Source organism: Protomyctophum parallelum (genome assembly GCF_964188405.1).
Source record: "Protomyctophum parallelum genome assembly, chromosome: 13".
NCBI classification, from domain to species: domain Eukaryota; kingdom Metazoa; phylum Chordata; class Actinopteri; order Myctophiformes; family Myctophidae; genus Protomyctophum; species Protomyctophum parallelum.
In genome coordinates this window covers 16,768,888-16,834,907 of record NC_139708.1, presented here as the reverse complement: position 1 = coordinate 16,834,907, position 66,020 = coordinate 16,768,888, and the positions used below count along the sequence as shown (strand labels likewise).

General features: G+C 42.3%; 3 protein-coding genes across 4 annotated transcripts in view; all 3 read left to right on the top strand.

Moving 5' to 3' along the window:
- The window catches only part of LOC310869344 (integrin beta-3-like), a 16,870-nt gene extending 13,689 nt beyond the window's left edge, over positions 1 to 3,181 (top strand). Inside the window, exons 12-15 of the mRNA XM_083780034.1 lie at positions 652 to 752; positions 1,391 to 1,510; positions 1,776 to 1,942; positions 2,058 to 3,181. Coding sequence (XP_083636160.1) covers positions 652 to 752; positions 1,391 to 1,510; positions 1,776 to 1,942; positions 2,058 to 2,123 — 454 coding nt within the window. The 3' untranslated portion in view covers positions 2,124 to 3,181. The remainder of the gene's footprint in view (positions 1 to 651; positions 753 to 1,390; positions 1,511 to 1,775; positions 1,943 to 2,057) is intronic.
- Positions 3,182 to 5,454: 2,273 nt separating this feature from the next.
- Positions 5,455 to 26,562, top strand: tlk2 (tousled-like kinase 2). Of its 2 annotated transcripts, XM_083780036.1 has the most exons (28): positions 5,455 to 5,614; positions 5,922 to 6,010; positions 7,538 to 7,791; positions 8,049 to 8,098; positions 8,987 to 9,047; positions 9,132 to 9,271; positions 9,365 to 9,471; positions 9,585 to 9,650; positions 12,687 to 12,769; positions 14,431 to 14,502; positions 14,684 to 14,753; positions 14,836 to 14,879; positions 15,077 to 15,175; positions 15,363 to 15,464; positions 16,852 to 16,944; positions 17,099 to 17,209; positions 17,333 to 17,469; positions 17,658 to 17,810; positions 17,902 to 17,968; positions 18,185 to 18,282; positions 18,378 to 18,459; positions 20,604 to 20,695; positions 20,795 to 20,884; positions 21,497 to 21,666; positions 21,990 to 22,128; positions 22,694 to 22,805; positions 22,921 to 23,028; positions 26,363 to 26,562. In XM_083780036.1, exons 1-28 carry the CDS (start codon positions 5,460 to 5,462, stop codon positions 26,537 to 26,539), a joined length of 3,021 nt encoding a protein of 1,006 aa, XP_083636162.1. In that variant the 5' UTR covers positions 5,455 to 5,459; the 3' UTR covers positions 26,540 to 26,562. The 2 variants fall into 2 exon arrangements, with proteins under 2 accessions (XP_083636162.1, XP_083636161.1); XM_083780035.1 differs by lacking the exons at positions 5,455 to 5,614; positions 5,922 to 6,010; positions 7,538 to 7,791; ... (3 more) ...; positions 9,365 to 9,471; positions 9,585 to 9,650 and adding an exon at positions 10,827 to 11,486.
- A 4,207-nt stretch (positions 26,563 to 30,769) lies between these two features.
- Positions 30,770 to 62,775, top strand: mrc2 (mannose receptor, C-type 2). Its single transcript, XM_083780029.1, has 29 exons — positions 30,770 to 30,976; positions 39,248 to 39,661; positions 42,178 to 42,351; positions 42,883 to 43,047; positions 43,915 to 44,028; positions 44,459 to 44,602; positions 45,343 to 45,534; positions 45,735 to 45,889; positions 46,034 to 46,138; positions 48,116 to 48,231; positions 48,328 to 48,476; positions 49,500 to 49,717; positions 51,493 to 51,629; positions 51,888 to 51,981; positions 52,145 to 52,274; positions 52,465 to 52,497; positions 52,632 to 52,798; positions 53,101 to 53,269; positions 53,388 to 53,530; positions 54,256 to 54,370; positions 54,803 to 54,969; positions 55,942 to 56,050; positions 56,705 to 56,943; positions 58,311 to 58,476; positions 58,658 to 58,807; positions 59,398 to 59,511; positions 59,961 to 60,143; positions 60,376 to 60,399; positions 60,527 to 62,775. Exons 1-29 carry the CDS (start codon positions 30,853 to 30,855, stop codon positions 60,745 to 60,747), a joined length of 4,431 nt encoding a protein of 1,476 aa, XP_083636155.1. The 5' UTR covers positions 30,770 to 30,852; the 3' UTR covers positions 60,748 to 62,775.
- Positions 62,776 to 66,020: the final 3,245 nt, after the last annotated feature.

Genomic DNA, 66,020 nt, shown 5'->3' with positions numbered 1-66,020 from the left:
TTTAATGTTTTATAAGTTATTAAAAGGATTTTAAAATATTTTCTGAACTTAATGGACAGCCAGTGAAGTGCGGCCAACACCAGTGTTGTATGTGCTCTGCGGCTTAGTGCGGTATACAGTACAATACAGTAGTCAAGACTGGAAGAGACAAAACTATGCATGATTCTTTTCCAGGTCTTGAGAAGTAGATTGATACGATTTTTGCAATGTTGCGCAAATGCTAAAAAAACTGGGTAACCTTCTTTACATGAAATTCAAAGTTCATACGGTTGTCAAAAAATACACCCAGATTTTCTGTTGTCTGTTTTACATTGGTTGCCACTTGCCAGTGAACTATAAGGAACAGCCGAAATACATTAGAAATACTCTCAGGGACTATGACTTTAATTTCTACTTTTATATAATTCTCTGAAAAACACACTGAGGGTTGAAAACTTATTTTCCAGTGGTACCGAGATTACAAGTTTGGAGAAAGTCATCGGGATTACGTGGTTACTTTTTATGGTTTTGGGCAAACACTCAACAAAAATAGCCAATCCACAATCTCACAATGCGTCATTGTGTTGTGAGATACATTGGATATATGGGTATATGGGACTATGGCTAATGGTTTATGGATATATGGGTAATGGTTTGGTGTTGTGTTTGCAGGGACTGTGTGGAGTGTAAGCACTTCAAGAGAGGACCGCTCAATGATGCTAACTCTTGCACCAGAATGTGCAGAGATGAAATTAGCCTTGTGAAGGACCTGGGTGAGAAATTATGTTTCTATTATTATAATACTTCTATATACTTCTTCTTATACTATTACATAACATCGTTGTTGTTGAATGAATAATGTTTTGATCATTCTAAAGTGCTGTTTAAACTTTGAATTGTGCTGTAGTATACGTCAGATAACCAAGATAAAATCTGATTGGGTGATTGTATGGTATTTTAACTGCATACACCATGTACCATGGCAATTAAGCCAAATGTGTTTGTACAGTTCTATATCACCGTGGCTGAGGAGAAACACAAACAAGGCTGAAACCAAACAAAATTCAAACATTAAGGGGAACGGCAACTGCTGTGCAATTAAAATATACCAGAGTTTGTCCAAATCAGGTGGAACTAAGGGTATTGTCAGCTGGCATGGTCAGGGCATTGGCAGTAGCACCTTGTATTTTGTATTTTGAAGAAAATACTGAGTATAATTGAAAAAATGCCTGAGTTTTAGTCCAAGTTACAGTAACCTCGGGTTACTATTATCTATATACGTTCATGCGTCTCTCCCGATCACATGTTCAACCGGAAGTTACAGTACCCGGTGTTGGACTTCTGAATCTGTCTTGAGAAATGAGTGTGCCTTACTTTCCTTTCTAATCCATATCCCATTTTTCCCCCTTAGAATTCCGTGATAAGAATGCTGTCAACTGCACATATAAGGATGAAAATGACTGCATAGAGCGTTTTCAGTATTATGAGGATGAAAGCGGAAAAGCATTTCTGTATGTGGTAGAGGAACCAGGTAAGCTGTGTGTGTGTGTGTGTGTGTGTGTGTGGGGGGGGCAATTAGTTAACTTAATGAGAACACTGTAGAATGTGTAGGACAGTTGATTTTCACTTGACTCTCTTCCTTTTATCCTACTGTCTGTCTGTCTGTCTGTCTGTCTGTCTGTCTGTCTGTCTGTCTGACTGTCTGTCTGTCTGTCTGTCTGTCTGTCTGTCTGTCTGTCTGTCTGTCTGTCTGTCTGTCTTGCTCTCTCTCTCCCTCCTTGTCTCTGTTTTGTCAGAGTGTCCTAAGGGTCCTGATATCCTGGTAGTGCTCTTGGCAGTGGCTGGAGCCATTCTGTTTCTGGGCCTGGCTGGCCTGCTCATCTGGAAGCTACTGGTCACCATCCATGACCGCAAAGAATTTGCCAAATTTGAGGAAGAGAGAGCCAATGCCAAGTGGGACACGGTGAGATACAAATATTGACAGCATAACGAAACACAAAAAAAGCTGTTTATTAGTGTGACATTGATTCCAAGACAACATTCACTTTATGTTTTATGTTTCGTCTTCTTGTTTACAGGGAAACAATCCATTGTACAAAGGAGCCACGTCTACTTTTACCAACGTGGCATACAGGGGAAACTGAGGACTGTTCGTCTTCTTGTTTGCAAGGAAACAATCTATTGTACATAGATACAGTGTCTACTTTCACCAACGTGGCACACAGAGGAAACTAAGGACTCATTTTATAAACAATTTCAACAAGAAAAGCTCAGGGGTCTGCGACGGATGCAATGTAGTTAAACAGACAAATGTGGGAAGAAGCCTGTACACTGTCATGTGACCAGCTACTGTAGATGCATTCTGAATATTTTCGTAAACAATATGCTGCAATTGTACATATTGTAAAAATAAAAAGGGCTCATAAAAGGGCTGCTTGGTTATAGCCTGTGGGCCTAATTTGATTTGAAAGTGTAGCATTATATGATTGAACATTATGGCATTCTGGAGTCAAATAACTGTACTCAAATTGTCCAGATGCTATGTGGCTAATAGTTAATAATAATAATAATAATTTAAATAACGTGTTCCTTCCACACGCTATGTCCAACCAGGGAAACGCCCCCCTGTCACGTGTAAAGGAGCGACTTGGACACTCATGCATGAAGGAAGCACGAGTTCAAGTCCGTTGCTCTCCCCAGGTTGGCGGAGGGTGTGTAGAGCCCAGGATCACATTAGATAATTGACACAGGTGAAAAATGGGGTTACAAAATCGTGGGATAAAAATGTAAATAAAATAACAATCATCATCATCATGAACTTCATCATAGTAATGTTAATATTAATGAATGTTTTGAATCTGTTTGTTGAATTGTGTTTGAATTTGTCAGGTACTGTATGTTATCAAACCAAACATTGACTTTGTGATGTTTCCAAAAACATGCTGTGGATTTAGGGAAATTTGTTTCTTCTTGAAAATCGATCATTTGGAGATTTTTTTAGGGATTCTATTCCATCGTTGGCAATGCTCATGGCCAAGTAAGAAACAAATGTGCACTTGTCGTCATGCTTTTATTATTTACTGTTTTCATTCAATCACATTTGTCTGTCTGTTTTCAAACGGAGCACATGTTGAGATATTGTTGTATTTGTGTGAAAATGTTTTGCCAATTCATATTGAAGGTATTAAAGATTATGCCAGGAGTACGGTTCATTGATCATTCTTTATTTACAGCAGCACCTGAGAGAAGTCCTAACTAAAACTGACAATCTAATGCTGACCTAGGAGGAATGGCACCAAACTGACCTCATCCCGGTGAAGGGGTTCCATTGTTACACATTTATCATTTATCACATATTTTTTATTTTTCTCTTTCAAATTTCAAAACCAACTATAGTATCACTAGTATCACCCCCTCCAGGTGGACCTACTGCGGCATGGTCATGGTGGACCTCCAAAAGGATTTTGACACTGTGAACCACTTGGTTTTGATAGCACATCAGTAAGCTGAATGCAATCCTACCTGGAGGGGAGAGAACAGATGGTGGAGGTGAACCTCCCAGTGAGCTGTGGCGTTCCACAAGGAAGCATACTAGGGAATTTACTATTTCTAATTATATGTCAACGACATGACATCAGCTGGTCTCGGACAGGAACAAACTGCAGGTTAAAAAGGCCCTCAGCTCTGAGCTAGGTATAGAATTAGAATCTGCACCTGGCTCGTGGATAACAAACTAGTATCTTTACACCCGGGAAAAACTGAATCCATTCTTTTTGGATCAAGCAGTAATCTTATCTTAGCAAGGCAGATGGCTTCTTGGTTAGAGTGGGTGACAATATTATCACACGAAAAGATGCCATCTGGAGGCAAATCTTTCTGGTGATAAAATGGCCACCAACGTAATAAAAAAAGTCAAACAACGAACAAGTTTCCTATCTTGTTCTTTGGTTGACTTTTTTGAGGAGATCCTGTATAGTATACAGGATCTCCTCACTGGTCAACAAAAACACCTTGAAGACCATAACAGGAGCCCTCGTACAAGGTTTCTTCAACTATGCATGCACCTCCTGGTACCACAGCACCTGGTTCAAAGGCCCTTAAAACAAGGCTCCAGACATCCCAAAACAAACTGGTCAGGCTACTACTTGGGCCTCACTCCCCGAACCCACCGAACCCCTGCCCACTTTGACAGGCTGGAATGGCTTAGGGTTGACAGAGTACAGCATCTTGCAATGGGTCTGGTCCACAAGATTTGATACACCACCAAGATACCCATGTACCTGTCTAAATACTTCATTAATGTCACACAGTCCACACCCACAACACCAGAGGGAGTTCAACAAACCATGTGCAACTCAGATTCGGCACAAACAAGGGACTAAATTAATTTAGCTCCTATACCAACAAAATGTGGAGCGCCCTACCAACAGTCATTAAGACATGTGAATCCCTTAACTCCTTTAAAGCCGCTCTCAAAGGGCACCTACGGACGGCTGCAATTCGAAACTGGCCCCCGTAAAATCTGAATCCCCACTGACCCCTTTCCCCCCCTCACTGTATATGTTTTTCCCCCTTTTTACATCCTTTATGATGATTTCCTGTTTTTGGCTATATAGAAGTGTATATTTGTATGTCTTTAAATGTTATGATGAATTGAAAATGATGGACCGTGGTGTCAGAGGTGACGTCACCTCTGACATCTCAACACTATAAATATAGGTGACTAGCGAGTAAAGACGGATTTAAGCTTAAGAACGGCGATCGTGACCTCGACCTAAGGACTTTATACAAGCTCGCCTCAAGAGACACCATATCCATCCCTTACGACTGAGCTAAGGTTGGTATCTATGGTTGGTACCTCTCGGCACTACCTCCCAGACCAGATCAGCCCTTGATTTAGGGCTCGGTTACACAACAAGTGTAATGCTTAGTTTATGGTGTCCACACTCACAGTTAACAGTTTTTGTATTGAGTTAGTTGTGCCTAAAATGTACTGTAATTCTGAAAACTGTTAATAAATACGTCAATCAATCAATCAATCAATCAATCAATCAATCAATCAATCAATCAATCAATCAATCAATCAATCAATCAATCAATCAATCAAACCTAACTGACCCCCTGGGCCTGGCTCGTTACTACGGTCCAAGTTAATATTGGAGTATGTCGCCATCTGCTGTGAAAATAGCGCACTGATCCTCAAACCTAACACATTATAGAAATACATCATACATAATATTGCGCCTTTGGTTAGGTCATTCTACAGTCAGACAAGTAACTATAAATATGAAAATATCTGGTGTTAACAGTCTAATCAAACATTAGTAAATCCCAAGAAGCACAATTAAATATTCGTTAATTAAGAGCTCATTTGTGAATGAACGCGTTCTGTTTCGTTTAGGTCTATGCTTAGCTCTCTAGCTCTGGTTTCTCTGGTCTTTCGTTCTATGGTCTTCCGCCGCCGCGTCAGTCAATCCAACATGGCAGCGCCCGTTGATGCTGTGAGAGCAGTGGAGAAGGAAAGCATGGAAGCTGGGCAAATTGTACCAGAATCTTCGAGTGTATATGTGAAACGCCCTCAGTTCGGCACGCGTTTCTTGACAGACCCACGTCAAGTCTTCCAACACAACGCATGGTTTGTAAAAGAGCTCCACAGTAAGACAGATGTTGCTGATGATGTGGATATATTTAGGCTATCATGGATCATGCTATTTATGTCTGCTATCAGTGATAGCAGATATACATTTAATTAAGATAAACGTTGACGTTATTTATTATTACATTTTGGAACCAAATAGGCCTACTTGTTTGGCATGGTTTTTCAATAATACATTTATGGCAACATGTTTGAGAGTTCATTGTTGCACAAACAGCTAAGTTGCTGTTTCCCATCCAGTCCCTTTTTACCAGCAGGTAATAACTAACTGCTGAATTCTCTACAGGGACAATGTGGAATGGACAGATGAACAAGAGGCAGCTGCTAAGAAGAAGGTTCTAGAGAACAGTCACCCACTTCCTGCAGAGAAACAAGGTTGTGTTTTGGTAGTTCAGAGCTTAGAATATATACTCTAAGGTTCAGAGATGGCCCACAATGAACATTAAATGATATGGGATATCTGATCTCAGTGAGATTGTTCAGGAGTTTAAGAGTCGAGCACCAAGTTGTACTGTCTGTGATGATCAGTTAGCCCTCCAAGCAGAACCCAATGCTACTGAAGTTTCAGACTTTTTGACGACACAGACCATGGGGTCCTGTTCCAGCAGTACCATGCCACCTGGTACGCAGACATACATAAAACATAAACAACGTGTTTATGGCCTGTCTGCGCTCTTTGACGAATTTTTTTCGTGTGAGGGTTTCTGAATATGTGAAGTATAAGTATCCATACATACCGCTGCGAATATCTCCTGTGGCGCGGAAGCCGTTAAGTATTTTTAATCTTTGTTTGACCGATTTGGTCGCTTTGATTCTTCTCTTCCTTCCTTGTTTATTGACACATCATTGTACCGCCTATCTGGCTACCTAGTGGCGCTATAGCTATGACAGAGCAGATCAGAGGCAGGGACGTAGCCGGCACAAGCCAACCGCACACCGGGAGGCGGTACAATAAACGGTAAACAAACAAGAAGAAATAAAGCGACCAAATCGGTCAAACAAAGATTTAAAATACTTAACGGCTTCCGCGCCACAGGAGATATTCGCAGCGGAATGTATAGGTACTTAAAGTTCACGAATTCAGAAGCCCTCAAAGGAAAACAGGCCGTCAAACGGCGCAGATACGATGTTACGGAGCATATTTATGTCCGCGTTCCAAAATTCCCATACGAAAATATAGTTATGAACAGGGACCCTACATAAAACTCATCCAAATTTCAGAAAAGCTTTATGGAGGGTTCCGAGAGGGATAATGATCAGTATAAATTTGGTAGAACTAGAAGCTCACATCCGATTCCGATCATTTCATTTTGAGTATCTGACGATACCGATCCGATATTTATATATTTTTATAGAACACTTTATAGAATCACAATAGTACAATATCCAAAATCACAGACAATATACAGTCTAATATCATGATGTAGATATAATGTTGATACATGTCCCGATTTTTTACTCCCCATCCGATTCCGATCATTTGAAAATGATATGATACATGATACATATATTTAATATATTCTATATATTCCACAAAACACAGCCATAGATCTGTTCTATCTGTTTACGGTTAGCTGTGTGCCATAAATGTGATCGGTGCTCCGTGTGTACTCCGTGTGTACTATCATTAAATAATTCCTAAGACTTGGAGTCAGATATAGTTGTTTCATATCCATGTCAAATTGACCAGGGAAGCGCAGATGTTTTGGGCACACAATTGGCAGGTGGTGTGATTAATTACCCAGCACCATTTATGACATGCCCAGAGTAGGGATGCTGTTGTGGTCCATGTAGTTAAATAGTATTGGGATACTCATCGCATGTTATTGCTAATGGGGTTGGTTCATATGAGGAAATAGTTTTGTCTCAAATTCAAACTGGCTTACTTATTTACTTTTACAGAAGAATATGACTCCCGGGCAAATGAGTACTGGAATGACTTTTATACACAACATGAAAATCGCTTCTTCAAAGACCGTCATTGGCTCTTCACTGAGTTCCCAGAGCTGGCCCCAAAGTGTTGTCTCAACCATGAAGCCCATCCTGAAGTCTCCATTGACAATCACCAGGACCAAAGAAAAGGCGAGGAGGACACTTCTCTGTCTCCAAATGCTGGTGACTTCCCAGGCTCCTCTGCGACATACCGCATTCTGGAGGTTAGAACATTGTTTATTGCAGATCTCTTAAACAAGGCACAGTGATCATTAGTTAGACAAACATGGTGAACTGTACACATGGTAAAAACTCTTGAATGGCAAGCTGTGCCACAGTGTTGCTCAAGTTAGGATTACCGATCTATTATTGTGAAAATGACAATTTGTAATACGATAATTGGTACATTGTTTGTTATACTGTGCAACAGGTTGTGATGTAATAAGCATTAATACTTCCCAAATTGATGTTCATCGGGCAGGTTGGCTGTGGCGTGGGCAACACAGTTTTTCCTATTTTGAAGACTAACAAGTGAGTATGTCAGTATGAAGAGAATAACAGGACATAATGCGTTCAGCCCTGTCTTTTGTGTTTGTGTATTGACCTGTGCTTTCCTCAAACTGCTTACTCTGCAAACTGTTAATACAATTTTCAATCAATAATACCAACAATGCGAAGGAGGAGGTTCTAAAGAAAGATAATAGCTTGGAGCAGCTGATTTAATAAAAACAAATCAATGTGAACTAGTTTCATCTCTTGTGATTGTGAACTTTCAACACTGTGTGTGTCTGTCTGCAGCTAATCGTGCATACTACTAGGCTGAGTAGTATTTCTTGTGCCCCGCACCACAGATAGTAGGCCAACATTGTATTCAATTATTGAATATTTGTCAAAAAGGTTGACAAATATATAATTTGTCTATTATCGCAATGTCATTTTCTTGTGTACTAGAAATAGCCAATCGCACATAAACTATGCAAGTTTGTGAGTCGACATGAAATGAACACCAAAAACATACATTTGTAAACTTGACAATATACTCTCTCACCCCCAAATTTCAAGAGTTTTATTGAGTCCGTTTTTAACCCCATTTACAGAGTGTAGACTGTAGAGCTCCTCAGCAAAGGTATGCGGCATAACTAATACAGTGCCATATGGCCCATATCTCTTGAAATCACAGTTGCTGCACGAGCATGTGCTGCATTTGTGTGCATGTGCTCATTGTGCTGACACCCTGGGAGAAGAACAGTAAAAATGACAACTGGTAATCACATGCCGTGAAATGCATACATCGCTATTATTAGCGCATAGCACCTGATAGGGCTTTGTGCTCGACTGAGCACACCTTTCTAGTTAAAATTATACTCTCACAGAATTTCAGTGATTGAGTAGCATGTGTCTTATGATTGTCTTTCGCAGTGACCCGGGACTCTTTGTTTACTGCTGTGATTTTTCCAGCACTGCTGTGGAGCTAGTTAAGGTAAGTTTGAAGTATGATGTGGCGATAAATGATCAGAATAATCTTGGGTGAAATGATAAATGAACATAGCCTTTCTGTCACTAGAGTAATACGGAGTATGACCCTGGGCGCTGCCATGCCTTTGTTCATGACATGAGTGATGTGGAAGCTTATTACCCTGTCCCTGACGGAAGCCTGGATGTTGTGGTACTAATCTTTGTGATGTCAGCCTTGCATCCTGACACGTAAGTGCACTCTCTCTCTCTCTCTCTCTCTCTCTCTCTCATTTTTCTGTCAATGAATGTAGTGCTGATATTTTCAAACCTTCTCCATCTCAGAATGCAGGCATCAATTAACAGATTAGCTCGGCTGCTGAAGCCAGGGGGAGTGTTGATGCTCAGGGACTATGGACGCTATGACATGGCACAGCTGCGCTTCAAGAAAGGTTACAGAAATACATATCCAATGCCTCAAATGAAACATTTAAAATATTGTTTTCAATTTTGTTGTATATTAGTCTGATGGTGTTTTTTTGTCTTTTACTTTTCTGTCTTTTAGGGAGATGTTTGTCAGAAAACTTTTATGTCCGTGGTGATGGAACACGAGTCTATTTCTTTACTCAAGGTAAAATATTAAATTAAGTTAGCGACTTAGTGCACATGTCCATATTGCAAGGATGTTTTTATAATAAAGAAATGTTTTATTTCCAGATGAGCTCCATGACATGTTCACTGATGCAGGGCTTGAGAAAGTACAGAATCTTGTAGACAGGAGGCTACAGGTGAACAGAGGCAAACAGATAACCATGTACAGGGTTTGGATCCAATGCAAGTACCGCAAGGCTCACACTGAGCAACCTTAAACACCTGAAGAGGACTTGGGTGCTTTACCACCTCAACTACAATAAAAGCTGGGAGTGGATCTCATGGTGGTGCTGTTCATTATGAAAGTCAAGAGAGTTGCTACAGGGATTGTCACCAAGAATTGAAGAATGGCTTTGGTATGGTACTGGTCTTAAAACTCAGTCGCTCAAATGTTGATGGATGTGGTTTATGGCCAGTGTCCTAGCCCACTCAAAATGGAAAAGGACTACGCTCACAGAAATGTTTATGATCAACCAACTGATATTTCTAATGACCTGTTTTAAACTTTTAATTTAAATGTGTTTTTTAAGATGCCTCCATTATGTTGAAAATGAATAATAAAAAACAGCAATTGCAAGTCTGCTCCATTGTTTGCAACTTTGCATACTTGTAAGTTAGGCCTACAGTCATAATTGTGGCATAGTACACAGATCAGAGGAAAGACATTTTAACCCATTTAGGACTGGCCTATTCTAAAAAACGCTGTCTAATTCCTGATCTAAGTTTTATTTTATATGCCTGAAGCCTGATCAAATGGTCAAAGCACATTCACTCGTCAGTGGAGAGACACCATGCAGGATTGAACACTACTATACTGTGATACTATACACGATATTTGAACAAAACATGTTAACACCCCATAATACACAGCACATATTTTGTTTCATATCTTTTGCTTTAGGCTTTAATATGAGCATCTGTGGGCATGTAATGTCATTCTTCTTTCAGGGTGTTGTCACAATTTGCCACTTGCCAGTATGTAGACTAGATGGTATTACATTGACTGCATTATAATGGACACTTTATAATATGGGGGGGTGGGGGTTGGGGGCGTTGTTGACTTTAATTATATGCTTGAATTGTAATTGGCCCATACAAGATATTTGGGGGCAGGCGTGGACTGAATGAAGGTGAGGAGCCAAATACTTGAACTTGAACAATCTCACGAGAAAATATGAGATTTACTGATTATTGTTTACATTGCAAAAACATGAGAACCGAACCGAATCGATCCGGATTAAACTGAAATGATTATAACAACAGAACTTCCGTAGCAGAATTATTTTTCCTGGGGCGAGGAGGGCGACTGGAACCGAACTTTGTTTTTGATCGAGCACAAAACTGGACCCGAATCCATCATCTCACATACACCACGGGGAGAAAGAAAGATAGCGAGTCGCTTAAAAAATAAAGTCAATCTATGCCAAATTACAACGGCAAACTAGATGGTGGCCATTGTATGGCACAACACAGCCGACATTAGGGACGATATGGTCTTCCATTAAAGGAGTGTGATCATGGGGATACCCGCATGAGGAGTGCAGAAAGGCGGGTTCTATAGGGATACCCCAGGTTCTACTCCGCGGGCCTCGGAAGGGAAATCCTCCATCGTGTGACTGTGCAGCCCTGTGCTCCTCGGATCCGGCTCTGCAGCGGTGACGATCGGCAGGCAAGAGGCGTGGATGTGAACGCGGCCTCGCTGCCTGGGACGGGGAGTGTCTGCTTTAGCGAAGCGGAGACAACGGGGACTGTTATTTTTTTTAGAGGGGCAAATACTACCCCCCGGGAGGACCGTGGAAGAGATTGTATTATTACAGTAAGTAATTGACGGGCTATCAGATAAAATGCCAGCGTTGATAACTTGGCTACAAGCAGCACTTCATCCCAGACGCAGTGTGTTTTGACAACACCGGATCGAAGAGATGCTTTTGATATTATACACCGTTAGCCAGCATGGCTAACTAGCGGTAACGTTAATGATGGCTGGATCTCCTGGCTGTCTAGTGAAATCGTTGCTTTCTGTGAACCGTGTGAAATGTCATACTTTCTATTGACCACCTTTCGTGAACTGACCCTGTATGGTTAACTGACCAGACATGATTAACCTTTAACTGAATGAGTTAACGTAACTTTAGGACGCTAATCAACCTGCTAGCAGTCGTCATTAGCCACAGTACTGAAATGCTAATTGTTGTTGGCTAACATTGACAAGCTGGTTGTTGGCAGATTTCCACTAGCTTAGCTAACCCAGCTCGTCAGTTTGTTTGCAGATAATTGACAGAGGATGTTGTTGGTGGCTAGTTATGCTGGTCAGCATAACGGGCCACCACCATGCCCAATGCTGTTTGAGAAAACGGTGATAACGAAAAATCATCATGAATCTCTAAATGTTCTGTAACTCTATAATGGCACATTTGTGGCTTTAAAATACATGTCTGGCATCAGTCACTAGTCAGGCTTGGGTGTGTGTAAGCTCTGATCAGGCTATAAAGACAGACAGGCACTTTAACACGTGTGTGTGTGTATGTATGTGTATGTATATATATATATATATATATATATATATACACACACACACACACACACACACACACACAATTCCATCATTAGTGAACTATAACTAGCGCCATATAGGCCTGTAATGGTAGAGCATTATCAGATGATGATGATGCTACAATTTTGCCAGGAATTGAAGAATTCTAATCTATGATGAGAAAAGCAATATACTGGCTAAAACTTTATACCGATTTTATGTTTTACACTGCTGTGAGTGCTTTTGTGAACAGTGGCTAGTCCTGTATTGGCCATGTATAATATTGGGGAAACATTTTCCCCTAATGTCAGGACTATGGATGAGTCAGAGCAGGAATTTTCCACATCCATATAGCAGAAAACAAACTCATGACTAACTCATCACAACCAGTACATACTACTACATTTGAAGCAGTGATCTGTCACTCCCACTTAAATATTGCAGATGCCACAACATTTAATCTTATCTCTTTTGTATCTGTAGCCATGATGGAAGAACTGCATAGCCTGGACCCCCGGCGGCAGGAGCTGTTGGAGGCTCGCTTCACTGGGGTTGGCGTGGCCAAGGTTTGTGTTACACTTGTTGTTGTGGAAGCGAAGGCCCTTCCTCCTATCAAAGAACTTGTCGCCACTGAGTCGACTCTCCTGATCACAGATTTTCTTTTGTGTCTGGCACTGAGTGCCTTCCTCTCTTTGTTTTTGCCTCAGTGTTATTTTGCTGCTTGGTCTGCCACATGCAATACCCCACTCCTGTTCTCTCTCTCTCCGTCTCTGTCTCTGGAGAAGGTTGAGCTGTGTCTGTGTTTTTGGCTGGTATGGCATGGGTATCAGCTCTTCTTGGCTCATGATGTAGTGGCTGCATATGTAAGTGGTGATGCCTGCCAAAATGCCACAGACAGACGGTACCAAAGTGGGAGGAAGAGGGAACGCCAGGGCAGGAATGTAGAAATGGTCCTTGTCCTTGACCAGGTGCAGGTGGCACTATTATATTTGTCTTTTACATCTCTAGTCTAGTACAGGGATGACAGAGCTTCCTTTTGTGGAAGGTGATCTTGGAACAGTGAGGAAGCGAGAGTCTGTGCCAGGAGTGGGCCCTGTGCCAGCCATAGGCAAGAGCTGAGCCAGAGCATGGCATGGCTGCTGCCGCAGAGAAAATGGCGGATTTCACTATAAGGCATCGTGCCACCCTTCTATGACAAGGGATGCAGTGTAGAGAGAAAAGTGTATTAGAGGCAGAGCGAGGTATGGGTTAGTGATCTAAAAGCCCCAGGATACCATAGAGCAACTCTGTTATTCCCCTTGACCTTGAACAGCCCAAAGGCTCTGCTGCTCTCTTTTCAGTCACTAGAGTTGGCATAAAAGTAGAGAGAAAGGAGGGAATTGATATCCTGTGAGGACAAAGAACTAGCTCACCTACAGTAAGTTGGTGGAATGTGCAGGTCCTGCTCAGAATATTGGCAAACGTGTTTCCTTTTGAATACGACTGATCAAAGACCCTACGAATGTGATCGGTTAAAGAACAACCTGTCTGTCTTTCTTGGCTCGGGCAAAGCATCTTTCATTAGCTCTCTCCAGAGAGTAAAGAACAGTGAGACAATGGTGAAAGGGAACAAAATGGATGACATTATCTAAAGGTGACAGCCAGGGCAATGAATATACCCCCACCAGCATGCCTGATGTTCGGCCATTTTGGGATGGTTCAACGAGAGAGCTCTAGTGTGCTCTGAATGACTAAGTGCGTTTCCCTGACGGGACAGAGCCCACTGAATTCTGATGTAATTCATTTGACTGACAGCCAGGCATCACCCAGGGAACTGACCGTAGAACCGATTTATAGTTGTAGATGCATTGTGCCGCTGATGGTGAAAATAAACAAACCTCCTCCACTCTTAACTCAAATTTCTCACTTTTCTGGAAAAAAAATCAAATTGGGTTGAAATGCATACCATGCACTGCATGCTCAAATGCCCAGGAGGTACAATTTAGTGTAAAACCTGAAAGTTAAAGAGAGTTGGTTGTGGTTTGTAAATTCAACATTCATACTCAACTGCCTCCTCGACCATGGTTCAAGGATGCCAATGCTCACATTTACTGCCCAATGTACTCAACCGCATCTACTGCTCAATTTGTATGAGTCTAGTCTATACATAGGTTTTGCCTTTATGTATTTTCTAATTGCTCTGTTTTTGTGTGTTGCTTTTTTCCTTTTCCTTTTTGGTCTTTAACAGGGTTCAGGGCAGAATGAGTCATCTAATCAGAGTCTATGCAGCGTGGGCTCTCTGAGTGACAAAGAACTGGAGGTCAGTCGATGGTCTGCCGCTTCCCGGAAGTTTTGATTTCATATATTGCATACATATATTGTGACTTTGACTAGAAATGTGCTAATATAAATAAATTCATTATCATTATCTCTTCACTTTGTCGTCTTATTGTGCATTCAGTGGAGTCAGTTAATTTATTCACCGTTGATGTTCTTAACAGACTCCAGAGAAAAAAGCTAATGACCAGAGAGCAAGAAAACGGAAAGGTGACCCCTTTGATGGAAGCCAAGGTGATTTAGACCATTCCTCCACTGACAGGTTTTCATCATGTAAAAGCCAAACCCTTCCTCACTCCCTATTTCTGTATTCCAGGCAAAGCAGGAGCGAGGGGACTCAAGATTAGCGATTATTTTGAGGTGAGTGGCAACAGATTCAATGTATGCGCTTATTTGTCCATTCAGCGTCGTTGAAGCTCTTTGGCACATAACATTCCATTCTTTCGTCCTAACAAAAACACAGTATGTCCTCCTTTTAGCTTTAACTCTAGTTTTTAGTCTTTCCATTAAAAGTGCTTTTCACCCTCTCTTCCTGTGTCATTGGTCTGATCTGTCAGTTTGCGGGAGGTAGTGGTCCTGGTACCAGTCCTGCCAGGGGGATCCCTCCAGTGGTCCGCTCTTCCCCGCAACATTCCCTCTCCAACCCACCTGTCACGGTGAGCATGCTTGGCTTCCTTCTTTTCTGTCTCGCTTTTGTTGTTTGTTCTATTTATACCTCACAACACACTACTTCGCACCCGTCTACACACTGCTGCGCACCCGTCCACTACTGCGCACCTGTCCGACTTTATGAGATTAGGTGCATGTCATAAAGTGTCATTAAGTTGTTTTGTTTTCTTGTAGGTGCAGCAGGGAAGCCCCTCTTCTATAAACTCGGTCAACACGGAGCACTCATTGTGCTCTTTGAAGCCCACCTTGCTCCATTTTCTACACAAAGGCACACAGGTACATCACACCCTATACTAGTATTCATTTCTAGCAGTGTGTCTGTCTTAAAACCTGAAAAACAGTTATAAGTTATAGGCTCTATGGAGAACTGTAGCAGAAGGTGGCATACCCATTTTCTGTTCTGGATAATGACGATTGACATCACACTGCATTCACATGTTGACTAATTTAGACTTCTGTGCAATATCCGTCACACTTAAAAGGATCGCTGGCTAATAAGACTTGTATGCCATAAACATACTTGCCCTCTATAACTAAAATCAGAAATGAAAAACACCTTAAATATTTTATTTATCCTAGAAATAGTATGTTTTTCACTGAATAGGAGCCGCTCCTGTCGCAAGTTGATGATGACATATGTCCATGTGTGGTCCAGCCTATGGAATGCATGTGCTTATAAAAAACAACAACTTAATATGTCCTACGGTTAATATGAGCATCAAAGCAATATTTTAAATACTTTTTATTAACACATTTTATTAGCACAATCCATAGGGCTGGACCACACATGGGCAAATGACATCATCAACCTGGGACAGGAGTTTTACCTATTGAGTGAAAGATTAACTTTCTAAGATAAATAAAATATTGAAGGTGTTTTTAATTAAAGAGAATGATGTATTTAAACTGAAAAACAAGCACATTCCAGTGTGGAATCTTTCACTAGTCATAATTAGCCAGCAGTGCTTTGGCATTGTTCTGAAACCTAACACTCTATGGCTAACTACAACCACTAAGACTTCAAATGTCACCATAAATCCAATATGATATAGCATTAACCAAAAAGAATTAAAATAATATCACAAAACACCAGCCACTAGATCACTCAGACATCAATAACGCACAAACGTATTTGATAAAATGCATCACTATAGTGTATATGTCAAGTTTCCAAAGGCACAAAGAGATTACATAAGACAATCAACTATCACTGTCTTGATAAAGAATGGCTCCAATCAACACCATTCAAAACAAGGAGTTTATGTTCATGATAATGATGAAGAAGGTGGGCATGTGCTAATGCTAAGTCGGACCAAAACATTCCTCAATAAGTCAATATTTGTAAGTTAAGAGTTAAGACGGTTTGTGGGACCACTCCCGTTTTATTCAATTATTGTGGAGAAAAAGATTTGTGAGAGAATCGTCAGTCATGCAGCCCTACTGCCGAATCAATCGAACGAAGCTATAGGAAATGCAACCGGAACAAGAAACGGGTATGCTATGAAACCTGGGACTACAGTTATGCAGAGACCATATTGATACTTGATTGTATCAATGTACTGTATATATAGCTTTAGCCTTGTGTAATCTAAAGTTTGATCCAATCTTTTTCTGCTTTGGTTTCACCGCTGCCCTTCCCCTGTCTCTCTTCTGTACCCTATAGTCCGACCTTACCATGGAGAAATTAACAGCATTGGAGAACAACAAAAACTCTGACTTGGAGAAGAAAGAGGGCAGAATAGATGACTTACTGCGGGTACTGATGGCGTTAATAGACGCCATAATTATTCTCTTCCCCTTGGGACTAACTTTTTGTTTCCGCCAAAACATGGTCGTTTTCATGTTGGATTTTTATATTGGCATACCTGCTGGTTTGTAATCCACATTTTTACTTGTATGTTTTGCTTCAGGCAAATTGTGATCTGCGAAGACAGATTGATGAACAGCAGCGGATGCTGGAGCGATACAAGGAACGGTTAAACAAATGTGTGACTATGTCCAAGAAGCTGCTGATTGAGAAAGTATGTTGTTGCAATAATAATATAACAACCATTTCAAACCAATTTACCAGTTTAAAGATAACTTGTAACTTTTAAGACAAATATATGCATGGGATTTGACGCATTTTATTTATTTACCCTCAGTCCAAGCAGGAGAAGATGGCGTGTCGGGATAAGAGCATGCAGGATCGACTGCGACTTGGTCACTTCACCACAGTAAGACATGGGGCGTCTTTCACAGAGCAGTGGACGGATGGATATGCCTTTCAGAATCTCATCAAGTGAGCATCCGTGTTTTATTATGTCATGCTTCAACTCCATTCACAACATTGTATTTTAACTTTCCTCCGCTCTGGCCAATTCTGTTTACCAACAGAAATTCCCTTTTTATTTCCTCTGTGACTTGTGAGCATCTTCAACTAAACTAGAAGACTCCCCCCTCCTCACCTGTCTGTTTGTGCATTTTCAGGCAACAAGAAAGGATAAACTCCCAGCGAGAGGACATTGAGAGGCAGAGGAAGCTGTTGGCCAAGCGCAAGCCGCCGTCCATGGCTCAGACGCCACCTCCAAGCCTAGAGCAAAACAAGCGCAAGAGCAAGACCAATGGAGCAGAGAGCGAAGCGTATGCATTAATATTATTTCCTTGATGTTGGGTGTCTTTCTTTCCTCTCCTCTCTCTTTCTCTCACACACTGTTTCTGTGTGCCCTCACAGGTTGACACAGGCAGAGTATCACGAGCAAGAAGAGATTTTCAAGCTAAGACTGTGTCATCTTAAGAAGGTAATGCTTTCATTATCCATATCAGTCCAAGTAGGGCAGTTCCCACAAGCAAATATTGTTTATGTTGGCTCTAATCGTGTGTATCTAATCAACCATCAATTTTGTTTTTAAGATCTCGTTTGAAAGTGGTGAATTTTTTTTATTCAACCAAATCTTTAACTATTGGCATTAGTTTAACTCTGTCTTTTGTACATCTATCAACAATGTGTTCTCCAGGAGGAGGCAGAGATCCAGGCAGAGTTGGAGAGGTTGGAGCGAGTGCGAAACCTCCACATTCGTGAGCTGAAGAGGATCCACAATGAAGATAATTCCCAGTGCGTGCCCTTCTTACCATCACAACACTCCTACAGTATTGTATGCTGGAGAGTTCATGGGTTCTCATGACTACACTGTTTTGATTTCTCCACAGATTCAAAGACCACCCTACGCTTAATGACCGCTACCTGCTGCTCCATTTACTTGGACGAGGAGGTTTCAGTGAAGTTTACAAGGTGTGTTGCGCAGAGCCCTCTCAAGGTTCCAGGGGGGTCCCCAACAAAATGACTTAACATAACATAAAAATCTGTTTTGACCACTTATACCATATTTTATGGTTCGGTCATTCATAAATAGCTAATCTACGAGCTCACAGTGCTTCAATTTGTGCTTTAATTTGGCGTTGCACTGCGGCGACATGGACATAAGGGCTACGCTTGCATGCAGGCCCTTTGTCTAAAGCTTCATTCACACTGCAGAAGCAAGCTTCTGCTTTAGCTTCGTGGTCCCATGTTATCTCTATGCAGAGCAGCTTTTGCGTTTTGAAGCTTGGAATTAACAGCTTTTTTTTTTTTGCGTTTTGTTTTTCTCCCCAAAACTTAAAGGTATATTCAGTAATTTCACTTAATTCAAATATCACTTATTTTTTTGTTTTGTTGTGATAATCCTCTCTACTATAGAGTGTGCTGACCATATAAGGAGTTCCTCCCTGTCCCCAGTTAACCCCTGGGGGTCTCTATCCTGATTGGATGAACGAAACCTAAGGGTTTTTGAGTGAAATCACTGAATATACCTTTAACTTTCAAGCAGCTTTTAAAAGCTGGATTCTGGCTTCAACTTCTAGAAGCTGCTTCTAGCCAATCAGAGCACAGCGTGGTTTGAGGAGGCGGAGTTGAGCTGATTTCACAAAACCATTTGCCTCTGTGAAAGCTGTCCACTGCGATTCTCCGAATTAAAAAATAAACTTTTTAAATATGGGCTGTATATGAAATATGAATGGATATTTGGCCATAGCATATTTATCGATAGAAATGAAAGTTTATATGAGAAACAAGTTGTCGAAGCGGTGAAAACAGGTTGTGTTCCGTGTTCCGTTGCGAGCCACGGTTTTCTGGGGAATAGTGCTCCTGCATTCACCCCCCCCCCCCCCCCCCCCCGGTTCTCACCGCACCGAAGCTATGGACTACTGACCAGTCCAGAGCGCTATCCGTCGCTGACGCTGATTGTGGACTAAACAGTGCACACACACACACGGTTGATAAATTAGCAGATATAGATAGATAGACAAACAACTAACAATATAGTTCCAACCGGTTGTTGTCCGAGAAGAGTCCCCTCTTCTCGGAAGCAGCCTGCTCTCAGCGCTCATGTGCCGGTCGTCGTGTGTGTGTGTGTGTCTGTCGGTAGCTATGTTGATTGTTGAAACTTGGGCACTGTGAATCATACCTTAAAATGTTTTGTGATTGGTTTGCTGCGTTCTGAATCGATAAACCAATCGCATATAGATACGATTTATTTGAGGGAATCATTTCAATTGGTTTATTGCGTTCATGTAGGCCTATCGATGAACCTCATAGCAAAAGTTGAAAGACAGTAGATAGCCTATATTTATAGATAGATAGAACACAATCCCTGTGTGTGTGTGTGTGTGTGTGTGTGTGTGTGATATTGAGCCCAGAGGGTTTCGCTCGAGAGGGGGAGAGGAGAGCGGGGTGGGGGGGGAGACGACAAGACGTGGGGGGGGGGGGGGGGCCTGCCTTGTCACTCAAGGCAGCTTGAGTGACAGGTACCTTGTACACGCCCACTTTCTCACAAAAAAGCTGTGTGGAAATGAGTTTTGCTTGGCTTTTATTTCCAGCTTTTTTTGGTCTGAACGGGGCTTAAGACAAATTTCTTCCTCGGGAGACAAATAATAAAGAACCTTGAACCTTTCATGTTGAGTTGTGAGCTTGTACATCGGTTATCTTTGAATGTTTTTGAGAAATCTTAAAAAATTGTGAAACCTTTTATTCTCGCAGCCATCAGTTTTGGATACAATAAATGTTCATGATCATTAATCAGATTCCAGACTTTGTTTCCGTTTTAATGATGTTATCATAATATTTAAATATCTGTTTATTTATGCATGTGCGCGCACACACACACACACACACACACACACAGCCTGCATTCCATGATTTCCACAAAATGGGAAACATGGTCTCCTTTCAACATAAATATTTAGAATGAAATGGTCGTGCCAAATTTGTGCCAAAAGTTTACTTTAATCTCTCTATGGGAAATATAAGATGAATGAACCTAGAACTTTGAAATCACATGTCTATATAACGGATACATGGCAAATATATTTCTTAACTTGGAAGTGATGCTCTCTTTCCAGGCCTTTGACCTAACGGAGCAAAGGTACGCTGCAGTAAAAATCCATCAATTAAACAAGAACTGGAGGGATGAGAAGAAGGAAAACTACCACAAGTGAGTTTTTTGTGCAAAACTGGGTTCTGGGTTAAGTGAATCTTTTTTTTTTAAACCATCAGCTTGAGCAAATTGTGTGCCATTTTCTCTTTGTTTCAGACACGCATGCCGGGAATATAGAATACATAAAGAGTTGGACCACCCACGGATAGTCAAACTCTATGACTACTTTTCACTTGACACTGACTCGTAAGTCCTTTCTATTTTTCCGCTGCATTCATGGGTTCAGGCAGTCAGTAGATAATAAACTGCATATCATGTTAGTGAACGAGAGCAGTAAGAGAGGCCGGCATGAAATGTCATTGGGCTGATGTAGAAGGAAAAAAATTGAGATGCAGCTAACCGTAGAAACCAGAAAATTATCAATACTGTACTGTATCAACAATATAGTACACAGTAAAATATTCTGTACCAGTATACTGAGAAAACATGACCAATCTCTATAATGAAAGGCTAATGATCTTAGTGAAACAACACCTGGACATTTGGAATTGTATGACACCACCTTGAAAAGCTTCTGAAATGGCATGCCTGCAGCCATTGTCTTCGTTTGTTTTTTCTGTGCTGTCTAGATTAGGTGGTATCTGTCTGCTGTCTACCATTTTCCCGAATCCCTTGTGAATGCAGGCTTTTTTCTTCTTCCTTTGAAACATGTACCTGCTCATTACAGTGAAAAGTTATTTCGGGGGGAAGCCAGCTTGCACTATTCCACAAGCATAGAATGTGACTCGTCTGTTTTAAGCTAGCTGCGGTGAGCACTGCGGACTCCTGAGTTTTTCCTCTCTGGTTGTTTTGGAGCAGGTTCTGCACAGTTCTAGAGTACTGCGAGGGCAACGATCTGGACTTCTACCTGAAGCAACACAAACTGATGTCGGAGAAGGAAGGCCGCTCCATCATCATGCAGATTGTGAACTCCCTAAAGTACCTCAACGAGATCAGACCGCCCATTATCCACTATGACCTTAAACCTGGTGGGTGCCTGCATGCACCAGAACACAACACACATAGTTGTGCCCTAGGGATACCATGTGATCAGTGATAGTTTGTTTCAAATATTGCTTTTTGAGCTATTTTAAATGTAGCGGTTACATGCAATGACCGGTGTGTTAGACCCCGCCCACTTTATACATTGCTGGAGTGGATCTGGAAAACATTTCACTTTGTTTGGATTATGCAGGGTATATGCATATAGTTCATATATGTATACTATACATATACACACACAAGCCCAATCTTAATCTTGAATCAATGATACTTTTTATGTGACTGAAGTCTTTATTCCCATCCTCTTCAGGTAATATCCTCCTGGTAAACGGCACAGCCTGTGGGGAGATAAAGCTCACAGACTTTGGCCTGTCAAAGATAATGGATGATGACAGCTACAACTCGGTGGATGGTATGGAGCTTACGTCGCAAGGTGCAGGGACCTACTGGTGAGCTTCATTGTACATAAACTCTTGTTTTGTCTTTTGTCTTTGTTTTGACAGCTATCTTCATGTTAACCACTTCAACCTCGGCATCCCAAAATTGGGGTACAGGACCAGCCTACTTGGGTTAGGTATATCTATACATAAATTATACCTATAAATTATATTTATAGGTATATTTTAAGAGTTGAATCCTTGAGGGGCAGACCATTCAATTTGAAAAATAAAATGACAAATATCGCCCCCAAAAATCGGACCATTATAAAAACAAACAACGGTTGGACTTATATGCTTATATGCCATATCGTCCAACCTTACCGCCTATCCGACCGACTCGCTGCTGGCACTCCCTCGGGTCCTCTGCGATACACACGGCAAGTTTGTAGTCGCTAGGTCTCGATATATGTGTAGAACAGACACTCACACAGATATTTGTGTAATTTATGATTAGATTTCATTATAGGCAAAAATAGGTTGGATGTCATTATAAGCCAAAATAATTAGAAACATTTACTGAAAACCTAAAATAGCACATTTTTAAGTGGTTAATTTTGTCCCCTGTGACTTTCAGGTACCTGCCCCCAGAGTGTTTTGTCGTTGGGAAGGAGCCTCCCAAAATTTCCAATAAGGTGGATGTGTGGTCTGTGGGGGTGATTTTCTACCAATGTCTCTATGGCCGCAAGGTAAGAGGGCACTTGGCCTAAATAACTTTGTTTCAATTTTTAAAAGGGCACCTTTCTCATAACTGACAGATGTCTGTGTTTTGCTGACTGCCGTTTTGTCTCTCTTGCTGTCCAGCCCTTTGGTCATAACCAGTCCCAGCAGGACATCCTGCAGGAAAACACCATACTAAAAGCCACAGAAGTCCAGTTCCCCCCCAAACCAGTCATTACACCTGAAGCTAAGGTATTACGATCTCTCTCACTGCCTTCATTGCCATTATAAGCGCAAATGTCTCCTCCATTGAACACAAGTAAACGTTTTCTGAGCTTCCCATAATACATTACACTGCACACAGGTGTAGGGTTTGTTAAAAGCCATTATCAAACCTGTAAAGATACGTTTGTTTTTTTTGCGTGTAGCTAGAAGAAAATCAGGGCTCGGGGTGGGATATTTCCTAATATGATTGGAACCAATCAGGGAACTATAAAAGTTAGGATAGACTAGTTTGATGCTCAAGTGACTACAAGACCAGTAGGGGCGAGAGAGAGAGAAAAGTTGCACCACTCGGTTCACACGGGTGTGATTCTTTTTTTAAACACAAGAGCAGGAAAATCATCTGGTTCCTCCTACGTTATGTCAATTTCAGAATTGCATTGCATATTATGATATAATTCAGGGGTGGGCAACTTTCACGATGGAGAGGGCCACTATATTTCCACACTCACTCCCTAGGGCCATATATTACTGTCGTAGCAAAAATAGCCGATCTACAAGCTCAAAACGCGTCGTGCTGCGACACGTTTTGTAGATTGTAGATCGGCTATTTTTGCTATATTCGAATTGGAATCCTGAATTTTACATTTTTATGTAATTTCAAATGCCTTTAATTATACGTGTGTTGAGCATTGAGCTACTAATTTAAACTGAAGTAATTAAAGCAGGTCATGTTTGCATGTTGTGGAATTGTAAACGGCTGGAACCAATATTATATCAGTATTCTGATATTAACCTGAGGGCCACATTAAGTGAAGGTGGGGGCTGCATGTGGCCCCCGGGCCGCCAGTTGCCCACCCCTGATATAATTGGTGTTCAGGAACTGCTATATATTACTTCCTGCCCAGCACAATAGACAACTATTTAAGAGCCGGGAGATATCGTATACAATACATGCATGTAACCCTGGGAATGTCATGATTCCCAAATCACCCCCCATCAAACAAAGACACTTTGTTATATTATATTATTGAGCATTGGAACACATTTTATTTCATTTGTATACGGCAAAGGTCGTCGGGATCGGGACTCGAACCTACGACACGCCATCAGGCTGGATTACCAGCCTAGGTGCCTGGACCGCTCGACTGCAGCCCAGGCCCAGCTTGGAAATATTGTTCCTTATGGTGATTGTGTCCAGTATTTAGTTCAGTGACCATGGGGATAAGGAATGGTTCAGAAGCTGTGTTCATGCGCATGCGCACTGCCATTCACTTCCTTGTTTACAGCCAAACTAAACTGTCTCTTCTCTCTAAATATACGGTGCTCTCCATGGTTTTGATCAAAATGGCAATGTTCTGTCCTCATTTCTGACTTAACCAAGATTCTTGTTTGGAATATAAACGCTTCTAAAGAGAGATGGGACACCGCGAGGTAGTAACAGAAGATTATGCCTCCCAGTTTTGGGGGGGGTAATGGAAGGCGGGGCTTTTCAGAGTAAAATCTGCCCAATCTGCGGCGTCCGTCATTATTTTTCAAGGTGTTCTTTCTCCCATTGAAATTAATGGACTCCAACCTGCGTCTCCTAAAAAGGCGTGTGACCACGTCACGCAGATACGGGAAGTAAATCGGAGATCGTGTTTCTTGCTATTTCCATCTTGGGCGTTACCTAGCGACGGGGACGCTGCTAGACGGTGGATATCAGCGAGACCATTCTGAATCAATAAAAATATAAAAAGACGTCAAAAGACTATCTTGGCACCGAGCGCCATTGGGGGGAAAAAAGACGTCAAAAGACAATCTTGTGGCGGGTGAGTTAATAAACTTTCAAAGATTTGTGTGAGAGATCCCTTCACTGAGGTTGGTTGTGGGATGATTCTGAGGATATTATGCCACAAAGTGATTTTCCCCCACTGTGTGGATGTATGTTATGTAACTTCTACAGGTCTCATTAAACCATTAACAGGGTTGCCATTTTCCCACAGTTGTATTCCTTAAGTCCATCCATGTGCTAACCTCAAAACACATACATATGGCATGTCTGAAAACAGAATTGAAAACGATTATTTAATTTGATTACAAATAGCAGACGGATTTGTAATTTGTAACAACAGATTTGTTTAAATCTCCTGTTTGTGAATCCTAAACATTTTCTATAAAATAATGGGAGAAGAAGCATGACATGCCATTACAAACCTTATCTATGTTTGTGGCCAGAAGAAGTGACATCACTGGGTGTAGGTCACAAATAACTGCTTTGATTGTTTTGCCTTTTATAGAACATGTAACAGAATTGTGTATAACAATATATATTTTGTCTTTCTCCATATTGCTAAAAGTACACACATAATACAGAAAATGAATGTAATTGATTTGAGTTAATGGCGTAAGCACACATTTGACTGATTATTTCATGTTAATTCAAGTTTAATGTATAAAATTGTAGCTGGGGAGAGTGGGAGTCATGTCAAGTTTCATATTTCTATTCAATTTTTTTTTTTTTAAGAATTGTTAATCTTGAAATATTCTCGACATTATGGAATGGGCCACATATATAGAGTATTTGGCATATAATAAATGCCATAGTATAGTAGGTATGTACATAGGTTACAAATGTACAGCATATTCAGCTCATGTGTGCATAAAAGTGCAGTCCATCGTATGTACATGCATAAGATGGAGCAGTAAACTGATATAGGACACAGGTCTTTGTGCAAATAGTCTGTCTGGAGTCTAGCATGCAGGTGAGGTGAGACATAAGGGAACGTAAGTCCCCATGGAATATTGTAGTCCACATAAGGAATGTACAATTTTAGGAACAATGAGTGAAGTCTGAGGTGAGCTAAATTGGGCAAATTCGTCAGCTGCTTGACTCATATACAGTATATACATCAACCACATAGTGGTGCGCGTGCCGTGCGTTTAAGCCTCTCGGGTGTATCTACCGGCAATGGCCATACTCCAACTCCCTTTTATTTGAGAAACGGGTTTACAGTAGATGCATGCCCCACAGTACACAGTAATTCTCGCATTCAATGTACCTCCCTCCACCCACTAACAAACAAGTTAAATAAAAACGCAGCAATAATGGTAAAGAAAATAAATAGTAATGGCGACAAATACATACAGCAGGCCAATTGTGACCAGTGAATTCGTCCACACCGTCACTAACCATAATTTAGTATGCCCACTGTAATTGAGAAAATGGTGGAGACCAAAGAAGTCCATCTACTCGGAGGCTACGCATCATTCAGAGGTTGCCTGCATTACTCTGGTCTCCATTGAATGTATTTACTTCCACCTCTGGCTTCCACTACAAGTTTGTTCTCTTGCCTCACCTAAGTTTCCCTCTGTCTTCTTCTAGGCCTTCATAAGGCGCTGTCTTGTCTACCGCAAGGAGGACCGCATTGACGTACACCAACTCGCCAGTGACCCCTTCCTGATGCCCCACATCCGCAAGTCGGTGGCATCCTCTGTCACCTCGGGCATGGCCTCGGCCTCTGCCTCCAGCTCCACCTCCAACAGCAGCGCTTCAAACTGAACCCACACCCCTTAACTGACTGACCTAAGTACTTGAAAGGGCGGGTGGGAGGGTGAGGGAGGGAGGGCAGATACCTGGTCAAGCCCCCCAGCCCCACCCTCACGGAAGCCCAAGAGAAACAGCTGGGACATGGGCAGGAGGTGGGTGAAGGAAGGGTGAAAGGAGGAATGCCTGTAGCCTTCCATTTCCCCGCCAAGTCCACCCACCCAGCTCTCCTGTCCTTCTCTCCCAAGAGGGGGTGGCATTGTTCTGGGGGTCAAAGCCCTAGAAGACTAACCCACAAATCATGGAGTCAGGCAAGGCACTGCTTTGAAAAGTGGGGTTCAGTGTATGGGACATTTCTTCTGCTAAAATGAAAATAAAGGAAGTATAGACCGATTCCGTAGCGGGTCTCATGGTCGCAGCCTACGTATTTCCTGTAGGCGGACTCGACATAGCTGCAGGGATAAAACCCTCACCAGGCGCACCTCTTCCACTACAGTGAACGGCAGAGTGACTGATGTTAGTTTGCCTCAAACTTTACTCCTTTACCTGCTTTTTTACTAACACTAACATTACAAAGATGCCCAGAACATCGAGATGAACCTGTGTAGTTTATGGCTGCTCCAACAGTAGTGGCAACATTAAAAAAAAAAAAAAACGGAATGTCTAATATCCACCGCGGTGGCGGAGACCAGAGCCATTGAGTAATGGTTGAGACGAAGCAGTGAAAGATACATAACGCCAGTCTTACCCAATACCAAATATTTCTGTTTTATTAACACAAGGCTGCTGTACTTTATACCTCATACTTTAAATGCTTAGTATGAGGTATAAAATACAGCAGCCTTGTGTTCATAAAACAGAAAGATTGGGTATTGGGTAAGACTGAAATTATGTATCTTTCAGGACCCTTCACTGCTTTGTCTCAACCATTACTCAATGGCTCTGGTCTCAGACACCACGGTGGATATTTTGACATTCCGTTTTTTTTTTTTTTTTTTATGTTGCCACTACTGTTGGAGCAGCCATAAACTACACAGGTTCATCTCGATGTTCTGGGCATCTTTGTAATGTTAGTGTTAGTAAAAAAGCAGGTAAAGGAGTAAAGTTTGAGGCAAACTAACATCAGTCACTCTGCCGTTCACTGTAGTGGAAGAGGTGCGCCTGGTGAGGGTTTTACCCCCGCAGCTACGTCGAGTCCGCCTACAGGAAATACGTAGGCTGCGACCATGAGACCCGCTACGGAATCGGTCTATAGAACTGCTTCAGCTTGGCCAGATGGAATAGACTGGTGAAGGCCCTATAACCAGATGCATACACACATACAGTACACTCATGAAGCATTCTGGTCTAAGGTAGTGTGAACTCCCCAAGTTCAAAGCTTTGGTTTGTTCTCTACACCCCTCAACCCAACCGAGATTACCAGTCGGTGTACTGAACCTAAATATGTATGGCACTTTGTCATCATCCAAAAAACCCAGTTCTGCGTTCCCTTAACCCTACTCAAATTCCAGACCCAGATACTTGTTGACAAAGAAGGCAAGAAGCTACCCCCCCATCCCCATATCTCCTTGTCAAGCTCCTGTGACCAAAGCTTATAACTTCCAGTTGGTGGCAGTGTTCCACCTCAGTTTTTATAATGAATGGTTTTAGAGTCGTGTTACTTGATAATTAAGGGGAAGCTGTTGATGAATGATCCCCTTAGCATTTTTTTACTTTTCAATTTAGCCAGTTTTATGGAGGGATATTCCGTTTTTTTGTGTTTTTAAAGTTGCCTTTAATTAGAACTGTTATTGTTTTTGATTGGCCCCTTACCATGACACATATTTATTTAGGTATGTTTGAATTTAATTTTTTGGCCAATTAAATGCAAAGGACTTGTTTGCATAGTACTGTTGGGGGAGATTGGGCCTTGGCAGAAAGTTGCTTCAACCATTAAATACTATTTGTTAAAGTTTGTGTTTCGTCTTAATTTATATTACATTAACTGTTAGTGTTGTAGTCGACTTCCAAGTCAAGGAAAATTCTGAAGGGCGACGACAGAGTGGGAGGGGATCGAGTCGGACGGGAGGCGAGACCAGATTAATTTTTTACAATTTTAGGTACAGAAAACACTGCAGGAGCAGGCAGGTGTGTCAGCTGCACGCCGTTACTTAACAAGATAGCTGTCTATAATTGTCAGACAGCTCTTATTAATGATAATGTGAATGGGCTCCTCATTGGGTATAATAAAAGTATTAGTCATCGTAGTGACTCATGACTCAAGTGGACTTGGCGGGGGAAGAGTCCCTTGGTCTGAGACGGAGTCAAGACAGACTAGGCAGAGTAAATGAAAATGTAGACTTGAGAGTATACTAACACTATTAACGGTCTTTGTGATTTTATATGCTTCATTTAGGGCAGATTCACACTATATGTCCCGGGTGCTCATTCGACCACTTGGCAGATAGATGTGGTAGTGTGAATGCTGTGTACCGGAGTGGATCACCCATCCATTCCTGGGACTGCATGGAAGTAGTCTTAAGTTGGGACCGATTGAAGTGTACTCTGATATGGATTGATGCAATGTGAAAGCATTGAATAGTGAATACAGTAAGTAGAATGAAGTGTACTCTGGTGCGGAAGAATCAAGGCCAATGTGAATCATGGCCAGCGGCGACCAGGCAATCGTATTTGAGAACAGTTTGAATCAAACTGACTCAGTGTGAATTTGCCCTTAAATGGGACAGTAATTCAGGGATAGGCAACCAAGCCCAGGAGAGGGAAGTACATGCAACACATACACAGGTCTCACTGGAATCGCAGTTGGACATTAATCTACTGGTGCTGCTGTGCTCTTGTACCACCTGGGAATCGTACCCCGGTCTCCTGCGTGGAAAGCCAACATCTTAACCACTAAAGCCAAGGGCCTATAGCTGTATTACTTCTGAGGCCAACAGGCTGTGGCTGTGAGCCACTCTGCTACACTCACCCCCATTTTGACCTCCTACGGGGCAACCCGATCCAGGTCACGGAACCATTGTAACACCTGGGAATCGTACCCGGGACATCCGCATGGAAAGCCAACATCTTACCACTAAGCGAAAGGCAATTGCCTTTTGAGGTCATCAGTCTGGGGCTGTGAGCCACTGCTACACTCAGGGTAAAGTAATGTAGCCTTGCATGGGCATACTATATCACTGCATTTTCTTTTCTGGTGATACTAGGCTAAAATAAATGCCCCCCACCACCAATCCATCCATATGCATCACAACAAGTCCGTGTAGGAAGTTCTATTTATCTGAGGCAGTCCAATCAGTCATTTGCAGCAACAATTAAATCCCTTTAATTGAAGACCCAGTGTACCAAGAATATCATTAGTAAAACCACATCATATCCTGGCTGGAGCTGCTCTTTAGACATTGAATAGAAAACGAACGTTGTGTTGATCAGCCCCACCAGAAAATCCTCATGGGTAGCCTACATTGACGACTACCTGATTGATTGATTAATCAATTAGATTGATTGATTAATCAATTAGGTAGTAAGTAGGTAGGTAATCAGGTCAATTGATTGAAAAGGTTTTTTAACAGTTTGAAGAATAAGAACAGGAATGTGCAGTTCAATAGTATAATAGGTCTGCTAAGAGGATTACAAAATAATAAATAAAGAAAGCGCTAAGGCTTGTTTCCATATTAGGGTCCTTCATTTTCAATTCATCACTTGGTTTCTCGCCCCCCTAGTGGCCAAACATAAAACTTTTGGGAACTCAGATTAATCACTTGGTATAATTACCCTGTGCTGTTCATCTGTAGGCTAACAAATATAGACTAGGTCTAAGAAGATAAGCTTGACCGTTTTAGTAGAAACTGAGTCCTTGTTAAATAAAACGTGTAGCCAAAATGTAGAATTTGATAGTGAAATTTAGCAGAAGAACGTTAATGTTATACATCGTCACATACTGTACATGGCACGCGCTCTCACATAGATATCCACGGGGGGGGGATACTTTAGTAGGACATAAAGTCGTTTATTTATTTTGTTTTCTGTGGCCACTGGCCATAAGATTTTTGGGGGGCAGTTCACAGTTGAACTTTTAAGTTTTAACCCATAACATTACATTTGTGACTTTTCTGACACAAAAATGCGTGCAGCCTACATCGTGGCAGATGTTGGACATATCCATCGTTGCAAAGAGTACAAACACTGACGTGAGACTGGTGACGCAGCGGCTACCCCATTCATTTAGGACTGAGACAGACATTCATGCTGCTCTCACTACTGCATCTATCCGTCCCGAAATAAGCACTCCAGTCGCTCCGGCTCGCAGTTTTTTTGTTGCAGTTGTGAGCATGCAAAACAACGGCCGTGATCGTTACAGGGATTCAAGGAAAACATGGAAAAACTGCCTACATTTTTACCAATGCACTTTATATTTATTCATCTTTAGTCTGGAACTTAAGAGGACCGTTTCAGGTAGGAAAATGTTGAAAGTACTGTATTTTTCATTCATGCAAACTCGAAAAGTAGTGCAGTCTAAATCTGGCTGGAACGTCATACCAACTTTCAGTCATATTTTGCATATGTTGCTAAATAACACCGTAAACTGTTAAACTGTACATTTCAGATTTCAGATTTGGTATGCCACGAACGAAAGTCCGAATTCTGAGTGGAACCAGATGTGGAGAGGGGAGGGGGGATGGGTCTGTGTGGGCTTATGTTTTTACTAATGTGTTTTTGTGTATTTATTGTATTCTCCACAACGCATTATATTTGTAAGCCAGCTGATTAGTCAACTCGTTTAGATTTCTTTCTTTGTACTATTTTTAGTGCCGGATGTTAGCCTACTTTGCATTGTTATACGGCCATCATGGACTGACGCTGCATTTGGCACCCTGCGGGCTGGTGTGACCTTAACATCCTGTGCAATTAACTCAGTCAGTCCATGTTGATGCAAGTAGCGAATGGGATCACATCACAACGAGAAACTATGCTTGTGTCACCGGCGCTAGGTGTGAATATTCTGCAATGCATCGGGTTTAAGAACGAGACATTTCATCGTTTTCTTCTTTTGTGAAGCCTCAGTCAGCGCCTGAATCCATGGGTCAGGACTAGAGTCGGACTCAAGGGGACGAATTAGCCTATATCATAAGCACCACCAAAAAAAGCTACACTTCTACCTTTGGTTGGAAGACTAAACAAACAAAAACTATAACTTGTATGCCACTGAAGTTGTGTTTGAATTCGGTCACCTATTGACAAACTACTGTATGTATGTATGCATGTATGGTTACAAAGGAGAGCAGTTGAGAAAGTTTGTCTGTGCCAAGTGGGGTTCAATTGTGTGTGTGTGTGTGTGTGTGTGGGGGGGGGGGGGTGTATATACATTTTATACACACAGGCACCTCTTTTGTTTACCCATAGAATGATGACATTTGTTGAAATGAATATGTTAAAAGCAATCCACTTAATTTGGAGCTTTATTCTGAGTAGGGCAATAGAATCTTTGTGTTATCATGCGCCTGTGTGTGTGTGTGTGTGTGTGTGTGTGTGTGTATGCACAGACTAGAGTTTATTGTCTGATATCTGAACAGAGGAACCGATCAAAAACAAATGTTACTCTTGTCTTGTGTACCTGTACACATGAAGACGTAACAATAAAGACCACCTTGAATCTGCTTTTCATAATCACACTAAAATGCTTGGCCTGCTTGAAATCTTAAATTAAGTGGATGTTCCTTAAGTGGAAAACTAATTTCAATACATTTCATCATTCTATGAGTAAATAAAAAGTTGTGGTCTGCAATTACTTATGAATACAATTATACCATGCATGAATAACATTGCAATAATTTACAATACAGTATGCAATTCTGTCTGTCACTCTTCTTTCACACATGCACCATCTGTAACTATAGGCTTATGAACGTATCTAGACATCTAGACATTACCCGTAGGGCTTGTCTGTCTGTCTGTCTGTCTGTCTGTCTGCCTTTCTCTCACCCCCTTAACTCTCTGGCTTCTAGTGAGATAAGCGGTTAGCGTTAGACTGTGGTTTGGCAGTGAGCAGTGATCAGTCACATCATCTAAGTTTTGTTGCTGATGGCAGCAACAAAATTATTTTTCTCATAGGAACTCGAACTTATTTGCTACAACTCAGATAATTTATAAAGTTAAACCCACTTAATCTCAGAGGTTAATACCACCATAGAACAGAAATGAAACAAACACAGGCTGGAATTTCCTGTCTGTTTGTTAGTTGCTCTTATAACATTTTCCAGTTAATGGAATGTTGTTGTTTTTATCTCCAGCATATGTCAAAATAAAAAAGGATTCCCAGATTGTTGTAGTGTGAGAGAACAATTTCTAATTTCTAAAAGCCCCACTAGCAACCCCTAGAGGCTTTGCTGCTCTTTACACCCAATTGGAAATTTGGCAGAAGGGTGGTAGGCTAGACTTGAGCATCTATGAAGGCATACTGTCATATCTTTTTGATCCTGCACTGTAAAACCCCAAAGTACTCAGATATGAGAGAGGTTGATGGGCAAGAACATTTATTTCCCCTAAAGAATCTTCCAGATCTCACTTCGGTCAGTTAGCTGAGACTTCTCTGTGTCATCACATCAGTGAGGGTTCCATATCAAGTGTGGGCTAATTCAATCAAAATGAAAATACTCACATCAACTTGGACCCAGCTGCAGTTACAATTTAGGCATTTAGCCTAACGAGAACAAAAACATGGCAATACATAATATACATCATGAATCACATAACAGTGGAATATCTATATAATGAAACTATGCATATATTATATAGTGCTATATCTACCTAATGTGAGCCTTTGCATACGACTGTAAGGTCGTTGGGGCAAGTGCATTTTATAGTTTTGGAGCCAGAAGGGAGAAGAGTTTGTGACGTTTGGAGCATTGTCCCAGTGTTTTTAGTGAAGGTACTTCCAGTTCCAGCTTCCCTGTGTTGGCTGATCTGAGTGCGCACTGCGCAGGAGGGTTCAGATTGTTAAGTCAGAGGGTTCAGATAGTCATGTCAGAGGGTTCAGTTAGTCAAGTCCCATGGTCTTGCTGTTTACCAGTCATCCAAACCCTGTTCTTCACCCATCCCCTCTGTACACACCCAACACCCACTCCTCCCAACAGGGAAACCTGGCCCAGAAGCTGACCTGATTATGAGGTGGAAGTTCTGGGAAGATCAGCCTCTCTTGGCTCATTTGCTGGTTGTTCTTGGCTGGAGTTTAAGCTTCTCTTTTCAGCAGGAACAATTTACAATTTACAATTTAGGCATTTAGCAGACGCTCTTAATCCAGAGCGACTTACATTAAGCAAGAACAAAAAGCATGGAAATACATCACAAAAAAGCATTTATCATGAAACATGCGTAAGCTAAGAAAGTAACAGTGGAATATCTATATTATGAGACTATACATATAAACTATATATATATACTACTATGCTATACATATGTACTATGGCGTGCTATGACTATATACAATGCAATTATAGTGCTGTCTACATAACATGCTATAAGTCTGTATCAAATGCTATCTAAGTCTACAGAAATGCTATCTAAGGGGGTAGGGTAGGTGCTATGGGCCATGATGGAGTCTGAAAAGGTGGGTTTTCAGACTACGGCGGAAGATTGGGAGTGATGCTGCAGTTCTGACTGCAATGGGAAGTGCATTCCACAGTTTTGGAGCCAGAAGGGAGAAGAGTTTGGGACGTGTGGAGCGTTGTCCCGGCGTTTTTAGTGAGGGTACTTCCAGCTTCCCTGCGTTGGCTGATCTGAGTGCGTGGGAGGGTTTGTAGGGTTCAATCATACTTGCAAGATATGGGGGAGCCATACCTTTGGTTGCTTTGAATGCCAGCATCAGAGTTTTGTATTCTGTGCGGGCAGCGACCGCACAGAATACAAAACTCTGATGGAAACCGCCTTTAGTCTGAAAAGGGGTGACAGGGCATAGAACAGAGTGTAAGGCTGGATGAGATCACAGCAGGGGAGATGTTGTGTCTTACATTGCACAGGCCTAATGGTTTAAGGGTAATCTGGAATCCTCCACTCAATCAGATTCTTCTAGAGTTGGTCCATATCAAACACCAAGCCGACAATAATAGGATACATTTAGAAATAATTATGATGCTGTACTGTTGATATTTGCTTTTCTTTGTCTCTTGAAGTTGAGTTTATATTGAATATTGGTTCAAAGACAGTTCCAGTGCCAGCTCTAAAATTCACAAAATATTATTGCGACTGGAGGTCGCAGTGAAGTTGAGTGAACTATGAAACCTTGTGTTTTTGACACCTAACCCACAATTCAAACATACGTGCTACATCACGAAGAAGTGTTGCTGTTCTGTTTTTGTTTATTGCTTTGAAATGTCATCGTGACATCACGTGACATCAGCCCCCAGGTCATCCCAGGCAAGCACCCTCATCATTGGGGACCGCATGTAATTCCGATGGAGCATTAGTCCAACATGCGTCCGCATGTCAGACTCCGTGCTTGCGGTTATGGTTAGGTTAGGGAATGAGGTGGGTTGTCGTTTGTCGGACCAATGACTAGTTTGAACAACATACTGCACCCCTTAGATCTCCATATATGGAGCTGACCTGTTCTGACATTCCATATCTTGATCTGACCTCATCACACCCTGTACACCTGTACACACAAGAAACGCTCCATATATGGCCAGTGTACACGACTAAATAATCGCCCTTTTGAAAAACCACACTGTGGTTTTGCTGCCTTTGCAATTTGGCTCAGCACGGAAGTTGGAGGTTGTTGGTTGTCTTTTCTTGCACCCACAAGTTGTTAGTTTCTTTTCCTCCTCTTCAGCGGGTCCTCTCGTCTGATCTGAGGTCGTTGGTGAGTCGGTAGGGGAAATCTTGTTGTCTCCACAAGATCCCGCTTCCCAAGTCAGAGAGTGTGTCCATCCACGGGCCAAATCAGCCCCAGCTACTTTTAGTCAAATTGTTCCAATGCAGTTTGATTCTGAAGTGGTGGTTAATATTCTGTGGCCATAGAAACACAATCCCGGAAACCGGTGTGCAAAGCAGTGTGAAAAAGTCAAAGTTCAGAGCTTGTATGGTCCATTTGACACGAAATATGAAGTCAGTTTGGAGGGTCAGCTGGATGACGGCTCTCAGAGACTCAGAGAAAAACAAAAAATACAAAAAACAGAAGAGGCTATTGGAGAACCTGATTTGTATAGGGACACATGATCTGATGCAGGACAATGTCACTATGACAGAAAGAGACAAGATGGGTCTGTTCCAAACCACACACTTGTGATATATATTTCTCTTCTAAATCATGAACACAGCCTTTGAAATGGATTGGCAGCCTAGGTGCTCGGACATCTATGCCAGCCGTCTGGGCCATTTAACAATTATTTTAAGAAAACATACACACTCACGCACGCACGCACGCACATACACACGCACACGCACACGCACGCGCACGCACACAGTGTAGTGTATCCCTGGCAGGCAAAAAGTTGTTCTTCCAACTTGAACCTTTCTGGCATCACAATTAGTGGACAGTAAACAGGCCTAACAACAGGGTGCTACAGTGAGATGGGTGGCTATGTAGCGCAGCAGGGCGGTGATTATATTTGATTACACTGTACAAACCACTGGCAACGGGGGCTCTCAAGAGTGATTTATACTCGGTTGTTGTGTACCGAAAATAACTCTATAAGCTCACGGACGTGTCCTGCTGCAACACGTTGTGAGCTTGTATATCTGCAATTTATGCTGTGCAGCACCAGTGTGCAACTAAATATAAATCAGGCATACTGTTTTGCTGAACCGCACAACCATTGTGTTTTGTATTGTAACTACATCTACAGAGTAGTGGCGCTCAAGCTTGACACTGGTTCTCCAGAAGCCAACCACAGATGTTGAGTGAAAGAAGAGGGCTACAACCGCTACATTGATTATTGTCTGTTCAAGATTACAGGGAGCTTGTAGTGCTTTAAGAGGACACTCCATTTTCTCACCATCTATAAAAGGATGTAGCTTATTGACTGCATTAACCCTGGCGTCCCTGTTTTGGGCATGTGCCGAAAAAAATCAAAATGTTTCATTCAACAAAAAAAGTTTTTTCCTTTTTTTTGGCCAGGCTTGGGAACTGAATTCAGAGCTCTCAGGCTGCTTCAGAGCCTAACCACCCCCAAATTATTATTATTATTATTATTATTATATTTTCCAAAATAGTGAAAACGGCAGATCTACAAGGTGAAAACATGTCGCTTTGTGACCCGGTTGTGTATAGGGTTATACAACGTGGGAGATTAGTTCCACTGTATGAGTGTACTAAGGCAGTGATTCTCAACGTGGGGTAAAAGGACCCCCAGGGCAGGGTTCTTGAGGGGGTTCCAGCCCAGGGTATCCCCAGCTAGGTATAGCATAAAAGTAATTATAGCCACTTTAACCCTACATTGGCTATTCAGAAATATCTGACCTGCAAGCTCATAATGTGTCACTTTGTGACACATTGCATGCTTGTAGATCTGCTATCTTCAAACAATCTTGAAAATGTTTGAACATTTTGGAATAGGCCTACCTTTGATACATCTTAACACAAATAGTGTATGGAGGTCACAAACTGGCACAAACCTAGCCTGACTTTGGCCATACTACTGATAACGTGTATTCACTCACGCTTCCTCCCAAAGGCGTGAGTGAATTCACGTTATGTTTCTGGTCAAAGCCAGGCTAGCACAAACCCTTTTCAGATGGGGGTCTGTGGGCCAAATAAATATTAATGTGGGAGTCCTTGGCATGAAAGAGTTTGAGAACCACTGTACTAAAGTATCCCCATACTCAGAGGTCCTGTTTTCAACTAAATACACAGTGATATTTCCCACCTTCCCCACTTCCTGGCCCCTTGCAGGAGCCCGTGGAGTTGGAATGCGGAGGGTCTCACTTTCTCTCTTCTAAATCCCAGATCTGTTTGTTTTGGGGCTTTTCGTTTTTGCACTTCTAACGGCACCACAATTCAGAGCCACAGCTGCTCCCTCCATATACTTGTCTTTCTTCATTGCGCTCTCTCTCACTCACTCACGCACGCACTCACTCACGCACGCACGCACGCACGCACGCACGCACGCACGCACGCACGCACGCACGCACTCTCTCCCAGTCCCTCTCCCTCCCTCCTTCTCTCTTTCTATTTCTATTTGCTGCAGATTTTCTCTTACAGAGGGCATATAAACATGCGTTACCACATTTACACTCCAAAGCTGTTTTTACTACAGTGCCAGAATTGTTCCAGCAAAAACATTAGCCACGGCCCACAAAGACCGTTAGAACACTCTCTGACTCGACGCTCTCTCTTTCTCTTTGTCAATGTCATCATCACGCTATCCCAGTACTTTGATTTCTAACGTTTTCACTACAGGGACATTTTTATTTGCCAGTACACTGTGGAAAGATTACTAGGAAGCTTGCCGTAAAATTCCGATCATCAACAAAACTTCCGCCAGACAATATCGGTGCCCGTTTTGAGATTAATTCAAACATTTCCACTATAGTTCCTGCATTTTGGCTGGGATGTGAAAACGGGGTAGAAGACTGCTTGGTTTTTAACTGCATTGTCCAGTGTCTTAAAGCAGGTTAAACATAGAAGAAAAAAGAAACAAAAAAGAAAACGGGTGATGAGAGAAAACCACACAGTTTTTGGGAAGTGTTGGTTTTTGTTCCCGACATTCCACTCACTCTTGCTTAAGTTCAGCCATTTGTGTGTGTGTGTGTGTGTGTGTGTGTGTGTGTGTGTGTGTGTGTGTGTGTGTGTGTGTGTGTGTGTGTGTGTGTGTGTGTGTGTGTGTGTGTGTGTGTGTGTGTGTGTGTGTGTGTGTGTGTGTGTGTGTGTGTGTGTGTGTGTGTGTGTGTGTGTGTGTGTGTCCGCGCACACGCTCCGTCTTTGCTCAGTCATCATTTTGTTAGTGTTTGTTTTGGATAATAAAAGTCTGGTTGAAGTGCACTGTGTATGTGGCATGGCTCTATGACTGAAACCATGCAGGCCACTATTGTTCAAACTACTGCATTTTGATTTAGTAATGCCTGCCAATGAGGCCTCAGCTGCCTCCAGCTGCAGAATGAAAAAGGGTAATCAGGGGCTGTTAAAATATTTAGCAAAGCCTTTTCTCACCAGCAGAGACTCACTAAAAAGTTCTCATGAATTAAGTTCCTTTACACTTTACAATATTGGTCCCTTAAACCTCCAACCGCTGCCTATCCACAGGCAAACCCTGTTCAGATTTAGACTACGAGGAGAGGCCATTCCAGGTCAAATGTCTGGAATAGTGCAAATACCGTAGACGTGGTGCATTGCGAAATATTCTATTGTGATTTCTAAACTTGGATTAATTACCGCATAAACAAACATGTGTAACCACTTTTCACATCTCATTTTCACATCTCACTACATAATACATCCCTCCCTCCCATTTACACTTTTGGATGGGCAGATGGAGTTTATTCGTCAACAGTTGGTTAAAATGCTGCAATGTTTATAATGTAAATTGACACTCTTATAAATTATGTCAGAGAAACAAAATATGTTGTGCATGGTGTGTTATCACAGGATACTGAGAAGCCAGCTCTAACCCAGGGCTAAATCTATTAAATTGATTGTTCTCCTGGCATTTTCCCTCCTCACACCAGAAGCTAATGTGGAACACTTTGAACAGTATTATTGACTGATGCCATTGTACATCTCTCCCTGCGCAGGGCCGCTGGACTCGGATGTATTTTCTTTCTTTCATGAGGGGGCCGGGGGCTGCCTGGGGGTGCGGGATCACTCCGTGGACGTGGTGGCCTCTTGCAGTGATGATGGCCAGCTCTGGAAATGGGTGAGTCGGGGTCGCCTCTTCAACCTGGGCTCCTCGCTGTGCCTGGGCCTGACCACAGAGAGCGAGGGCTCCCCGGGGCAGGGGAAGTCTCCGCTGGGCATGTATACCTGTGACCACCAGCCCCCCGGAGTGCGCTGGACCTGGTACTGCGGCCAGGTGCTTGAGAACCTGAACAACTACATGCCCGTTCCTTTACCAGCAGCAAACGCCTCTGCGGGCTCTCCCGCTGTCACAGAGCACAAGTGGCGGCTCAATAGGGAAGACCAGGACCTCTGCAGTGAAGCATACCGTGGTGCGTATGTTATTGTATGCTACTGACCATATTTGCATGCCCCCCCCCTCTGTTTCCCACCCCCTTAAACATAAGAGCAAAATGGCCGCCATGTGAATATGGTCAATACAGTAAAGATTCAATTGTATTTTGTGGTGGTTGATAATGAAGAAACTGTGAATCCTTATTCATGCCTTTGAGAATACACCTCAGAGACCACACTGACAGAGTTCAGAGGGAAGAGCATTAATATCTCAATAACGAGGCAGGCAGTGTCAGCATAAGTGCTGTTTTATGGCTTTTATTAATCATTTAAGCATGTACAGTATGTTACTACTCAGAGTGAATAGCCAAAGAGTCTTGAAGAGAGAGTGTGTTTATTTTTGTTCATGTAAAGCGCTGTTGGGTTTTTGAAAGGCGTTATAAATTCCAGTTATTATATAATTATTATTTACAGAACCACATAGTTTATACAGGTTTATACCAATAGACCTGACATCCAGATGAGATGACAGGTCAGAAATTCTATCAGTGTTTGTAAACAACAATAGACTTTTCTCTTCTACGCATATGACATTGCCACTAGTTCTCCATCTGACAAAGCCGATGCGGCTTTGTCAGAAGATACTTCTGACATAAGGTAATGTCACCAAGGCAATGAAGAAACACTTGTTTCTTTTCATCAACTGATCCAGACTCTGTTGTACTTCCCTTATTCCGTCATCTATTTTCAGCTGTGCCCTGCTGTGGCTCTGGGTGAGGTCTCCTACGAGGCAGGTGGTGTTTTTGTTGCGCATGCCACAGCTGTACAGTATGTTTTCAGATGAATGCAGCAAATTGTCATCCCCAGGGCATTTTGAGGACAATTGGCTCTCCTGCCGTATCCATGCCTGTGTAAATGGTAAATGGTGCATTTATATAGCGCCTTTATCCAAGGCGCTTTACATAGATTGTGCATTACATTCACCCATTCACACACACATTCATACACCGATTGCGGGCGGAAGCCATGCAAGGTACCAACCAGCACATCGGGAGCAATTTGGGGTTCAGTGTCTTGCCCAAGGACACTTCGACATGTAGACAGGAGGAGCCGGGATTCGAACCGCCGACCCATGGATCATTGGACGACCTGCTCTACCTCCTGAGCCACAGTCGCCCAAGTGTATTTGTTTTATACTACTTACTAGGCCTGTGTGTGTGTGTGTGTATATATATATATATATATATATATATATAGTTAACACAGTGGTTCTCCTCTTGTCCAATGTCAGCATCACTACTCCTACTCACGCAGCATGAGTCTTTAGTTCACAGGCTCCCCCTGACTACAATTAAAACCAGATCTGCTTTTAAGTTAAGACCAGATAATCTCCCTCTGCTTTCTTCTTTATCCTCTCTCCTAAGTTTAGTGCTTTTGCTTCTTCTTTTTTTGTGGCAGGGGAATGGGTATGATGACATTTTTAACTTTTAAGTGCCAATCCTCGCAACTTTCTTTGTGAAGTAAACACAGTTGGAGCAGTATGCCTCAGACATTTGTCAGCCCAGAGGCTGTGGAGCAGCTTAACTGCAGCAGCCATTCTGTGGTGGAGTTAGAGTGGGAAGTCAAAGAGGATATTTTATAACACTTTCCCCTGCATTTAACACATCTGCCCTACTTTCCATAGGGCCTTAGTGGAGGTACTGTGTGTGTGTGTTTTGGTAACATTACAAACCCTCTTCCAGTCTCTCTCGGTCTCTGCCCCAGGCTGTGTTATGCCTCTCTTCACACCCTAGGGCCTACTATGGTACCAGTGGAATGCAGAGGGTGCGGTGGCAACCTCTGGGCATTTTGTCAAATTATAGCAATCCAATATAGTTCATTAGTTCATTTCGCTTTTCACTTTTGCCTGTTCCCAATTTTCATGCCTTGGATTTTGTTTTCATACGTTTATATCTGCCACGTCTGTGGTTTCATAGCTAGGATGGAATTAGCTTTCTTGCGAAATGTTTTAGCTATTTTTTGCGGACCTTTTTGCATTATGACTTTAGTTTTACTTGTTTCTTACGCCTTATTTTATGAAAATATCCCCTGCTGACAAAAGCCCACACATTGATTTGCTTTCTATTTTAACCGTAACATCATCCTCTGTTTTTCACTGTGTTTGATTATACAAGCAATTGAGTCAACAGAAGTCAACAGGAGGTTTTTCAGTTCAGCAAAGTTCAGTCTGATAACTCAGTGGTTCTCAACCTTTTCTGTATCAGGTCCCACTTGAAAATCTCGAAAGTGTTCAAGCCCGGCCCATCTAAACACTAAGTGGTCAGATGGGTGGGCACATGCATTTTCATAGCATGTTTGGAGATGTTTACCGTTTACATAATTTTTTGATGTTATATTATCATCATAAAATCTTAATGTTTTGTAAATTATTTGGGGCCCCACTGCTGGCATCCTCACAGCAGGTTGTGAACCGCTGTGTTATAACTGGAAGCTAGTAGGCGTCTTTGCTGCTGCATGATGGTAATTCAAGTTTGTTATGTGCCACCTCCCCCAGACATCTACACAATCCAGGGGAACTCTCACGGCCGACCCTGCTACTTTCCCTTCTTATATGATAACCAGTGGTTCCACAGCTGCACTAGTATCGGTCGAGAGGACGGCCATCTCTGGTGTGCCACCACCTACAACTATGGCAAGGACGAGCGCTGGGGCTTCTGTCCTGTTAAGAGTGAGTCATCGCATAGAAAATAATCGAGAAGCACATTCTTTTTAAACGAATCAATAACCCACTATAACCCTATAGTGAAAATGTTTGTGAATGTTTTTGATTTCCTTTACATTTATTTTCACCTATAATGACCAAAATAGGGATTGATTATTTTATTAAATGAATGTTTATGTTTCATTGAGACACTTCATTTTAGGATTAACCATTTATGAGTTAGCTTGAAGCGATTGAGAAACAGACAGACTGATTTGTGGGAGTATATCAGAATTAACTATTAGCTAATTAATTGGGGGGGGGGGGGATAATTAGAAGTAGCTTCCTGATTTCTGTGGCTCCATGAACTATCGCTGCACTGGATCTTTGTAATCGATTCAATAGATTAGTTTGATCGCTTAGTCTGTCCACTTGCCGGCGGCACAGTGCCATCTCTCGCTTGAGACTTGTTCAAAGAGTCATACTGTATATACAGTACGCTACTGGTCCTCTTCTCACTCACTGTCGTTATGATCATTGCTGACCTCTGACCTCCAGCCAATGACTGCGAGACGTTCTGGGACACTGACCCGCTGACAGACAGCTGTTACCAGTTCAACTTCCAGGCGACGCTGTCGTGGAGCGAGGCTCGCCTCAGCTGCCAGCAGCAGGGCTCTGACCTGTTGAGCATTACCAAGCTTCATGAGCAGACATACATCAATGGTATGGGTATACACACACACACACACACACACACACACACACACACACACACACACGTATGCAAGGCGTTGCCTATAGAAACCGGGCCAGTGTTAACAGTTGATGTTCGGCGAAACAGTTAAATTTTTTATATAAAGCTTTATGTATATATCTCGTACTTGGCATACAACCGGTGTAGAGGGAAAGTACGAGATATCTCGTACTTGGCATATAAAGAATTAAGTACACATTGATACCAATACTTTTGTACTTTTACTCAAGTATTTTTACATTGCAGTATTGATACTTTTACTTAAATAAAAAAAGTGAGCACCTTTTCACCACGCACGCACGACACACACGCACATCTTCTTTTACATGAGGCCGCATGGAAATGAACCAGCTGTGAACTGTGTGCATTCTACAGTACTAATATATCTGATGGATATACTGTCTGTGTATGTGATGTAGCTGACCTCTTCCGGACCACACATAGTCAGTATAGGAAAATGATGGGAAACCCTAACCCTATAAAACTCTACTTACTAATACTTTGCCGTACGATAGTGTCCTGCACCAAAATAGCTGATCTACAAGCTCTACAGCGTGCCGTGATGAACTTATAGATTGAGCTTGTATCTTTGGCGTGGGACACTAACCAGACGGTGTGCTTTTTTTTTTCTTTTATAAATTAGGCATAACTTTCTCACTCCGCCCCCCTCAACATTCATATAAATGTCATATAAATGACATTGTACATTATGTTTCTACTCGCATTATCACCCAAAACCAAAATGCAAGGTGAGACTTTCCACCTTTATTCCATCTTCAGGATCTTTCGCTCTTGTGATAATGTGATGATAATTTGGAGGATGTGACGTGTTTTAGGTCTACTGACTGGTTACAGTGCTGCTCTGTGGATTGGTTTGAATGACCTGGACATCAATGGTGGCTGGCAGTGGGCTGACTCCTCACCACTCAAGTACCTCAACTGGGAGACTGGTAAGACTACTATCCGGCCTACACAACCTGTTCTATGTTCAATAAACATTATGAAATTCAATCCCCTTGCATAATATGATGTTTTTAGAACTCCTGGAATGTTGACTGAGCACGTTTAATTTCATTTTTCCCCTTTTTTTTAACTTTAGATACTGTAACCCACTAAAACATATAATTTGGGGTCCTTGACCATCACAAAGTTTGAGAACCACTGATTATAGCAACATACGTATTTCAGAAAACGGTTAGGATTTAGAAGACATTTTTAGAATCGCCCTCGGGTTAAAATTCATTCAGTTCCACCCTCTGACACTTTCTCGCAGCCTTCAACTGCTGACTGAGAAAATCTGAAAAATCATATAGTACAGTAGCTCCTTGGCAGTGAGAGAATGCTTTGAACAATCTTGTCTGACTGTTGACTCCATCCCAGACCAGCCGAACCATGCAGAAGAGGAGAACTGTGCTGTGATCAGAACTGAGTCGTCAGGCCGCTGGCAGAACCGTGACTGCGATGTAGCATTGCCTTATGTGTGTAAGAAGAGGCCCAATGCCACCCTGGACCCATTCACCACAGGTCAGTCTATTTTAACATATATAACTATTAACCCACAGGTTTTCAAATTGGGGCCCAGGGTCAAAGGGAAAGGAAGGGAGAAAAATAAACAATAATAAAATGTGTATACCGGTATATATACACGTGTATATAGAAAATATTATTTGAATTCAAATTAATTTCATCTGACTATTGCACAGTATAGGCCTATAGGCCTATATTTTGAGCACTATGGATATCATGTCCATAGCACTCGCACGTAGCGCTTATTGTTGCCCGCATCATTCTGCATTATTAGCACAAATAGCTTAGCTGAAACAATGTAAACATGGACTTCTCATGGTTGTGCTAACGATTCAACACTGAGTCGTAAATTACGACACAGACACAATCAGGAGGGTCAAATAACCGGCGCTCCTCTCCAAATATTGAACTATTGTCTGCTTGAAGCTCCTGAAATGCTAGAAATGCATGGCAGACAGGCACTGTCAGATAAAGAAAAAAGCCCCTGACCCTAACCTGTCATTTTGTAGATCAGCTACAAAGGTTTGGATACCCCTGTACCTCACAATGAATGTTAATAACATTTGCAGTTACATGACCTTTCCATTTCTGCTATTTGATAAGGGAGACTTTCAAAAAGTATTAAAACATTATTATTATGTTATTATCAGTAATATCTGAAATGAAGACATTGTAAATTTGTACATGCATTTTCCATATTACATACAGGTCATTTGGTTTATCTTTGTGCTTCACAGACTCATGGGCAGACAATGACAAGTATGAATGTGACGTGGGATGGCAGGCCTTCCAGGCAGGTTGCTACAAGCTGACCTCGGACAAGATAGATTGGGACACAGCTCAGAAGACCTGCCAAAAGATGGAGGCCAACTTGGCCAGCATCCACACCTTGCCTGAGCTAGAGTTCATCATACGGAACCTGAAGAAAGGTGATTTGTTGGTACATTTTCTTTTCAACTCTTAATTTTGTCTTGTCCTGTGATAATGTCCTTCTTGCATGTGGTTTCTTTCTGTAATGATATTGGTTCTAAGTTCTCTCTCTTTCTCTCTCTCTCGCTTGTATTCAGAGCACTGCGACAACCTTCTCGAATTGTTATCTCAACTCTTATCCATTGATGTCTTCTTTCAGACATCGAGGAGCTGTGGATAGGGCTCCATGACACTGATATGCAAATGGACTTCCAGTGGACCGACCACACGCCCGTCATCTTCACATTATGGCACCCCTTTGAGCCCAATAACTTCCGCAACACCCAGGAGGACTGCGTCACCATCTGGGGACCTGTGAGTGACCTCTGAACCCTCCTTGACGGTGACCCTCCTCGATCTCACAGCAACAGACCCTCACAGCGACGTCTGCTCTGTTTGTTTGGATTAAACAGCTGTGTTCTCTCTCTCTGTTTGTCTGTGTGCTGCTGGCATGCACAGGACGGCCGTTGGAACGACAGCCCTTGTAATCTGACACTTCCCTCCATCTGTAAGAAACCAGGAACAAAAAGTGATGGGAAACCACAGCACCAAGACTGCAAAAAGGTATTGTTATATTTCTGTCTTTCTATTTGCCTGTTAAAAATGTTTCCCCTTTAACCACTTAAACCCTATATCCTTTGTTGGCCAGGGTCCCCAACGCATCTGTAATTGCTCCCCTCCTTTATCCCTCTGCATCAAATCTCTTCACTGATCTACAAGCTCATAGCGTGTCACAACGTGACTTGTTGCTAGCTTGTAGACGTTTTATTGTCATCGAATGTTTGCCTAACATGATATGCCTAGAATAGTGGTTCATGTGGTTAATTAATTTATGATTATGATCTAAAAAGGATAATAGTAGTAATTCTAGGGGGTAAATGCAGAGTACCATCAACACACATGTGTAAAAGTAAAGAAGATATTAAAATGAGAATGAAAAATGACCTGGCACAGAAGCAGCACTACAGTGTACAGTGGCACAAGGGGGATAACTGTTATTGTAAAACTCTGAGCTGTTCTTTCACCCCTGTCCCCTGAGACGCTCTGGGTCTCCTATCTTCCACCCGTCCACCCCCAGTCTGAAACGCTTCTATAAATCACCCCCTCAGGGCCAGGAAGGTCAGCAGACGCCACAGCCCCAGACAACCCTAACCCCCACCAATACACACTCCCTCCACCCCCTTAACTCCCTGTACACTTTAACAGCCTGAGGAAATGCAGCACGCATTGCATTTACTTTGATCTGTTTAAATGTTTAAACTGTGTCTAATCACACGACACACACACTTACATTTACTTGGGCACTGTCCTTTTATGCTCTCCGGTTTTACCCACATGCTTAATCCAATCGCATCTGGTGGATCCATCTCCTTGTGTGATTTCACAGTAATTAACTCTCCATTATTGACGTTCAGCCTTATACTGCTTTTGAACGAACACTGGTGTTCACTATTCACAGTGCCAGCCAAGTGTTTGTTCCAAATATATCATAGGCGGAATGTTTATCTTTAATTTATGCCTCCCACGAGGGGTTATCAGTGGTCAGAAAATAGGTTTTCTCTAATGCAAGCAACAAGCGTCTTTGCTCTTTTTGCACATGTGTGCATGCAATTCATGACCATGGATTTGTGTGTGGGTCATAGGTCGGTGTAAGTCCTATATGTTGGCTATGCTTTGATTTATATCTGACTGTGTTTCTCAGCTGTTATTCTCAACAATAGGCTCTATATGTTTCAGGACATTTGTTTAGTGTCATGTAACTATACCTCTCTCCCTGGGGAGTATGGGCATCCCGGGTGGTCATGTGATAGGGGTCAGTTGGCATTGCACAGTATGGCATTGTGTGGCCATGTGGTGTAGTGGTTTCACCTCGAGCGGTTGTTGAGTCTCCCTTCGAAACACTTGACGCAACATGTGTGAAATGCCTTTGATGTAAGAGAATGGATTATTAGAGTCACTGCACTGTCCCCAACACGCTGTATGCGGCTTTTACAGCATTGTCACTGTGACTGAGGCAGTAGGAGACAGGAAGAAAAGGGAGTGCTAAGGGGGGTCATATGAATTTCAACAAAGCAGCAGCTGGAAGTCTTTGAGGCTTCTATCAGGCAGCCAGCCAGTTGACTCAGTAGCCAAAAAAGTGTGCAAAAAAGCTTGAGGTTGGGGCCGATTCACCCAATCGGACACCCATGTGTCTCTTGCACGCTCTCGCTCTCTCTCTCTCTCTCTCTCTGTCTCTCTCTCTCTCCCACGCAAACACATGCACACACACACAGTCATAGACACAATCTCACCTCTCATGGCATTGTGAGTGTTCGCTGCATTCCTCGTCCGTACATGTCCACCACTATGTGAACGGGTAGGAGAAATTGAGGGCAGGCAAGTTTAGGCGCACACAGGCAACTTGCCTGTCTCACACACTCTCTCTCTCTCTCTCTCTCTCTCTCTCTCTCTCTCAGCCTACTGAGTCACTGAGATTTTCTGTAGTTTTTTATCTTGACAAGAGTGTCTGACTCCTCTCCTCTCCTCTCTATCTCCCAACAGGGCTGGAAGTGGCACAGTCCAGCCTGCTACTGGGTAGGAGAGGACCAGGTCACATTTGATGAGGCCAAAAAGGCCTGTGAAGATAGCGGAGCTGCACTTGTTGCCATTACCAATAGGTAATGTGATACAGCCATTAACACATCCAAATGTCTCAATGATCACAATTGTATTACAGTCAAATTAATCCCTAAACAATCCTTTACATTTTGAAGGTTTGAGCAGGCCTTCGCCAACAGCCTAGTGTTTGGTCGCTCTGGAGACTCTTTCTGGATCGGCCTTCATAACCAGGGCAGTCCTGGGACTTTCCAATGGCTCGGTGGGGATGAGGTGTCGTACACCAACTGGAATCGAGACCAGCCAGGTTAGCATAGTTTCTTCTTCTTCTTCTTCAAGTAATACGTTTGAATGATGTTCTGTGACATAGTATGAAACACAAGGTAGTAGGTACAGAATGAGAGACCCACTCTAAAGATGAGCAGTTGCTGAACGCCTTAGTAAAAGACAAATCTATACCCTAGATTCGTCCCACTTATAATCTGTACCCAGAAATAGCAGGTGCTTATACAGATTTGCCCCAGTAACAGCCCTACTTAGCTGGATGTATGTGTTTCTGAGAAATCATCAGTTATCTCAATTTTTTACAGAGGTTAAAGTCAGCCAATGAAGCATGAGTTATTTTCTTTTTCTGTTTTTACAAAAATGGGCCAATATGTTAAGGAAGTTGTAAACATGTTTCTCCTTTTAACAAATATTGCAGCAGCACATTATAACAAGGCAGCAAAAGGCAGCAAATGCTTTGTGTAATATCAATCAGGGCCATCATGCAATTTCCAGATATATGAGCTCCATGATGTTAAAAACAGGCTTGGTCGAGGACTGAACGACAAGTCAAATTCCTCAGTCAAAATCCAGTAGGAGCATTGATGTCACCTCTTATGAACCCTATGCTCCCTGCTCAAACTATGGCAGAGGCTAGCGCATTATTCGGTATGTTTTTGTAGTGGACTTTCTCATTAATTGGGTTAACAATTCATTAATGGAAAACAAGTTTTAGCAAAAGGCCGATGCACACCTCAGAAGGCTAGTGACAGGTGCGTAGGGCAATAAAGCATACTTAAAAAGGTTATCTTTGAGCAACATTTTTGGCAAGTTTCTGACAGTGTGCGGGACCCTTCTTTGTTTTTCAAAGATAACCTTTTTAATTAATGGAAAACAAGTAATAGAAAAATTGCTATTTAACCATTCGACATTTTAATGGAAAATGATCAACTCGCCGGTGGACCTTTCCCTCAGACATTGGCTCAACTGTACTATTTCCACCAATGTCTGCGGTCCAGGCTCCTTTTGGCTAATGGGATGCCTCCCCCGTGTCTCTCTCTTTCAGTCCAAATTGAGGGTGGCTGTGTCTCCATGGCTACGGGCTTCGCGACAGGTTTGTGGGAGGTGAGGGACTGTGCGTCGTCGCGTGCCAAGTTCATCTGCCGTCAGACCCAGGATACGTCGCTGAGTCCTGAGCCTCCTGCCCCACAGCCCACCCCGAGCCTCACCGGCTCCTGCCCTGCTGCCTGGAAGAGCAGCAGTGACCTGCGACACTGTTACAAGGTACATTTCAGCACTGGAGTTAAGGCCAACTTGGCCCTGTTGGGCTTCAAAGTTTCTACACAATGTGCAACTTTAATAGCCTTAAAAGTCATCCATTTATAAAACTCGACAATTGTAGCACACTTTCCATTTGGATATGTATGCAGAAAACATAACAAAACTATATAGACAGTCAACATAAAAAGAAGCAGGGGCCCGCAACTCACTTTAAGATGCTCCAAACCTTTATTCAGCGACAGGCAGGCAGAAAAAATACGACGTTTCCACCTCACGATCTTTATCAATTATATGATTTTTTTTGTGATGGCTATTCAAAAGTAGCAGATATACAAGCTATACATCTGTATTTTAGTTTATTTAAAAAAAAAAAATTGGGGGGAAATTAAAAAACTTCAGTGCACTGTGCCTACACATGTTGCGACCGCAAGTCGCAACATGTGTAGGCACAATGCAAGGAATAAATGCATTCACCATGTATCCGAAGGAAGTCTGATCCAATCATTTTTTGATTTCTCCAGTTTAATCCTGAGTTTAAGTTTTGTTGTGTTCAAGATCTTTGTCCTACTGACGTCTTTGTCCTACTGTCCAGTTGGGATTGTGTTGAAGTCCAGCGCATTTTAGAGCTTCAATGCCGTGAGCCATGAAATGTTGTGGTTGTCTTTTTTCCATTGTTAATATTGTATCTGTGTTGTCCCAGCCTTGTACCTATTGTTTTACCCGTTTCTCTGACATATTGTAAACCACATTTTTCACATGTGATTAAGTAAATGCAATTGCTGGTTCTGGTTGTTATTTGTTGTTTAATCTCTAACACGCGTTTTGTAGTTCCATTTTTGACTAATTGTTTGGGTTTGAAGTATTCTGGTCCCTGGCGTGCTGGTGTGTTGATTTCTTTTAGCTTGCTGTGTACTAGATAATCTTTAAGGTTTTTGTTTTTTCTGTAGGCCGATATAATTTTATAATCTTTTAGAAGATCATCCGTTCGGTTCTCAAAATTCCTTTTTATTCTGTTGTTGGCTAGTGTGCTCTGTGTTGAATCACTGGTTATCAGGGCCAATTTAGGGCCTGGATCCCGCACTCTTATTTCTAAGAAGGTACTTTGAGCTTTCCGGAGGAATGTCCTATAGTGTATCCTCTTAGTCTGAGGGCCTTAAATAGTGTTTTACAAGCTATTTTGAAATCACTTCTTTGCGTGCAAATCATATGGAATCTTAGTAGTTGTGATTTGACTATCCCTGTGTAGGAGTGTGTCGGGTGGAATGACGTTTTGTGTAATAGGGCGTGGGTGTCTGTTTCTTTAAAGAATACTTTTAAGTCTAGTTTCCCATTTGTGTTAAAGTTTGGGCCCTTGAAGATTGTTACATCAAGAAAGTCAATCCTTTCAGTGTGTGTCACAAATTTCATCGTTATGGATCTATGATGGCTATTTAGAACATCAATAAATTCCTGGAAATCTTCTTTGCTATGTTCCCATATTCCAAATGTATCATCCAGAAACCTATAGTAATGGGTTGGTTTAAGTCTGCATTTTTCTAGTGCTGTCTGCTCCCATATGCTCATGTAAATGTTTGCATAAGATGGTGCAAATCGCTTTCCCATGGCCGTCCCTTTGATTTGTAAATAAAACTTGTTGTTAAAGGAAAAATCATTCTGGGTTAGATTTAATTTGGGGGGGGGGGATCTTTGTGTGAACTAACTGTGATTGTGTAGATCGGCCTCAGGTCTTAATAGGTTAAGCTATTATTTTATTGCTCATGCTATGTATTACTGTGTAGGTATTTCAACTGGAACAGATCAAGCTCAGCTGGCTGCAGGCTCATCTGTTCTGCCAAGGATACGGGGCCAATCTGCTCAGCATCAGTGGCCCCGAGGAGGAGCAGTTCGTCCTGAAGGTCCTCCATGAGACATTTGGGTGAGTAATATGCACCTGACTGGATATCGTTGCTGTCGGGCAGAAACCTCATAAATCCAAATTCTCCATTTTTCTCTTTTTCTTTAATGCCCCACAGTATTTCGAATCTTAAATAGTAATAAAAAAAGGAGCGGTTTTGGACATATGTGGCACTTTCCGCCCAACAACAACTACATACAATAATGTGGAGAGAGATGACCATAATGAAAATCATGATGTTGGTGAAGATGATGATGATGATGATGATGATGCCTGCAGATCGGAGGATCATGAGCAGCACTGGTTCTGGATCGGCCTGAACCGCAGGAACCCTGTGGACAACGGCAGCTGGAAATGGAGTGATGGGCTGGCTGTGAGTCTGATCTTACATTCACATGCATGCTTGAGTGAATTATAGAATCGTTGTTTGCCACTACATCATGGCTTGATACATCTTTCATCTAGTGTGCTTATAAAAGGATCCATGTGTTAAATACAGCTGTTTTTTGTTGAGTCTCTTCATTCATATTCCGTAGTACACATACCAGAACTTCGGGCGCTACAACTACAACATCCGCCAGTGTGCTGCAGCCGATCTGGGTACAATGACCTGGCTGGCCATGCATTGTGACTCTGAGTTGGACTGGATCTGCAAGATCCCCAGAGGTAAAATTACACTAAATAAATTACACCGGGGGCATACAACTGACCGCCCGGAGTGCAAATGGCTAAAAGGAAAGAACCGCTATAGCTGCAGGAACTGTATTCATTTTGGCTATAGATTTCAATAATACAAAGCTTGCTGTTTGAATTATTCATCATGTAACAAATACATGATACATATTTATGTTTTCAGGTAGCGTGGCCAAAGAGCCAGAAACCACTGAAGGTCAGTCTGCCAACCAAAGCTTTTGTTTTCAAACACACACAGCTCAACTCAACTTAACTTTTATAGCCGTCCACAGGGGCTTCACAGAGAGAAACAAACAACACGCCCTCAAGTCTTTTTTTGTCCTCTTGTAGTGTCCACTTCTCCAGAGTGGATTGGCTTTGAGGAGGCAGAGTACAAATTCTTTGACCACCGCTCCACGTGGGACCAAGCCCAGAGGATCTGCTCCTGGTTCGAAGCCTCACTGGCCTCTGTCCACTCGGTGGAAGAGGAGAACTTCCTTGCCAACACTTTGCGCAAGGTACTCAACAGTAGTTCAACTAACTAGTTCATAATCATTATACCTGCAAGCAATGCTGGGCAATAGAGTGATGTTTAGCTCCTTTGTCTGTAGGCTTTGCCGCTGATCCTACTGGTACAGTAGATATACTGATTCAGACTAATGTGCTTTGAATATTATGGTTTATTGCATATAAAATAAATATAATTAAGTACATTACTCACCCCATGGCCTGCATACAGTTTGCCAACTGTCTCCAAACACTGACATGTCTTAGTAGCTGTGGGCCAGAAGTAATGTCCATAGCTCTCTCTCCATGGCAGATGTCCAAGATCGAGGGTGACAACTGGTGGCTGGGACTTCATACCTATGCATACGATGGCCGCTTCAGCTGGTCGGACCACTCCGTACTCAACTATGTGTCCTGGGCCTTGGGGAGGCCTCACTCACTCAGCCGAGATCGCAAATGTGTCTTCACGTCCGCCGGCAAAGGTAGGAGGGGAGCCTGAAGCCAAAGCCTGCCTTTTTATTTGTCACCTTAGCAATTTGTCGTATGAAAGCCACCAAATACCACCACACCTGATACTACAATGTTTCACTCCGGTAATAGGGGGCTGGGCGGATCAGAAGTGCCACTCAGACCTGCCGTACATCTGTAAGAGAGTGAACGTCACGGGGACTATTCCGCCGACGCCGTCCTCACCCATGCCCCCATCAGGATGTCCTCCTGGCTGGTCCTCCTACCTGCATAAGGTAGGCCCTCCTGGTTTAACCAATCAAGACCTGAGGCCAATTCTAAACCAGTAGTTCTCAAAAATGTTCAAATGTACAAGTTTGCAGCTTTGAGCTTGTATGTATATTTGCTATTTTTGAATGGCCAACACAAAAATCAAAAATGACACAGTTGCTTTCTCGGCTTTAATGAAAGAAGAATTCCATGCTAGAAGGCTTTCTTACCTTTATTTGTTACGTCCCCACCAAAGAGGTCCAGGTGTTATTTTGTGCAAAACCTCCTTATTGGCTATTTCCCCTACCATAAGCCCTAAATGAAATGAATGGGGCTATGGGGTGTTGTGCTAATTTGCTTATTTCCATCGCTCAAAACATTTTTTTTGTTGTATATATCCTCTCTTCATAATGTAAATAATATCCCAAGCGGCACACTTTACTACTTATTTCGATGGAAATAAGCGAACACCCCATAGCCCCATTCAATTCCCATTCAATTCAATGCAATTCATTGAGGGCTTATGGTAGGGGAAATAGCCAATAAGGAGTTTTTGCACAAAAAAAACACCTGGACCTCTTTGATGGGGACGTAACGACTACAAAGAAAGGTAAGAAAGTCTTCTAGCATGTAATTCTCCTTTAATTAATTAAGGGGGATTTATGCTTATTTGCGTGCCGGTGCCACAACATATCCCAGCTTATCTTATAATAGCACAATGATTCCAAATGTGTGTGTGTGTTGTGCGTAGTGTTTCAGAGTTCATGGCCTGGAGGAAGCCAGTAGGGTTACGTGGTCTGCAGCCAAGCTGATGTGTGAGACAAAAGGAGGCGTCCTGGCAGTGGTACCCAATCATTTGGAGCAAGGTACTACAGCCTACATAAACACACGCACACACGCACACACGCACACACACACACACACACACACACACACACACACACACACACACACACACACACACACACACACACACACACACAGAATCACACTTGCCACGCATACAGTACACAAAATCACACATATGAACGCGTCAGCATGCACAGTTGCACACATACACACTCATACATACATAAATACACACTGTACACACTGTACACACACACACACACACACACACACACACACACACACACACACACACACACACACACACACACACACACACACACACACACACACACACACATACACATCTTATGTGTATGTACACAGATGAACACATTAGCATGGCATGCACGTACGCACACACGCACGCACTCACGTACTGATAACATTATCGATGTTGTCACACACAGCCTTTGTCACCACTCTGCTGTACAATGTCAGCGTTGACCTGTGGGTGGGTCTGACGTCCGACTCCAAAGGCCATTTCCAGTGGGCCCAGCCTGGCCTGCTCAGCTATACCAACTGGGCTCCAGGAGAGCCTCTGGACAACAGCGGACCTCACCACAACAAGAACCCGGTACACACTGTTCTCTGGCAGCACACATTAACCTTTTAAAGCGCAATGACACTTTGGTAGAGGTTTGGCGTGTGTAGTTATCTTGCCGTGAACTCCAAATAATAGCGATGTCTTCAATAGTTGCTCTGGTGATTAGATATTGATATTCCAATAATATTCTCCTCATTGATTTTCCATTGCATAGTGAATCAGCTCTCTTTTAACACAAACTTACCATTTGAATTAGGAAGAAGACATGTAATGGATCCATGGATCCAGATCTAGAAAAAAATTAATAGAAAATATTAAATAAAGTAAAAGGTTTTATGACATTATATATTGGCAGAATCGGTGTTTGTTTATGTGCTAATTGCTAAAAGAGTGATTTGGTAATATATATTTCTACTCAACGGAGCAACTATTGAAGATATGCTAATATTTGGAGTTATTATGGCATATCTTGTAAAAGGTAACTACACAACCCAAACCTCTACTAAAGTGTAATTGTGCTTTAAACACAATTGATCAGAGTCCGCCAGGGCTCTGTACTATAGAGGGTATGCGCATGCTTAAAGTGAATGGCACATCGAGTGGCAAAGCAACATGCAAAGTGAGTTTAACATGGTTTAACGTTGTTTAATGCAATCAGATAGGACTTTTCTGTTTGGCTGCATGGGTTGTCAACGCCAGAAAGTAGTTTTTTGCCAGTCAGTAGGCATTCCAGCATAACTTCCGGGTTTGATGATGATGTCACACCTCTATAGGACGTCTAGTATTTCCCTCTACACTGAATCTCCGGCAAAAATAGACGATCTGTAAGTTCACAACGAACGCGAATGCCCACTTGTTGCAGGCTTTACTTGTAGATCTGCTCGCTTCGGCAAATTTTGTAACAGCGTAATTGGTAGGTGGTTAGAGTTCGTGTAGTTAAGTGTGTTGAATTGCGCTCGTGTCGCCCATGTCCTGATCTGTTGGCTCACTGTCACTGTGCAGGGGAACTGTGTGGTGATGGTTCACGGGAACCCACAGAAGAATACCGGCAGGTGGGCTTCTCGTCCCTGCGAAATGGAGAAACATGGTTTTATCTGTCAGAGGAAACAAGGTGATTTTGCTGTTTTTTTACAGTTCTTTTATCCAACTGCACAAGTTAGTAATTTTCTAGACATAAAGCGCAGAGTGGTTTCGGTTGTGTATATATCACCTTGCTGTGATATAACTCCAAATATTGGTGAAAATCAAGAAACATCACGAAATGTCCATAAATACAAAGCAAATTAACAAAAAAATAAAAAAAAATAAGAAAAAGTATGGCATTTTCTTTTAAAAGAAAATGTTGATTTTGATATTTGTATTAGGAAGAAGACCCATCGGAATCCGGCTCTTCAAAAAGTAAAATCAATAGGAAGTTGAAAGAAATAAATACGTACTGAGTGACGGAGCTGTTTCACTGTGCAATTTATGCAAGTCAATGAGGAGACTATTTTTAATCTTCGGATTTCTAATCAATGGATCAACAGAGCGATATCTTGCCATTGTGTCATTAGACTTTAAGTCAGCTCTATAGCTGTTTCATTAACCTTTTTCTTTTCTTCTTTTTACTTCAGACTATCATTTGACATTTAAACTCGACAAGAGATTTCAAATCTTATCACAGACGTAATTCCTGCTACAACAGCTCAGAACATATACAAACCTGTCCAGGTAGACTAGAGGGGATTAACTCGTCTCCCCGTGTCTAATTGTCCTGTTTGTTCAGACTCAGCATTCCCCCCAGCCCCCGCCCTCATTCCCCCCTCCCTCTCCACGCCCGTGGAGTTGGGTAGAGTGATGTACCGTGTGGTACAGAAGCGTCTGGATTGGACTGGGGCGATCCACCTGTGTGAATCTCTTAACGGGACCCTGGCCACGGTGAAAGATCCATACCAGCAGGGCTACCTGACCCTGCTGATGAACAGCTTACACCGCTCTGCCTGGATTGCACTGTACAACTATGGGGTGAGATCATATTTTAATCTCTTTCATCTTACATTATACTTAACCATATTAACTCTGCAGAGTCCCTAACTTGGGCAGACTTCTTTTTACCCCCCTTTTCTTCACAATTTAGCCGTTATGCCAATTATTTCCTGCCCACACACATTTCTGTGTTGACACTGCGTTGTATCTCCTACTGACTCACCTGCCAGTGAGGAGCCCCTGCTCCTCACCATAGACATAGGGTAGGGTGTCGGACTCATGACTGTAGGACTGTTGCACTACCGCCGCACTTACACCCTCACGTCGATACACGTCGCTCCAATGAACTGCAGCGGCCAATGAGGCATCTATTTTTTTATATGCTCCTCACGCCCAGCACTCCCTGCAGGCCAGGACTGTAGGAGTAACTTGTCGTGACAAATATCACCCTCCCCTGAACACACGGCCAATTGTGTTCATATAGACACTCGACAAAGCCGGATGCACCACGGTGGATTCGAACCCCCAGACTCTGTGGTGGTGGGCAGCTACTTTACCACTGCGCCACCCAAGTGCCCAGTATACAGTGTACGCATATACTGGGTACGCATATCATAGGCAAAAATATAAATAGGTGAGCATTAAGGTGAGAATAAGCAAACATTTCGCAAAAATAGCTGATGTTCAAGCTCACAACGTGTCGCCAAGCGATACATGAGAGCTTGAAGATCAGCTATTTTAGATATTTGGTGGATGACTAATTATATGGGGCTTGAGTGGTTAAAGGGAAACGACATCCTTTTTGCCAAAAAAATTATGTTAATGACGTTTAGAAGATTTCGAACACTTTCCTGGGGTTAGATATTTTAGATTTTAGCAGTGAACCCAGTGTCTCTGATGTCATCGACACTGGGCTCACTTACTTCCTGGACTACATCAAGGTTAATTAAATAAGGTTAGGAAGCGAAGACCGTACGATGGACTCCATGTTGCTCCCTGGAAGGAAAGAAACATACGCAATGGGCTATATGCAGCCAACACTTCCACGTTCAGCTTCCTTGGTCTCAATTGCGCATGTTTCTTTCCTTCCAGGGAGCAACATGGAGACCACCGTACGGTCTTAGCTTCCTGTCCTATTTAAATAGTCCTTGGACTACATGTAGTCTCAGTAAGACAGCTCTCCCCCTAGTCACAAGGAGGAGCAGTGCACCAAAGCATTATGGGAATTGTAGTCCAGGAAGGAAGTGAGCCCAGTGTCGATGACATCAGAGACACTGGGCTCACTGCTAAAATCTAAAATATCTTTTAGTGTTCTACATCGTCATCTAAACGTCATTAACATATAGGGTGAAGTGTCCCTTTAAGTGGCACCAGAACAAACATATGTTTTTGTGTATGATTTTCAGGGGCGGACCTTCACCTGGTTGGGGGAAGAAGAAGTGGTATATTCTAACTGGAAAGATGGGGAGCACAATCTACTGGCAGGATGTGGTCACATGGCCACTACTGGAGAATGGACTACAACACCCTGTGATGATAAACTGGAGGCTGCTATCTGTGAAATTGGTTCAGGTAAGTGACAAGTGAGCATGCGTACATGTGTGTGTGCGTGCGTGCGTGCGTACGTGCGTGCGTGCGTGCGAGCGTGCGAGGGAGTGAGTGAGCAAGCAAAATTATATTGTGCAAGTGTGGTTGCGTGTCTAAGAGAATAAATAAACAATTGTTACAACAACGTCCTATCCTCCCCTGTCAGAAGAGCCTGCGGTTCACCAGTGGAGTTACCCGGGACAGTGTCCCCACTCTCTGGGTGACTGGTCCTGGGTGCCGTTCAGAAACCACTGCTATGCCTTTAACCTACAGAATCTCAAACTGCAGCAGGATGCACACTCATCCTGTAGGAAAGGTAACCTAGTCGTTTTTGCTTCACCTAGTCACACTCGATTCAGTCTCTCTCCCCACATTTGTAGCTCATTTCACTGTACAGCACTGTTTTTCAAGGTGCGGCCCTTGGGGGGTGGGGGTGGGATGGGGATACTGGGGGGTCCCCAGAAACAAATCTTAATATACTGTAGCATCATAATCAGTTGAACGACTTTAACTCTTTTTTTTATTCAAAATAGCTAATCTATTCTAGTCTATTTTCTTTAAACAATGTGGACATTTTTTTTAAATACTAAAAGTATATGAATTATCTTATCTTACTTGGGCCCTGGCAAAATATACACTACTGCTGTAATGGTACATGACCCAGTGCAGCACTTTTCGACCAACTCTGCCATAGACAACAATCACAAATTTAGACTTGTTTCATTAAGATCACTTTGGAGTGTATTGTCATTATTCCTCCATACACTGTATGCTTTGTACTGTGTCAATGGATTTGACTAAACTCACCATCCAATGGCCTAGTTTTACTGTTTTTGTATCCCCTGACCCCCCTTTCTCTTTCTCTGTCTCTCCCCACTTTTCACTTTGTCTCTTTCTCCTTTCTAGTTGGGGCAGAACTTCTCTCTGTCTTGGATGAGACGGAGAATGGATTTATATGGGAACACGTTCAGAGCTATGCGGAACAAGCACATGGAGCTTGGCTGGGCATATCCTTAAAAGGTACAGGACACTTCAGACAACATTTCATTTCAAATCGACTTAAACCATTCCACCTGACAAACCATTCTGACTGAACGGAGCCTTGATATTCACTGAGTGAGTCTGTAGTCTCATGTGGTCAGACCCGCACCATCTTACGCCATTACTTCCAGCAACAGGAGATTTTAATCACAAGTCAGCATGTCCAGGTTTTTGCCAGAGATTCAAGTACGTAAGTAAGCCTCTGTTTGGCTGGACTGACCGGAAGTCCATGTTCGGCCAGTGGTTGATCTAAGGAGGCCTGTCTGTCACGCATATATATATATATTTTGTCTCAGGTAGCAGTCCTTAGCAACTTTGTAATAGTTGTACTCGAGACATTAGATATCTTTCTAATTGGGTGTGCAGCTAGTGCACCATGAGCCGACCAGTGCATTATTAAAAACTGGGTATCCTGTGCTGTCCTGTAGGTAGCAATCTGGTGTGGAGTGAGAGCACAGAGATGTCGTACACCAACTGGGAGGTGCAGGACGACATCCTGAGCAGCATGCTTTCTGCCAATACCTGCTTCTGGATCCAGAGCAACACTGGCCTGTGGAAGCCGGGCTCCTGCAAGAACCGCACACACGGGGTCATATGCAAACGGCCGCGCAGTAAGCAAGCCTGAATGTTGCATTCATTCATTAGTGTGTTCAAATGCATGCCCTGCAAAGCAAGGCTTCATTTGTGTATGAGGTTAAATTGAGATTTTGAAGTAGGCCCGGGTCTTGATAGCACCATCAACAATTGCAAGGATTATTTGCATGTTTATATGAATTCAGAGGAAGTCTCAAATTATATACATGTCTGTCTTATACTAATCATTCATTTGTTTTCTTCTTTCAGGTGCTGATATTTCAGCAGTAACTGGTAAGTTGCTGTTACTATACTCTGCTCACTAGTAATGTGTTGGCATCATGGAATTGGATATGTTTACTGTACCAATCCTAAACCTGTTTACTGTACCAATCCTAAACCTCATTCTGTCTTTACCCAGGGGACCCAAACCACCTTCCCACTCTGATTGTGATCGCGGTGACAGCGCTGCTTCTGTTGATGTTGATTGTGGCAGTGATCTACCTGTACCGCCGGCGAGGTGTCGGGTCCCGGGGGTCTTATGAGGGGGCCCGCTATAGCCGCAGTAACTCCAACCCAGCTGAGCAGGCAGAGAAAAACATCCTGGTGTCCGACATGGAGCTGAACGAGCAACAAGAGTAGCATAGCCACCCTGGACTGACCTGGGACAAGCCTGGCCCCAAAAGAGACTGATTTCAGTGTGCTGACTCAGATTGTGACTTTTAGCTTTTATTTTTATCCCTTTTTATGAAAAAGAAAAATATTTGTAAATGCTGAAGGGCTGTGTAGAGCACAGTGGCTGTCAGTGAGTCCCCACCGTCACAATCTGTGCACGCCAAGACTCAACAACAGATCCATTCCCTTAAAGACAGACTTTTCCGAAAAGGGCTCCATGAAGCCTATTCATGGATGTAATGGAAGCTCTGCGGGGAGCAGCTGGAAGAGTTCATTATTGAATTGCGTGTTGAAAGGTGTCCCAGCTGTCTGCTGATGTGCCAACGTCCATTTTTCGTATGGTGTAACGTCACCATCCCATTTCTTTTCTTATTTGTAATTAAAGCAGATATCAGAAAAGTCATAATACAAAACAACACATTTTAACCGAAGCCATTCTTCTGTCATAAATTATCCACTCACCGAACCAAACGTATTCTTTATTTTTATTTTGCACCGTGACAGTATTTCTTTCCCCGGAAATGAACTTCTGTTCATTTTGTTCATTTTTATTGATATGGATTAATTTGCCTTCTTTATCTGTGCAGCTGTAGAGGACTGTTGATGACGATGCATACACTTATAGCCCTTTGTGAGTCTGCCTCTCCCCTCTCTGATCTGACACGTCAGCACCAGCTGTGCTAGAACCAGAAGAGGATGAAGTCCAAATGTGAATGTGTGGAAGGTGACAGGGACTCAGAAGATGTCCCAAGGACCACAGTGACAAAGTACGGCAATACACTACATTTCCGCACATACAGTAAGGGTTGAGCACGGTTGTTAAATATACAATTGCATTTTCAGTTATTTTGAGCTGTTTAAACATTATTTCGGGTAAATGATTCTCTTGTCCATAGACATCATTAACAAGGTACTCTACAGTGTGTGTCACTTCCGTGATTTCAAAGTTTGATACCATCGATTCAGCATTTTTACTGAACATTTGCCTGCGTGTTTATATGCATTGAACTCTGAATGTTTGTTTTTGGCACTTGTTACCATGATTTACGGCTGTTTCAACAAATGTATAATGTCATTCACTTACTGTACGCATTATTAATGGTACTTTTTATGATTCAGGATCTTGTTAAGTTTTGACTGGTAAAGATAGCCTATGTGAAAATTCACCCTCTTATTTGACCTATTTTGCCAACAGTGCAACTAGCATACTCACTGCCTTGCAAAGGAAAACATCCTTCTTGTGAATGAAGGAAATAGTGCTGTGAGAATCTTGAAAGAATCTTAAACAACCTTAAAAGTAAATTCCCTCTTTCTCATTAGAAACCTACATAGGCTATACCTTTGTGTGTCATTCAGGATTTTGACTTATGTTGAATACAGGCAGAATAGTAACTGGATTTTAGAGGGGAAAAGTTTTTTTTTCTTCTCTCCGTACCTTCCTCATACATTCCTCATCCAAACGTTCCTGCTTGTGAGTGAATTTCTGTATGCCTTCAGTCTGACGCTGTTTCACTGAAGCTTGCTTAATACTTCATCGTACGGCGGTGTCGGGCACAGAAGATAGTTCTACAAGCTCACAACACAGTGGCGATGCTTGCAAATCGGCTGCTTTCTCTGCACGACACCATTGTACGATGGCACATAGGTATGTCTCTATGGAAAAAGGAGGAATGAGAGAGGGGGACATATAGGCGTGTGCGTCTTTTGTGTGTGTGTGTGTGTGTGTGTGTGTGTGTGTGTGTGTGTGTGTGTGTGTGTGTGTGTGTGTGTGTGTGTGTGTGTGTGTGTGTGTGTGTGTGTGTGTGTGTGTGTGTGTGTGTGTGTGTGTGTGTGTGTGTGTGTGTGTGTGTGTGTGTGCATGTGCAGCCTCCAGCTGTGGAATGTTGAGTCGGCAAGAAGAGCTCAGTGGCACGTCTGGAACCAATCAGAGAGAAGGAGGGCTCAGGGCCGGTGGGGGTTAGGAAGGGGGGGAAAAACACTACAAGGGAGAGAGAGAGAGAGAGAGAGAGAGAGAGAGAGAGAGAGAGAGAGAGAGAGAGAGAGAGAGAGAGAGAGAGAGAGAGAGAGAGAGAGAGAGAGAGAGAGAGAGAGAGAGAGAGAGAGAGAGAGAGAGAGAGAGAGAGAGAGAGAGAGAGAGGGGGTGTTATGCACATAATGAGGAATGGGGGTTTTGGCAGAGAGAAGGGTGGGAGGAGTTGAGGTGCAGGGCAGTGATAGTGACATGTCCTAGGCTCACCCTGTCCTCTGCTGGTGGCTTACTGTACAAGCCTTTCCTACTTATTTTGCAGTTGTCAGCTGGAAGGATGCACGTTATGATGAGGTAGAACTGTCTTCTATGGACGTATTCAGCCCTGGTAGGCTACAGTAGATTCCCAGTGAGATTACTTTTGTTGAAGTACGTGTGTGGGAAGGGTTGGTGGGGTTTGGGTCTAATCCCTGTGAAGATTTTTAAAAGCACCTGTTCAAAGTTCTGAAAGTATTTTTTGTTGTTTTTATATGAAATGAATAAAGTCTATGTTCACAGCAGTGTTTCCTTGGAAAACAAATCTGTGTGTGTGTGCGTGCGTGCGTGCATGCGCGCACGTGCGTGCGTAACTGAATAGGCAAGGTGGTGTAACCACCATTCAGGGGACATTTGGTATATTGTGCAAGGAGACCATATTGGTGTCCAAAACAACATACTAACGTACGCATACTACACAGTATTTTAGCCTATAGTTAGTATCAACTAACCTTTAGTACATTTTAGTATGTCACTACTTCTGACATACTAAAAGGTTATTTAGCATACTAAATAGCATGCTAGTATGTGATTTTGTACATGATGTGAGCGACACATTGTGACTTGTTAGCTTGTAGATCAGCTATTTTCTAATTGCCTAAGTATAGGGCTGAAGTAGTTCATGTATGTTTTGTAATAATCAAAACTTACGAAGTAAACTAAAGTCTTCAATTAATTGTAGTAGAGTAAAAGTAGCTACAATATTAACCTCTGAGATATAGTGGAGTAGAAGTAAAAGTATTGAAAATTGGAAATACTCGAGTAAAGTACAAATACCTTTAATTACAGTAAGTACAACGCTTGAGTAAATGTACTTCAGTTACTTTCGACCACAGTGTTCATGTTTTGTTCCACTTCCAAAATGTCACCTTCCACTTCCACTTTAATACTTTCCAAAGTAACACATTTTGCTGATCGGGCCAGCGGTTTGCAAAATTATCTCTGGACAGGCAAACACACAGACCCATTTATTCCCAGCTCGTTTAATCCTAAAGAGCCATGTTGTAAAAGTAGGCCAAGCTTTACTATGTCATCAAAAATAGGCCATATTGGTATTACCTGTTTAGATGGTTTAACGCCCATATAGTATGACTTTCTTACATGGTTTCTTACAACGTCATTCTGTTATGGAATGACCCTTTTTCATGGTTTAACCCATTTAGGCCTGACCTCAAAATTAAAATAATATTATTCACGATTTTTCAAAAATAGCAGACCTATACAAGCTTGAGCTTGTAGATCTGCTATTTTTTACAACACACTATGACTATTGTACATGGTCTTTTTACTCGATCAGTGAGTTGAGTTGTTTTTTTACATTTTTATAAATTTCCGATCCATTGGGCCAAGCAACGCGGACTGATCATCTTCTTCTCCCATTGCGTGTATGACAGGTATGCCTGGGGTTCCGTGGTGCAAAGTCTAAGCGTGACTAAAATGTGTTAATTCCTTTTAACCGTGTTATTGTTTCTGTAATTAATGAATCAAAAATGAATCAGTTCCAGTCCCAGGCCAAGGCTATACCTATAGTACGTGCTTCTCTGTGTCATCTATGGTCATTGGTGTAAAGTAACTAAGTAGACTACATTTACTCAAGTCCTGTACTTGAGTATTTCCAATACTTTTACTTCTACTCCACTACATCTCAGAGCCAAATTGTGTTACTTTTACAACTACAATTATTTGAAAACTTTAGTTACTACTAGTTGTGCAACGCATTGTGAGATTGTGCATCTGCTATTCTGCAACATGCCTACTTTTACTTTTAGTACTTTAAATACATTCTGATGCCGTCACTTTTGAATACGGGACTTCTACTTGTAACGGAGTACAATAATCTACATTGCAGTATTTATACATTTACTTAAGTAAAACATTTGAGTACTTTTTCCACCACTGTCTATGGCCTCACTCACACCTTCGCAACAGACTGATGTATGCTTTTTGTTTACAAAGGGTGTGATACATCTTGCCCCAATGTATTTCCAATGGGAGTCACATGGTTTGACACAACATTTGTGTTGTATGAGGGGGAGGGGGGCAGTCGAAACACAGCCGAAAGCCATACAACAGCTTGTAGTCCAAAATGTTGTATCAAACCATGTGACTTCCATTGGAAATGCATTGGGGCGGCCATGACACTTACATGTTGCTTACATCTAGCATGCATCAATGTTGTATGCTACATTTCGATGGAATGCATTTCCAATGGAAGTCACATGGTTTGATAAAACATTTTGGACTACAAGCTGTTGTATGGCTTTCGGCTCCTCACTCACACCTTTCGATCTAGCATACAACATTGATGCATGCTAGATGTATACAAAGGGTGTGATACATCTTGCCCCAAAGCATTTCCAATGGAAGTCACATGGTTTGACACAACATTTGTGGCTTTCGGCTGTGTTTCGACGGTAACAAGACTACTCGCCCCGTTTCTGTTTTCCTCCCAGAATTTTCCCCAGTGAGGGGTGGGAGAGGCTGGACAGCAGACGGCTGGACTTTGAATTTCTCTAACTATAAACTTTCATGACAGCAGAACAGCCTAAGTACAAATATAATTTATGAAAAGCTACTACAGTGAAGACTGTTCACAGAAGTTGTTGTAGGATATGTGGGGATTATCTGACGAGGTACCATTTGAGGGGGCAAAACCTTACACTAAATAATACTAAATTGTTTATAGGTTCAATATAAGTCAAATAATATAGCCTTTCCACAGGAGTATCTTTTTATATTTTTCCAAAAAGAATACAAACAGCCAATAGCATATTACAAAGTTATCCCCCTCACTGGGGAAAATTCCGGGAGTAAAAACGGGCAAGCACCGGGGCGAGTAGTCCAGTATTCGTTTCGACTGCCCCCCTCACACAACACAAATGTTGTGTCAAACCATGTGACTCCCATTGGAAATGCATTGCGAGCTTGCATCAGCTATACATCTGTAACAACAAGCATA

Bases quoted from the DNA above. Each gene is read 5' to 3' on its own strand.
- tlk2 (XM_083780036.1), top strand. From the start codon at position 5,460: ATGGCAGCGCCCGTTGATGCTGTGAGAGCAGTGGAGAAGGAAAGCATG. The intron at 9,651-12,686 runs GTAAAATATTAA...TTGTATCTGTAG, and splicing joins AGTCTATTTCTTTACTCAAG to CCATGATGGAAGAACTGCAT. The intron at 17,210-17,332 runs GTATGTTGTTGC...ATTTACCCTCAG, and splicing joins AGAAGCTGCTGATTGAGAAA to TCCAAGCAGGAGAAGATGGC.
- mrc2 (XM_083780029.1), top strand. From the start codon at position 30,853: ATGCAAAACAACGGCCGTGATCGTTACAGGGATTCAAGGAAAACATGG. The intron at 45,890-46,033 runs GTGAGTGACCTC...TGGCATGCACAG, and splicing joins GCGTCACCATCTGGGGACCT to GACGGCCGTTGGAACGACAG. The intron at 52,498-52,631 runs GTCAGTCTGCCA...GTCCTCTTGTAG, and splicing joins AGAGCCAGAAACCACTGAAG to TGTCCACTTCTCCAGAGTGG.